The sequence below is a fragment of the Pogoniulus pusillus genome, chromosome 6 (genome assembly GCF_015220805.1).
Source record: "Pogoniulus pusillus isolate bPogPus1 chromosome 6, bPogPus1.pri, whole genome shotgun sequence".
NCBI classification, from domain to species: Eukaryota; Metazoa; Chordata; class Aves; order Piciformes; family Lybiidae; genus Pogoniulus; species Pogoniulus pusillus.
In genome coordinates this window covers 30,439,998-30,509,748 of record NC_087269.1, presented here as the reverse complement: position 1 = coordinate 30,509,748, position 69,751 = coordinate 30,439,998, and the positions used below count along the sequence as shown (strand labels likewise).

Here is a 69,751-nt window from a genome sequence, read left to right as displayed (position 1 = left end):
TCTCTGTTAAAATTTGACCCACTGAAAGAAATCACCTGCGAGGAGCTTTTTTGTTTCGGGATTTGTTTTGAGTTTCTTATTTTAATCCATACATTAGATCCATTTTTCTAAAATCGTTTGCAGCACAAAGAACTCTAAAAAGATATAATTCTTAGGTGGAAACTGGTCTAAAATCTATCCTATATCGAAATGTAGTTTAAATTATTTTAAAAATTAAATCCGGATAGGGTTTGTACAGTTTAGTGGGCTCCGGTAACTACTGCAAAAGCACGAATCGTCCCCGCGGACCTACCTTGACTTGGCTCTCGGTCATCCCTAACGAGTAGGCGAGACGGGCTCTTTCCGGTCCTGCCAAGTATTTCGTCTGTTCGAAGGTTTTCTCCAAAGCAAAAATCTGTTGCCCAGAGAAAGTCGGTCGCGAGTGTTTCTTCTTGCCGTCCTTGTCCAAAACCATCCCCGTCTGAGCTGAAAGCGGAGGAGAAACGGCTTCGTCAGTCACGGGGTCTGCACCCGAGGTCCGAGCCCGGAGCCGGGAGCGGGCCGCGGAGAGCTTGTCTCGGGTGCCCGCTGCCGCTGGCTCCCGAGCAGCGTTAGGATCGGGGACATCCCGGAGAGCGGCGGCAGGCCCAGGTGGCGGGGTAGAGGTGACTGGCATCAGGCCGCACTCGGGCTTGCTGTCGGACACCGCGGCCACGGCCTCTGCCGGGCCGTCCGACCCGTCTAGCATGTTCGCCCGGGGTTCTGGGCCTCTCTGGCTCCCGGTGGGCCGGAGGGGCTGTCCCGAACCTCCCGCCGGGCCCGACCCGGCGCTGCCCTCTGGGAAGGCCCCCGAGCGCTCTTCCCGCGCCCCACCGTAACTGGCCGCACTTACCGGGACAGGCGAGCCGGGGATCCCTCCAGGGAGAGCCTTGCACCACTCCTGGCCAGAAAATGGGCGGCCGGCCCGGCAGCTCCGCCAGCGGCTTCGGGTAGCGGGAGACGGCGGCGGGGTTGAAGTACATCCCGGCCGAGGCCGCCAGCCCGTTAATGCGGGGCAGCCCGCCTAGAAGGTTGCTGGCGGATCCCACGGGCCGCCCCAGGATGTCACTTATTCCATGCGGCGTCCCCAAGGGGAGCTGCGTGTTGAGTCCGCCTAGGGTCGGCGCCTTGAAGCCGGAGGGGTTCTGCAGGGCGTAGGGGAAGAGGGAGGTCTTCATCTCGGCCATGTTGTGCAGCGCGGCCAGCGGCGTACTGCTGAGGACGAACGCGCTTTGGCGATTAGCATCCATCTGCCCCACCGCTAACATTTGTGGTCATCAATGAGCGCGGGTCCTTCTCCAACCACACCGGCAGCTGCTCTGCGGTACCCCCGCGCCGAGAGCGCCGGCGGGACGCTGCCTCCTCCGCTCGCAGGTTCAAAGCGCCAGCAAGTACCAAAGTTTGCCAAGAGGAGGAAATCCCAGGCGCAACTCTGCCCGCCCCCTCAGCTCGGCGGCGCGCACCGCGCACTTCCAGACTGGGCAGTGGTGAAAGCCAAGTCGAGGCAGATCAGCAAACCGGCAGAGAGGGAGTCCCGGGAGAAGAGCCCCCGCCAGCGGGGGGGCTCTGGCAGGGTGCGGCTGCAGCTCCCGCTCTCCGCGCGGGATCGGGCGGGCAGGGCGGGAAAACGAGCCCGAGCCGGGTCCGCAGGGTGGGCACCACTGAGCTGCGTTCCGCGGACGCGCGTCCCGGCGGCAGCAGAGGGGAACCTCCGCGCCGCACCCCGGGGCGCAGATAACCGCGCGGGCACCTGCGAGCTCCGCGCCCATTGGGCAGCCGCCTCCCCGCGCCGTCGGCGCCGCCCAATCGGCGGACGGCGAGCGCCCCCACCCCGACACGTCACGGCCGGGCCCGGCGGCCCCCGGGCGCCGTGGGAGCGCGCGGGGCCGCACGTGGCCGCGCTACGGCCGAGGGGACCCGCGCGGGTCGCGCCCCGCCCGCTGAGGCCACTTCACCGCGCTGCGCGCCGTCCCCCCCCGCCGCCGGTCCCCTGCCTCGGCAGCTGGCGCTTCAGGAGCCTGCCGCACTGTCTCACCAACTGCGACGGGCCCTTCCCGATGGCGCTCGGCTGGGCGGTGAGACGCAACCCTGAGCCCGAAACGGCCCGGCCTGGAGGATCTGTCTTGCAGGCGGGCCGAGACGAGGTGCGGGAAGACAGCGGCTTCTTCGCCCCGGGGCTACCGGGCGGGAGGAGCCGAGCGTTCGCCCGACCCAGTTACCGTTCTGTCGGGTAATAACTTCTGTCTCCATCTGCGCGGCAGCCCTTCCCATCTCGTTAGAGCCGAACGTTTAAAGCACGGTTATCAAAGTAATCTCATGTCCTAAGAATAACGGTGCCGCGCGCCTTGCTGTGTTGCCGATTTTGGGATACACCGGCAGCTTTCGAGACCCGACGGGGAGACGTGACGTCGGCCTTATATGGGGCAAATAGGCGCATAGGCTCTTTTATCACCGTGAAGTTCGTTCGGGCAAACAAAACTACCACCGGTACTCTGCTCATCGAAAGTGCGCTTTCGCCTCAAGACAAGAAAGAATCCGGTTAGCAGGTTCTTACAGAAAACAGTTCTAGAAATGGGGTTTACCCTCCGTTCTTCGCCCTGCGACCGCTGTCTGCTGCGGCTTTGATGCGCTGCTAACCCGGGAAAATACTAAGCGAAACAAGCAAGGAACTAAAACTTCCCAGGGTGTTCCCCAATAAACACGAATGGACTTCACCGTCTCCGAATAAAGCTGGAATGTGTGGTGCTTATGGGTGTCGTGATATCCGCCGCTGGAACCGTTTGCAGGTGAGTGAAGGGCTTCGTTTTACCCGGAACAACGGCCCTGACGTCAATGTAAGTTTGGGAATTAATTACTGGGGCTCGATCAATGCTCTTTATTTTCAATCGCTGCGGCCTGACGTGAGATAACAGTTTGCGTGTCGTGTTGTGTGCATGCCGGTAAACTGCTTCCCGTATAACCATGAGCTCAGAGCTAATAACGACTCCTCGCCCTTTTACCTTCCTGTGACCAACGACAGCAGCACCGACAGCAGAACAGGTCGGTCCTGTTCCGCTTAGCCCAGGCTCAATTCTGCAATGCCTCCGTATAGCGGGCAGGAGCTGGAGACAGCCACGGGCTCTCCCCTCCTCCGGCACAGCTAAGGCTCACGGAACCACGGGAGTGGAAGGCGGCCAGGCAGGGGGGCGCGACTGGCCTCCGGCGAGCTGCAGCTGCCGGTTGCTGTGACGGCTCGGGCGGGCAGAGGGCCCGGCGCACCGCCCTGCCCAGGAGTTGTCTCGGTCTCTGCCTGTGCTGTCCCCGGTCGCACACCGCCACGATTCTGCTGGGGCGGTCTCTGGTCGTTCCCTTGCTGCCGCCTTCCCCACCCCCGATGGCGATGCTCGCGGCAGTGGAGCGCAAGCCAGGACAGACGCGCGTCCTCCTGAACGCCGCACACGCCGCACCGCCCGCCCGATTGGTGCTGTTTTGGTTGTAGGTGGTTTTTTTTTTGTGTATGTTTGTTTGTTTTTTCCCGTTGTTGTTTGGGGTTTTTTTGTTTGTTTGGGTTTTTCTCCGCCCTCGAATGCCAGCTCCGCAGCAGTGACCGTTTCGGCTCGGTAACGAGCGGGAAGCCTCTCCGCCTGCACGGGCACGGCACACCAGTGTTTCCCCGAAAAGGAGGACCCGTTGAGAATCCACTCTTGTCCGGGACCCATGGAACAAGGTAAGAGCCGCGACCTCCGCTATCCCTGTCTCGGCAGCGCACTACCGACCACCGCGGCGCGCCTCAGCCGTTCCGGCGGGCTTGTTCTCTGCCGCTACGCTGTGTCGACGGGGAGGGTGGTGTGGGAGCAGGGTGCTCAGCCCGACGGCCCGCTGAGGGGCAGCGAGGAGCGCCCTTTACTCCTGGAGACACTGGAATGTCCGTACCCGTGTCCCGTCTCTGTGAGGCTCCTACAAGGGCGCTTCGCGGCTCCGACCGCAGCCAAGATCGCGCAGACGCTGGGAGTTCGTTATTTCGGCTGCCGCTGGCGCCAGCCGTGGCTACGTGTTTCTCCGTCGTCCTTCTGTCCCGGAGCTCCGACCCGGCTGTGCCGGTCTCGAGGGACAGATCCGTGTCAGCCTGCCGCTCCCGTCCTCTGGGTTAAACAGTCATCTGGAAGTGTGATCTGAGACTGAGTGTTGTGTCTGTCACCTGCGACGCGCGTCGCACGCTAACGGTGTGTTTGTCTTGCTCGCTGACTTCCCTGCAATCTGATGCTGCTATTTTTCCAGGTGCAATGATGTGAGTTTATCGCTGTAGACACCCTCTCCCTCCGCGTGATTAAAGTGCTTTTGTGTCTTTTTTTTTTTTCCGGCCCTCTGATGAGAAGGTGGCACTGGAGGAGGCTTCTCGCCGTCTTCCGCGGGAACCATGAGCAGGCATCGCCTGGGCTCGTCTCTGCTCCGCTTCCCGGTGATGTTGGGTCCGCTCTCGAAGAGACACCCGCAGTGCAGCCTCAGGAGGCTGCCAGGATGCTCCAGACCCAAGCCCTCCCGAAGTCCCCGGCAAACCTCATTTCGGCTGCTCAGGCCGTACCGCTTGCGAACCGCGCAGCGGCAGGGCAGTCTCCGGGGCGGCGGAGGTGCGTATGCACCGTGGGCTCCACCGGTCCCGGACCAGCGTCCAGAGGCGCCTGCCAGCCGCTTCTTTCGCCCTGGGTGTCCTCAGTAAAGTAAATCCGGGCTTCGCCGCCTGCGAAACGGGCCGGCTTGGAGACCACTCTGCCCGGCAGGGTGCTGGAGCTGCCTGCTGCCGGTGATAGGGGGCATCATAGTACGCTGAGCTCGCTGCCTGCGGACAGAGGAATTTAGGGTGGCAGTAACCCCGTCTGAGACGTTGCTGACTATATGCGCGCTCCACTGCTGACAAATGCCTTTGGCCAGGCTAGCCTGGCCGAGTGGCCGCGCCCGGGCCCCTCCGTTGCACCACCACTTCAGTGACGGCCCGCTCCCGGGGCGCTCGAAGTGGCCGTGGCGCGGCGCGTTGCTGTCCCGCGAGCTCGGCTGCTCCTGCCCCGCTGTGCTCTCCCGCATCAGCCCCCCGCCTGCCGCTGCCGCCGCCCCGTGGCGGGCTGACGGCGACCCCTGGCGGTCGCGAGCGGCAGTCGACGGGGCCCGGTGTGCGGAGCTTCCCCGTCCCTTCCTCGCCCTCCCGGCGGTGCCCGTTCTTGTCGGGCCGCCGCCGCGCCTCTCTCGCACGGGGGACGGAAGCGCAGACGTCGCGCCCCTCCTCCCGTCCCGGTTGCCGCATTCCTGGGAGCGAGAGCGTTGCGGCGAGTGCCGGGCGGTGAGAAGCAGCACGTGGCCGTCGCGCTAAGTGATCCGGACGAAGACCGACAGCAGGGTTCAGGGCCATGCTGAAGGGTACGCCTGCGGCGGCGCGGCTTGTGAGGGTGTTTGGAGGTTGGGCTGAGGATGCATTTCCACCACTTAGAATCAGTGAGCATTTTGGTTTGCCCCGGACACGGGTAGACGTCCTTACAAAGGACGTGGGAGCAAATCCGAGACCAGCGACATCGGATTCTGCTGGGACTGGAACATTTTGCCACCCTCTAAATGAAATCTTAGGAGTACGTTGTCCAGTATTGAGTTCTACATAACGAAGGACTAAATACATGTGCTGTTTAACCTCACGGCCCCCCCTTTGGTCATGCATGCAGTCGAAGGACCTCCCGGAGCTTTTTGCAGCTGAAGGCGTCTTAAAGGCTCTGTGCCGAAAACAAAGCACGGAGGTAAAAGTGTTTCACACGTGCTAGGTGTAAATGCCTGTGCCTCTGAGCAGCTTCGCACTCTGCGGAGGAGCCAGGCATGCAGGACATGAAAGCGTCCCCACTGTGAAGCACATCATTCCACAGTGCAGCTGTATATAACCCTGTCAGAGCGACTGGGAGAGGGGAGCTTGGGGGGCTCTGCACACAGGCTGGCTGCCTGGATTGTTCTGAAGCTGAAGATGGGAGAGGAGCTGGGGAAGGAAAATGGTAGGTTAGTGACAAAAGAGGAGAGAAATGCATGTTGAGGCCCGGCAATCATGCTGTTGTTCTGATTATATGGATGCTGCTTCTTTACAGCACACCTAAAGGAGATCCTTGAGTTAAAAAACAAGGAACTTTTTGGGCTAATAATGCTCAAAGTAATTTTGGACTAGATAATCTCTGTTAAAGGATCTTCACAGGATGATGTATGTTTTAGGAAAGGCCATATTTAATATTTTTCATTATGATCCTTGGCACAAAAAGTAAGAATATGCTAATGGTGCAGAGCTGAGAGTCCTCATCAGTGTAGAGTGGCACACAAAGGAAACGATGACCTTGAGAACAGTGTAACAGAAATGAGAAGAAACAAGAAAATGCAGACATGAAGTTATTGCCTTAGAATGTGGTATTGCACATTGAGCAAAATACAAGGCATTTCGAAGTATTTCACACAGCTGTGGCAGAGTTTAGGCTTTTGCATTTAAGAGATTTGCAGAATATTTTTTTACCCATAGGCTTGAAATTGCAGATTTCTGTGATGGAGCATGGCCAGCCTTCTGGGCAGAGATGACCACTCTAGGTCTTCTGCAAACTAGGGTGGAGTTCATTTATATGTAGAATTCTAACGCTACCTTTATTTTTGTGAGGCTGGAAGGAATCTTGCCCTAAATCTTGTATCATTCTCCAGCTTAACAATAAATCGTTTGCGTCTCAGTGCCAAAAGGTAGTTATCTCCAGTGGTGTTCAAGGCCAGAATTCCTAGCTGTAAAATTTGTTGCCTTGCATCCTTTGCCAGTGATATTTGAGAACTGATTCTAGTAAAGAAACTCATTTGCTCTTACAGACGAGGGATGCAGTTCATCTTGCACAGAGTTTAGCCTCTGTCCTGTGCTGTAAACCTAAGAACACCGTAACAAAGGATTACTGTTTCATGACCCCCCCCTTCTGCACCGCCACAGGGTTAGGAAACACCTCTGCGTTCTGAGGGTGCCATCGCAAAGTGTTCAACACTTCTGTATGAATTCCTTGGTCTTCTTTGGATTTTAAGCAACAAGTTTTCAAAGCCCTGGAAAACATGAGTTATATTTAAGGAAAGTATTTGACACGAAGTCACCAAGCGTTACTGAAAATATGGCTATTCGTTGGTGGCAAACAGCATGGGCGTCATTATTTGTGTCTTTCTAGGAAAGAAAGTGAAACTGCTTTTGCAGGTGAAACTTCTAAGAGATTTATGATACGAAGTTACCAGCATTGGTGTTGCTTTCTCTTTTGTGTCTCACGAAAGGCACTTAATGATGACAGGATGGGCAGTGTTCTCTTGGCTTAGTGTCCTTTCCAAAACGAAGAGCGTTTGTCCCCCAGTGGACCTAGAGTCAGTTTGCAGTTGACTGGATTGCCAGTGTGGCTTCCAGCAGGTAACTGGTGTTGCTGATGTTCCAGGCCTCTCATTATACACTTTTTGTTCTTTTGTCCCTGTCTGTAAACTCCACTTTGCCTGGTTTCTTCTGCCAGTGGCTCAGATTATGGTTAGTATTAAGAGCATTGCCTTCTGAGATTAAGCCACACCTGAGTGTCCGTCAACTCTCTCCCCCTTCCACCAGCGTTGGATTTTTTTTTCCTACTTGTCTCCATTCAAATACTTTATCCTTTTAATGACAGAGGGCTACAAGTTATTCTTTCTAAGTGAGATAAGCCCTTGTGAACTCTATTTTATCTAACCAAGACTGGGAAATCGTTTGCCCTTATTTGTATTAAACAGATGTATATACTTTACCGCAAGTCATTAGTGCTATAAAGAGATTGCCTTCCTATTGATAGCCTAGATGGGGGAATTCAGGACTGAATTGCCAATAAATAAAGAATGTGTTTGTAAGCACTATTGATTCTCTCTGAGCCACAGAGAAGTGTTTTGTTAGTAAAGCTCTTCCTGAACGTGCAAATGAGGTTTGGAAAAGATGTAATTGGTGATTACCAAAAGTTAGGACTAGGGGAGTGGGGAATGACTTTGGGTGAGAAGCCTTACGTTGATTTTCTCGGCAGGGAAGTTTGTAAAGATAGCTGGTAAAAATATAACATCAGTTCTGGCCCACCTCAGAAATTCTGGAGCCATCAGTGCAAAAGCGAATGATCAGCACAGTGTTGCCGGTGACACAACTTCAGACTGGTAGGAGAGTTTCCCAGATCACCATGAAAAGAATGGAAAATATCATTTGCATGGGAAATGAAAGACTGGTGGGATTCAAATTCCTTCTGTCCTCTTCGGGTTTGAAACAGTCTGGATATTACCTTTCTGAGCTGTTTGGGGAACATTTTAAGAGTAGGTTTAGTTTGGAGGTTAGGAGGAAGTTCTTTACCATGAGGGTAGTGGAACACTGGAGCAGGATGCATAGTGAGGTACTTGAGACCCTATCCTGGGAGATATTCAGGGTCAGACTGGACATGGCTATGGGCAGCCTGATCTAATGGAGGATGTCACTGCTGACTGCAGGAGGGTTGGGCTAGATGACCTTTGGAGGTTCTTTCCAACTGAAAACATTCTAAGAGTATATGTTGGTGGTTGGGGATTGGATATTAACAGAATCAAAGAGTGGTTAGAGGCTGAATGACAGCAGAACCTCTCCAATGGGAGATGAAGGAACAGCAGGTTAGCCAGGTCTGTGCCTGCTGTAGCTACTGTGCTTGCTCCATCTTGTATGTTTCTTCCCTATTCATCCACCTTGCTGAAAACTGGTATTATTTACAGAGCTGTCATTTTAAGAAGAGACAACAGGACAAAACTGTATGGACAGCAGGGCAAAGCTGTGCTGCAGAGGTGCTCTCTGCTGAAACCATATTCAGTGATGTGTTTCCCATCAACTTCAGTGCACGTATTCCAGGGGGTAATTGATAATTGTAAGCTGACAGGCCATTCCTTTCAGAGTGTCTCCATAGAATAGCAGTGATTATAATCTTACAGAATCACTGACAAACCTTTTAATTGTGCTTGATTAGAGGATTCTCCTGGCACTATGCTTGCTCTTCCTCACATTTTATTTAAAGAAGACCTACAACAATGATAAATGCTGAGCAGGCAGCAACCCTTTAGTTAAGTGATACACAATACCGGAATTATCCTGAATGTGGAGAAGTAATGCAGCTAAATAAAATTAATTTTACACATCTGCTCTTAGTAACAGCAACAGCAAAAATTTGCTGGACTGATGCACATTAAAGATGTCCTGTGTCTTCAGGGAACTGATTTCTTCAGATTGGATTTCTTCTGTTAAGGGCAGAAATGTGATTCATCACCAAAGACTGAACGCTAGGAATATATTTTTGGCAGTGACAGCCTTTGGAAGGCTCATTAAAAAATGACAATATGAAATCAGAACTTTTCAGATTGTATGGCAAATTTATCACATGCTGGCTTATTTATGCATGCTTTCTACCATTAAGCCATATTACAGGTAAATGTATTTAAGAAATGCACTGTCTGGTGGGTTTTGTGGGTTGTTTTAAAAACAGCTCTCAGCTCCTGTTCTGGAAAGCTCCTCCAAAATCCATTTACCTCTTCTCCTTTCTGTTTTATCTGCTTTTCTAAATCTCTTTCTTTCTGTCCACCTTTGTTCCTCTAATCAATTATGCTCTTTTTTCTGCTTTGGGAGGTCTTCGAGAAAAGACTGGATGAGGCACTTGGTGCCATGGTCTAGTTGACTGGATAGGGCTGGGGGATAGGTTGGACTGGATGATCTTGGAGGTCTCTTCCAGCCTGGTTGATTCTATGATTCTATGTTAGACTTCCAAGTTTATTTTAAAATGAAGAAAGAATGATTAAAAATAGAACAACATGAGTTCACAGGATCACAGGATGTTTAGGGGTTGGAAGGCATCTCCAGATATCATTGAGTCTGATCTCCCTCTGCCAGAGCAGGAATCTAGCACAGGTCATGCAGGAACACATCCAGACAGAACTGGAAAGCCTCCAGAGAAGAGTGTTGAAGAGTGTTGTCAAAATACTCAAGCAAAGAGTCACTTTGCTTTGCCTTCCTGTATAACTTTATTGCATACTTCTCCAGCCTGCTGAAAAATTATTATTTATGGATCTGTTTTTCCAGAAAATAGGATAGAATTGAGTTTACACCACCTGAGGGCACTGTAATACTATTTCACTTTATTTTAAAGAAGAACACAAAATGGGAGTGTTTGAAATGGTGTCTCTTTTTCCTCCTCATATGATTACTGGCCTGCATCAGGAACAGTGTGGCCAGTAGGACAAGGGAGGTTATTCTGCCCCTGTGCTCAGCACTGTTCAGGCCACAGCTTGAGTGCTGTGTCCAGTTCTGGGCTCCTCAATTCAAGAGAGATGTTGAGATACTGGAATGTGTCCAGAAAAGAGCAATGAAGCTGGTGAAGGGGCCTGGAGCACAGCCCTGTGAGGAGAGGCTGAGGGAGCTGGGGGTGTGCAGCCTGGAGAAGAGGAGGCTTAGGGCTGACCTCATTGCTCTCTGCAACTACCTGAAGGGAGGCTGTAGCCAGGTGGCATTGGTCTCTTCTGCCAGGCAACTAGCAACAGAACAAGGAGACACAGTCTCAAGTTGTGCCAGGACAGGTCTAGGCTGAATGTTAGGAGGAAGTTCTTCATGGAGAGAGTGACTGGCATTGGAATGGGCTGCCCAGGGAGGTGATGGAGTCACCGTCCCAGGAGGTGTTGAAGCAAAGCCTGGCTGAGGCACTTAGTGCCATGGTCTAGTTGATTGGACAGGGCTGGGTGCTAGGTTGGACTGGATGATATTGGATGTTTCTTCCAACCTGGTTGATTCTGTGATTCCATGATTCTATGAAAAGGATCTCCTCAAAGGAAGAAAGAGTGGAAAGATTTTATGTTTTGTCTTGTTTTTTTTTTTCCCAAGCAGCTTCAACAGTAGCTGAAACAGCAAATCAGACATCTGTAAATGTGCAGAAAGCAAAAAACCTTCATGGGTTTTGAAGACAAAACCCCCCATCTATTTCCATAAAGACAATATTTCTCTTGAAACAATTAAGATAATACCTTAATTTATCCACAAAGTAGTGTGACAGTAGAAGGTGACAGTCAGCTCTTCTACTTAGTACACCCTGTCAGTGCAGTTAACGTGGAAAATCCAATGTTTTATGATGCATGAGCCTGCCCAGTATAACGTAGGAGACAAACTTAGCTGCCTACAAGCCTGCCAGTTTACCCAGACCAGTTCCAAGCTGGATATCACATCACTGTGTTAATGCTAAATCAGATTAGAGTCACTTGCCTACCACTCATATGTCAAACAGTGAGTTATTTCCATGAGTTAAAGAGCTGTGTGCTGGATCTCTTTGTGTGCTGACTGCTCTGAGTGGACTTCTAGCTGTGTTCATGGCAGCCTAAGCTCTGGGAAATGGGTCTATAAAACCCATTTTAGCCTCTGACTGCTTACTGGATGCAGCTTAATGTCTCATGGCATCCAGCGATGTGCCCTTGTGCCCAAAACTGCCAATGGCATCTCGGGGTGATTTATTAGAAGGGCAGTGGTTAGCAGGTCAAGAGAGGTTCTTCTTGCCCTCTTCTTTGCCCTGGTGAGGTCATATCTGGAATATTATGTCCAGTTCTGGGCCCCTCAGTTCAAGAAGGACCTCAAGGAACTGCTTGAAAGAGTCTAGTGCAGGACCACAAAAATGGTTAAGGGAATGGAAGATCTTCTTGTGAGAAGAGACTGAGGGAGCTGGGGATCTGTAGAGAGGATGTGCCTGAGGAGTAACCTCATTATAAAGATGTGAAGGGCAGTGTCAGGGAGACAGAGCCAGGCTCTGGAGAAGTGGCAGCAGGTGCAAGCTGGAGCATAGGAGGTTCCATGTGAACACAACAAAAATCGTTTTCACTGTGAGGGTGCCAGAGCCCTGAAGCAGGCTGCCCAGAGAGGATGTGGAGCCTCCTTCTCTGGAGACATTCCAAACCCACTTGGATGCATTTCTGTGGACCTACTCTAGGTGACTCGTCTCTAGCAGGGGAGTTGGACTGGATGAGCTTTCGAGGTCTCTTCCAACACCTAACATTCTGTGATGCTGTGAAATATTCTTGAAGGGGATAGCTAAAAGGAAAATTTACATTGTTATCACTTGGAGAAAAGTGGTCTCTCCTCTTTTATTAAAATCAAAAGCAAAGGCTAAAAGTAGCTTTTGCCTGTACTATTCCTTCTTAGCTGCAATGAGCTTTGTTTTCGCTCCCTTGCAACCTCAGACTATTTCCCTTTGTAAGGTCAGTGGTACAAGCAGTGGTGTTTTGGTGACTTTTGGAAATTCCTGGTGACTTTTGGAAACCATTACAGGAAGTGAGGTCTTGGCAAGCAGGTCACCTGGGCTTGGTGTTGTTCCCAAGTTTAGTCTGCTAGAATATTTTTGAAGATAACTGCGAGGAGGCAGTTTGTTAGAACTGTGAAACTGCCAGATTTGCCCAGTACCTTATTACTTAAAATGTAAATGTGCAGGGTTGTGTAGCGTTGTGTGGCTTGCAAGAGCTGTGGATTGTAACAGTATTCATAGAATCATAGAATCAAACAGGTTGGAAGAGACCTCTAAGCATATCCAGTCCAACCTAGCACCCAGCCCTGGCCAGTCAACTAGACCATGGCACTAAGTGCCTCAGCCAGGCTTTGCTTCAACACCTCCAAGGATGGCAACTCCACCACCTCCCTGGGCAGCCCATTCCAATGCCAATCACTCCCTCCGGGAAGAACTTCCTCCTAACATCCAGCCCAGACCTCCCCTGCCACAACTTGAGACTGTGTCTCCTTGTTCTGTTGCTGCTTGCCTGGAAGAAGAGACCAACCCCACCTGGCTACAGCCTCCCTTCAGGTAGTTGTAGACAGCAATGAGGCCAGCCCTGAGCCTCCTCTTCTGCAGGCTGCACACCCCCAGCTCCCTCAGCCTCTCCTCACAGGGCTGTGCTCCAGGCCCCTCACCAGCTTTGTCGCCCTTCTCTAGACACATTCCAGTATCTCAACATCTCTCTTGAATTGAGGAGCCCAGAACTGGACACAGCACTCAAGGTGTGGCCTGAGCAGTGCTGAGCACAGGGGCAGAATAACCTCCTTTGTTCTACTGGCCACACTCTTCCAAATATTCAAGAGCTGTTGGTTATAACTGTGTATAAGGTGTCATGATATCAAAATAATGGGATGAAATCAGGCAAGGAAAACACTTCATTTCACATGATCTTGCTCTCCCTTCCATAATCCCATTCTAAATTGTTTTAGAATTGCATAACTGTTTCATGTGATATGAAAATAGTATTTTCCTAACAATTTGGAGGTTGTACTGAAGGATGGGTATAGAACTTTGGCTTCCTGAGAGTCTGACTCCTGCTGAAGTTGCAAAAGATGGAAACTACAGCACTGGCAGCAAGACCCCCTGAGCACCCCATTACTGGCTCTGTTACTTGTGCAGCTGCTTATGGCATGACACATCCTTTTGCTTAGTGATGTCACTAAATACATTCACATTCACATGCATTGTATGGCCTAAATAATGATCTGTTACGAGTCATTTCATTGCATTTTCAACCAAATGTGGCAATCCTTTTCTGAAAGGACTGATAACTTTTCAGGCAACCATTATATTTCCCTTTTGAGTCTCTGGCTCTTTCTGCAGTGAGACCTGTGCTGATCCATTGCACACTGCAGATGTGTTTGCCTGTGGTTTTGAAGGAGACAGTCGCTGCTTTCATGGTAGGAATCACACAGTCACAGAATCAGTCAGGCTGGAAGAGACCTCCAAGATCATCCACTCCAACCTAGCACCGAGCCCTGTCCAATCAACCAGACCATGGCACTAAGTGCCTCAGCCAGGCTTTGCTTCAACACCTCCAGGGACGGTGACTCCACCACCTCCCTGGGCAGCCCATTCCAATGCCAATCACTCTCTCTGCCAATAACTTCCTCCTAACACCCAGCCTAGACCTCCCCTGGCACGACTTGAGACTGTGTCCCCTTCTTCTGTTGCTGGTTGTCTGGCAGAAGACATCAACCCCACCTGGCTACAGCCTCCCTTCAGACAGGAAGATGTGCTGGGCAAACTATGTCAAGGTGATTGACCTTGTAAGAGCACCAGTGTCACTGCAGTGTGAATTAGGAGTGCTTAGGAGACATTTCTTGATGAAATTTCTTACTGGAAGTCTTCAAAGTATGGAAAACTACTTAAGAAGAGGACACATTTGTAGCTTTACCCTACTCAGTGACAATTTTTTATGATCTTTTGATGGATCTGCCTGCCTCAATCCTTCATTTAGATGCTGTAGCACTTCATTTAGTATCTTGCCAGAAATAAACACAGTTTGTTTGCATTTATTGTTCCACTTTAAACCACTAAAAGAAATTTGTTGCAAGCCTAATGTAGAATGGTGTAATCCAATATAAAGATGCTGAATTAGGGAATGTTAGGGAGGTGTTACTGCTTCGTGTGAAGAATGTGTTAGTGTATGATGTACACTCTCTCTGCTCTCGTGAGACCTCACCTGGAGCACTGTGTACAGTTCTGGAGTCCCCAACACAAGAAGGACATGGAACTGTTGGGCTGAGTCCAGAGGAGGACACAAAGATGCTCAGAGGGCTGCAACAGCTCTGCTGTGAGGACAGGCTACAAGAATTGGGGCTCTTTAGCCTGGAGAAGAGAAGGCTTTGAGGAGACTTTGGAGTAGCCTTCTAGTATCTGAAGGGGGCCTACAAGAGGGCTGGGGGAGGACTATTTACAAGGTCTTGTGATGACAGGATGAGGAGTAATGGGTTTAAACTTGAAGAGAGGAGATTCAAATTTGGTGTTAGGAGGAAATTCCTTACAGTGAGGGTGGTGAGACACTGGCACAGTGTAAAGGGTTAACCCTTTCGGGGGGAGTGGTCTTGGCCCTGACCCCAGGTCCTCCTGATCCCTCCCTGGGGGTGGGTCAGAACAGTACCAGGTGTGGTGGTTAGCCCACTCCCACTTCCTGCCTGGACCCCTATAAAAACCAGAGTAACTACCTGTTTCTCTTTCTCTTGCCCTGCCTCCCTGCTTGCCAGCATCGTCATCCTGTTTCCTGCTACTCTTCGTTTTACCGCGTGGCCATAACCCGTGAGGAGGACAAAACCATTGCCATCAAATCTGGTTGTATTTACATATTCTGTATCTTGTTTTCCCTTCCCTATACCTTTGGTAACTCCTCTACCTCAAATACCTTTTATTTACTGTTAAGATTTTCTTCTTTTGACTTTCAAATCAAAGTGAGACTATTTATTTGGGTCTACTTTACCTTTTCCTCTCTACATCTAATTCCTTTTCTTTGGGAAAGAAGGGTGAAGAGGGAAAGGCATCCTATAAATTGTTATTGGTTCTATTAACTATATTTGAGTCTCTGGGAAATTTAAACTGGAACCGAGACACACAGGTTGCCCAGGGAGGCTGTGGATGCTCCCTCCCTGGAGATGTTCAAGGCCAGGCTGGATAAGACCTTGAGTGACCTGTTCTAGTGGGAAGTGCCCCTGCCTATAGCAGGGGATTGGAACTGGATGATCTTTGAGGTCACTTCCAACCTAAATAATTCTATGATTCTATAAACCACCGTGGTCCAGCTGTGGTTCAGAAGATCCTCTCTGGTTGTTGCATGTTTGTGGAATGTTTCTAGACTACCAGAAGTCTAGAAACTTTGTCCATGACTAAGCAGCTGAGTGCCTCCCATGCCTGCACACAGGGCAGTGCAGAAAAGGGAGGCAGTGTGGCTGCCAGGCCTAGGGAATAAAAAGGTGAAAGACCAGGGATCTATTTTTTTTTTGACAGCTCTTCTTTAGTAAGAACACAGCCTGGGGTTCTGCCAGGCTTTGGAACTCACTCTTTTCTTTTTGGTTGGAGCCTCTGCATCAGTGAACTGTGATAAGGAGCAGCTTTGACCACCTCTGGGTGTGCCATTATGATGGATAACTTCTCCTAGGGTTAGATCATGTCAGTGCAAAGAACAGGAACAGATGCAGAATCAGAAAGTCAAAGGAATGAGGAGATTTTGTCCTGAGTGCTCACTTTTTCCCAGTTCAAGTGTCCTTTTCACTCCTTGTCATTCTTTCAAAACCCAGCATTGTGGTTTTGTGATATCCTTTGTTTGGTGGTGTGGCATCCTTTTGCAAGGATGCTTGGAGATGTCACCTCAATATAGACAAGACACAGAAGAGCTGTTTGTTAGCAGTACTTGGAGAAGAAGTTTCCAAAGCACTCAGTTCCCCTCTGGGATACATAGAATTGCCATGTTGTTTATTGGGATGTTTCAGTAGCACCAAGCAGTGCCACTCGGTACTGCTGTACTGTGAGCAGTAGCCTGGGATATGGAGCTGCACCAGGTGTGGTGAGCCCACGGTGTCTCAGTGCAGATGTGGGTGCCTTTGGCAATGGTCTTAGAATCAATCAGGGTTGGAAGGGACCACAAGGATCAGAATCATTTAGTTCCAACCCCCCTGCTGTGGGCAGGGATACCCTAGATCAGCCTGGACACAGCCTCATCCAGCCTGGCCTTAAACACCTCCAGCCATGGGGCCTCAACCACCTCCCTGGGTAACTCATTCCAGGCTCTCAACACTCTCATGTTGATGCTGAACAACTTCCTCCTCACATCCAATCTCAATCTCCCACCTCCAGCTTTGCTTCATTCCCCCTAGTCCTGGCACTCCCTGACAGCCTAAAAAGTCCCTCCCCAGCTTTTTTGTAGGCTCCCTTCAGATACTGGAAGGCCACAAGAAGGTCACCTGGGAGTCTCCCCTTCTCCAGACTCAACAGCCCAAACTCTTTCAGTCTGCCCTTATAGAAGAGGTGCTCCAAACCTCTGATCATCCTTGTGGCCCTTCTCTGGACACACTCCAGCATGGCCACATCCCTCTTGTAATGGGGGCTCCAGAACTGGATGCAATACTTCAGATGGGGTCTCGGCAGAGCAGAGTAGAGGAGGGAAATCACCTCCCTCCACCTTCTGGCCACTGTTTCCTGAGTCCTGAGTAATACCAATGTGCTATAATCTGTGGAGAGAGAGGTCTGTGTCTCGCTATGCACCTCACAACTGGTTGCAGTCATAAGGAATACATGATTCACGGTCAGCCTGCATTTAATTCTTGGGCAAAGTGGGCTGGATTGTTCCTGTTTCCAGAAGTGCTAGACTGTTTCTACAACTGATAGCAGAGTGTTAGCTCTATGTGTCGAGTTAGATAAAGAAAAGTAATTGCAAATGGTAGAATAAAAGTGCTTTCCCTGACAGATAAATTCATAAATACAAATGACTGCTGAACCTAACACACCTGCAAAAGAGACATCAGGTTCCTCCTTAGCCTCTGAAGTGATGAATGCTTTCTGAGATAGAAACATTTCTGCTGAGTATTAATTAGAAGACAAATCACAGCCAAAAGGAAATTATCAAATTGGGATAAAGTGAACTTTTTGACACAGAACAGAGACAAAGCTGATAAACATTAATAACTTTAGTTTTCGTATATCTGATTGGAACCTTGCTAGGAGTAAGGGACAGGGCCCTTGAAAACTAAGAAATATTGATGGACAAGTTGCATCATATTCTGTGGAGTATCAACTCAGCATCCTGGGATCTTTAATGACTATCTGGAGAATGAAATTCAAAACAATGGATACAAGCTGATAAAAGGCTGGAACTGGCATGTATTAATTTGTGTATAGTTGTATATGGACACCAGAAGCTATCTACCTGGTATCAGAAACAGTGTGGCCAGCAGTACAAGGGAGGTTATTCTTCCCTTGTACTCAGCACTGGTCAGGCCACATTTTGAGTCCTTTGTCCAGTTCTGAGCTCCTTAATTCAAGAGAGATGTTGAGATACTGGAATGTGTCTAGAGGAGGATGACAAAGGTGGTGAGAGGCCTGGAGCACAGCCCTGTGAGGAGAGGCTGAGGGAGCTGGGCGTGTTTGGCATGGAGAAGAGGAGGCTCAGGGCTGACCTCATTGCTGCCTACAACTACCTGAAGGGGCATTGTAGCCAGGTGGGGGCTGGCCTCTTCTGCCAGGCAACCAGCAATAGAACAAGGGGTCACAGTCTCAAGTTGTGTCAGGGGAGGTCTAGGCTGGATGTTAGGAGGAAGTTCTTCACAGAGAGAGTGATTGGCATTGGAATGGGCTGCCCAGGGAGGTGGTGGAGGCACCGTCCCTGGAGGTGTTCAAGAAAAGCCTGGCTGAGGCACTTAGTGCCATGGTCTAGTTGACTGGATAGGGCTGGGTGCTAGGTTGGACTGGATGATCTTGGAGGTCTCTTCTAACCTGCTTGATTCTATGATTCTACTGAGGCACTTGCTAACTGCTTCATTCTTGCTTTCTATATTTGAAGATCCTTGTAGGCTGTGCGTCCTGTGTCCAATGAGGGTTCAGGGCTGTGACACCCAGGTTTGTTTCATTTGAATTTGAAAATCTGTGATGTGATGGTTGGTGACAGAACACAAAAACAGTGCACAAAACCAGCCTCTGTGTTCACTGCACAAAAGACAGGTTAGAGCTTCCCTTCTGTGTACCTTGCTCCACTGACAATATCCATGGACTACACCCCTCAGAATTATCCAAGGAAAACAGCAATTTCCAACAAGCTAAAGAAAAAAGGTGATTTTTAAGGTATTTATTCCAGCCTGAGTGATGATGTAGGTGTGGAATGCAGGAAGTGCTTTGGAACTGAGCTTTGGAAGCGCAGCGCAGGCGAAGGCTGCACCTGCCTGCATCAGCACCTTGCTTACCTCACCACTAGTGGATGAAATCAGTTTGACTGAGTCTCCTGACAGAAAATCAGCTCATCAATGATAGTCAGTGGAAGGCTTCTGTTGATCTTCTCAGGACTTGACTGAAGACTATTATAACATTATGCTCTGCAGGAGCTTCTCCAAGCTTTTCTTCAGTGCTCCTATTTCTTCCTCTGAGATTCCTTCCCAACAAGGGATTGCTTTTGTAAGACCTTTTATCTGCCCCTCTTAGACATTTTCTCAGCTTTTTGACCATGAAAATTCAATTTAAAAATAATTCTAGTGAGATAAACTTTAAAGTTGCATTTACATCAAAAAGGAAACCTACAGAAAGGTGAATAACATTTTGTTCCTGAGGATAAATTCTGTAAGAAACCCACAATCAAAGATTACTCCATGATAGATTAGATGTGATGTTTTGTCAAATGGCAGGTGGGGATTTAGTGTTTCTTCCCTTTTCCTCAGAAATCTCTGGGGTAGGTGCTAACACTTACAACACCATCCATCTTGTTTCATGAAATTTAGCCATGAGAGAATAACAGACTTGGCCCCAAACAAGTATGAATAAATCTGAGTAGAAGGCAAGGTCATGCTGTGTTTGATTTATACCACACTAATGAGATACTACTGGCTGGATAGTGGCTCTTACTGATTTTGTTCCATCGGAGAAGTGCTTTGGAAAGCTACCTTAGGAACTGGAGGTAGTTGTGAGGCTCAGACCTTGAATCCAGAGTCCACTGGTCTGCATGAAACCTGAATTTGAGCATTTAAGCAAAATTCAAGAGGAGGCTGCTGTTTCTCATGCATAGCTGGTTGTCAGCAGCCAGCTGGACAAAGGGATGTAACCACTGGATGTGACATACACTGGCTGCTTTTAGGAATTGCAAGTATCTGAACAAATAATGTTTCCCTTATTCCAGCACCATGCTTCCAGCCAAGGTTACAGCTACTACAAAATAACTGAGTTTGAAGTTTTGCCAGAGCATAGATCTTCACCAGGCTTCCCTGCACTGTGCACCCCGTTGCTGTTTGGGGCTGGTGTGCCCATGGTCACCTTCACGCCTCACTAGTGTGGGGTGTGCCTGATCCTGGCTGCCTTGACATGCATCTCTGGCATGTCTCTATCAGCGTGATCTAGAAAGCCATCCTAAACATCTGGTGCCTCCACTGCTCCTCAGTGGGCTACAGCAGCTGGCTTCTGCTGCATCACAGTCTCTTTTATGACTAGCAATACTCTTACAGAATCATAGAATCAACCAGGTTGGAAGAGACCTCCAAGCCCATCCAGTCCAACCTAGCACCCAGCCCTATCCAATCAACTAGACCATGCCATTAAGTGCCTTATCCAGTCTTCTCTTGAACGCTTTCAGGGAGGGCGACTCCGCCACCTCCCTGGGCAGCACATTCTGATGGCAAATCACTCTCTCTGTGAAGAATTTCCTCTTAACATCCAGCCTATATCTTCTCTGGCACATCTTGAGTCTTGTTAATCATTAAATGTCTGACAGGATGAGTAAGAGGAATAAAGCCCTAGAAACCCATTTAAGACAATGATTAGAGTAATTAAATGTTGCTTTTAGGGTCTGATGAAAATAATCATGGACAAGATGTCAATCTCTTTATTCATAGTAGATATAAATACAATGACAAATGCAAAGCTGCAAATTGTATTCTGACCTTAATGTCCTCAAAGATTTGGTCTCGGTCTAACATCATGTTTAGGGCAAATGCCATACACATTCTTCAGAGACTGCAAAATAGACAAAATGCATTTCATGTCTCTAATAATAAACTTCTAGTGATGGTTATTAAGGATAAAAATTCTCATGCCCATAATCTTCCTCCACATAGCAGGATTTCTTGCATGACTAAGTCTTCTTTTTCTCTGAACGAAGATTTCATAACAGAGAAATCTTCTTATATAAGAAAAATCATGTGAAGAGGTTGGGCTTTTTAATTCACTTTGAACTGCCAGGCAAATATACTCGATAAGAATTGGCACTGCTCTGTTGGGGACTATGGAGCTTCTGAGGAAAAGCAAACCATTAATCATAGAAGCAACCAGGTTGGAAGAGACCTCCAGGATCATCCACTCCAACCTAGCACCCAGCCCTGGCCAATTAACCAGACCATGGCACTAAGTGCCTCAGCCAGGCTTTGCTTCAACACCTCCAGGGACGGTGACTCCACCACCTCCCTGGGCAGCCCATTCCAATGCCAATCACTCTCTCTGGCATCAACTTCCTCCTAACATCCAGCCTAGACCTCCCCCAGCACAACTTGACACTGTGTCCCCTTGTTCTGTTGCTGCTTGCCTGGCAGAAGAGACCAATGCCACCTGGCTACAGCCTCCCTTCATGTAGTTGCAGGGAGCAATGAGGTCAGCCCTGAGCCTCCTCTTCTCCAGGCTAAACAATCCCTGCTCCCTCAACCTCTCCTCATAGGGTTTGTGTTCCAGGCTCTTCACCAGCTTTGTTGCCCTTCTCTGGACACATTGGAGTGGTGTCCTGCTCATAGTCAGCTCTTTCTGTGCCTATTGACTTTATTGCTTGCTGTGAAAAGGATTTCTTTTACTGGGATGTTAACAGATTAGTATCATGCAAAAACAAGTGGGTAAAAACCTCAGCAATCTGTGGAGAATTATTCACAGTGACAGCAAAATAATTTAAGTCAGAATCAGTAAAACTGTGAAATTGCTACCTTTATGCAGGTGGCCAAGGAGCTGGGGTTAACTGTGCTTGGCAAAGCACTGTGCTATCACAAGTTAAACAAAGTCTTTACCTGCTCAGATGAGGCCCCAAACTGCAAGATACTGCTAACATGTCTTAGGTAAACACAGCCTGCCAAGAAATTGTTTCCGTTTCTGGTGCTCAATATATGGTTGGGTTGTTGGGGTTTTTTTTTTCTTTAATATGAATTGAGTTCCTATTCATAGTTAACAGAAAATGTTTTGTTTGACTAACAGCTTCGTTATATATTGCTGGTTCCTGAAATTCCTGCAGCTGCGCTGGTACCTTTCCCGGTGTGAAACACCTCTTTTGTACACAGCTTTTCTCTTTTGACAAAAGGAAATCTCCACTCCCATTCTTTTCATGAGCAAGGGAGCAAAATTCCTCCAAGTCCACTCAAAAGGCCAAGGGGAAAAAAAAAATTCCATTGTGGTAGTTTGGTGTTTTCTGAGAACAGACTTGAAACGTGTAACTGCTGGGCTTGGGTAAGTGAGAGAAAACAAAACTGCAGATAAAAGGAAGAAGAGAAAGTGGACAGAGGAAATCAGTTTGTAAAACCAGGTGTGCTTCAACATCTGGAGTGCTCTCTGTATGAATGCTCTGGTGACACAGCCTGACCAAGTGGAAGAGTCCACTTTACTGATCATTTTTCGTGTTAGCTTTTGGGAATTCAGGCTGTTTGGTTGGTTTTTTTTTTTTTAGACAAAACATCCTCCCATAGAAGCTCCTGAATAGGTTATATGAAGGTGTTTTACAATATCTTTGTGATGTGGTGCTGCTGTACAGGGGTAATGGTGCAGTCCTCTGCTCCCACAGCTGAGTAATGCTCTGAACGCTTTTGGCTGGGTCACACAGCAAGGGGAGAACATTTGTGGAAATTTCCAGAAGTTTCAATGAATAGAAACCACATTTCTTACACTCAAGTTTCAGCAGGTTGTAGAAGAATTCATAGAATCACAGAATCAAGCAGGTTGGAAGATACTTCCAAGCTCATCTAGTCCAACCTAGCACCCAGCCCTGGCCAATCAACCAGACCATGGCACTAAGTGCCTCAGCCAGGCTTTGCTTCAACACCTCCAGGCACAGCAACTCCACCACCTCCCTGGGCAGTCCATTCCAATGCCAGTCACTCTCTCTGCCAACAGCTTCCTCCTAACATCCAGCCTAGACCTCCCCCAGCACAACTTGACACTGTGTCCCCTTGTTCTCTTGCTGCTTGCCTGGCAGAAGAGACCAATGCCACCTGGCTACAGCCTCCCTTCAGATAGTTGCAGAAAGCAATGAAGTCAGCCCTGAGCCTCCTCTTCTGCAGGCTGCACACCCCCAGCTCCCTCAGCCTCTCCTCACAGGGTTGTGCTCCAGGCCCCTCACCAGCTTTGTTGCCCTTCTCTGGACACCTTCCAGCACCTCAACATCTCTCTTGAATTGAGGGACTCAGCATTGGACACAGCACTCAAGGTACTTGAAGGTAATATTTAAACTTGATTTGAAAGTTGTGGTCCAGATCTTCTGCTGTAGTACACAGGCAGTGGGACTGTGCTGGATCATGCCATGCAAGCACTGACTGGAGGCATTGTAATGTTGCTGTGTTTTGGTCCTTTTGTTTATGATGCTTGGGATTGTTTTACATTCCTGTTGAGTAAGTATTCAGCCTTCTAGTATTTGAAGGGGGCTACAGGAGAGCTGGGGAGGGGCTTTTGATAAGGGCTTGTAGGAATAGGACAGGGGGGAATGGATTGAAGCTCAAAGGTTAAGTTTAGATTGGATGTTAGAAATAAATTCTTTACAGTGAGGGTGACAAGACAGTGGAAGAAGTTGCCAGGGAAGTTGCAGATGCCCCTTCTCTGGAGCTGTTCAGGGCCAGGTAGGATGAGGCCTTGAGCAGCCTGGGCTAGAGGGAGCTGTCCCTGCCCACAGCAGGTGGTTGGAACTAGGTGATTTTTAAGGGCTCTCCCAAACCAAACCATTCTGTGAATCTGTTTTGTGTTTTTGTTACTGGACTTGATCTGCTTAAGCACTGCATCTTTCCTTTTTTTGTTGAGTATATACTGCAGCATTAAAAAGTGTCTTTGTTATTTTGGTTATGGTAAGTAGAAGTTTGAGGCATTTTATGTTCAAAATATTTGGGGATTTTTCTGTTGCATAACCCTTTCTGCCAGTGTCCAGAAACTCTTTTGACCCATAGAATCATAGAATCAGTCAGGATTGGAAGGGACCACAAGGACCATCCACTTCCAACTCCACTGCCATGCCCAGGGACACCCTACCCTAGATCAGCCTGGCCACAGCCTCATCCAGCCTGGCCTGAAACACCTCCAGCCATGGGGCCTCAACCACCTCCCTGGGCAACCCATTCCAGCCTCTCACCACTCTCATGCTCAACAACTTCCTCCTCACATCCAGCCTCAATCTCCCCACCTCCAGCTTTGCTCCATTCCCCCTAGTCCTGGCACTCCCTGACAGCCTAAAAAGTCCCTCCCCAGATTTTTATGTAGGCCCCCTTCAGATCCTGGAAGGCCACAAGAAGGTCACCTGGGAGCCTCCTCTTCTCCAGGCTCAACAGCTCCAACTTTTTCAGTCTGTCCTCACAGCAGAGCTGCTCCAGCCCTCTCAGCATCCTCCTGGCCCTTCTCTGGACACACTCCAGCATCTCCACGTCCTTCTTGGAACAGGGGCTCCCGAACTGTATGCAGTACTCCAGGCAGACTCTCAGCAGAGCACAGTAGAGGGGGAGAATCACCTCTCTGGCCCTGCTGGCCACACTTCTGCTGCTGCAGCCCAGGCTCTGCTTGGCTCTCTGGGCTGCAAGTGCACACTGCTGGCTCCTGTTGAGCTTCTGGTCCAGCAGCACCCCCAAGTCCCTCTCCTCAGAGCTGCTTTCCAGCCACTCACTGCCCAGCCTGCATTTGTGCTTGGCATTGCCTCAACCCAGATGCAGGACCTTGCCCTTGGTCTTGTTGACCCCCAGGAGGTTGGCTTGTGCCCACCTCTCCATCCTGTGCAGGTCCCTCTGGATGGACCTCTGCTCTCCAGCCTGTCTGCTGCACCACACAGCTTGGTGTGGTCAGTAAACTTGCTGAGGCTGCACTCAGTGCCTCTGTACATGACACCCACAGAGATGTTGAACAAGACTGGTCCCAGGACTGATCCCTGAGGGACTCCACTTGTCACTGGCCTTCACTTGGACCTGGAGCCATTGGCAGCCACTCTTTGGCAGCGGCATCAAGCCAGTTCTTTATCCACCTAGTGGTCCAATTCCTCTATACCAAAAAATAGTGACCTGTCTTGAAGTATTTCATGTGTTGGCCGAAACAAATATAAACCCAAGAGAATGTGTGGACAGATGATGTCAGTCGTTTTCACACTTACATCAGCTCCTGTCTTGTTTATTTGTGGTTTTCTGCATGGTCTGTGTCCAGAGTGTGAACTCTCTAAGGCGGGAGCCGGATTGCTTTCATGATTTTGACTCTGGTCAGTACTCTGAGGCTCTGATTAAGAAGTGTGGTCCCCAAGAATTATCACGATTAGAGCTGAGTGATTTCCATATTCTTGGGGTATCCAGCTTCATTTGTGGAACCATTACTGGCAGCCCCTTCAAACAGGAGTGCTGGGCTAACTGTCACAGTATTGTGTCTTATTAGGACACAGATGAAGGACCTGTTCATTCTGGGGAAGCAAACACCAATAACCCTCAGTACTAATGATTACTGAAAAGTTCAGATGCATCTAGTAGTAAATTTTACCAGGAGTATATGGCTAGCTGTTAATTTTCCTTCTGTCTTTATGCTGCACTGATTCTATTTTTTGTCATCTATTTACAGTCTCTGTCTTTAAAATATGGTTGTGTATCTTTGAGCTTTTACTCATTATGCCTTCATTGGGGATAGCCTCTCTGATAGAAGTAGGAATTCCACTGAGTAACACAGAAGAGGCATTTAATTTGGAGCTGCAGAGTTCTCAGACTGTGAGTGGGAAGGAGTTTGTCCGTAGTACTGTCTCACTGCTGGCTTTGCAGCTGCTGTGGGCTCCAGCATAAATCATTCTAGGGCTGCCCTCAGTCGACAGCACAGGTCAGGCGGGAGCCCTGGCTTGCTGTGCTCCCAGCAGGGCAAGAGGAGGAGCATTACTCCAGCCTCACTGCCAGCAGAAGGAAAGCTTCATTTGGCCAGTGCAGAAGGTCAGGGAAAGTTACAAGGAAACAGAGCAGGGATAATCTGAAGGATATCCCAGTGCAGCTGTTGGCTGCTGCAGAAGGAGGAAGCCTGCAGCCTCTGTAGCTGGGATTTGATGCAGATAAAGACACATCTGCATCAGGAGACTACTGTCAGAGAGAGGCAGAAGTTGCTCTTCAGAGATTTTCTCACTCATTTCCACAACCACTGTGCAACATTAAAGTCTCCTCTGGCTGAAAATTGTTTCCTGGAGTCTTACTGGAAAGCAGAAGCACAGAGAGTTTGTTCATATTTCTGTTAGCAACAGGAAATTTGTCATTTTAATCCTGAGTATTATTTACAGATTAGTAATTCCAGTATTAGACAATATTATTCCTGCTAGTGAAAGAGAAAAACAATGGATGCATTCATAACACCTGAAAATGAGTCGCTGCTGTTCAATTCCTCTGGTCCTGCGGCGTGGGATCCCTTCCATCGTCCCTTGGACACCATCCAGCCCTGGCACTTCAGGCTTCTGGCAGCAGTAATGGTGGTGGTGACTTCCCTGTCACTTGCTGAGAACCTGGCTGTAATCCTGGTAACTTTCAAGTTCAAGCAGTTGCGACAGCCTGTCAATTACGTGATCGTCAACCTGTCTGTGGCTGATTTCCTGGTCTCGCTGACGGGTGGCACCGTCAGCTTTTTAACCAACCTGAAAGGTTATTTTTATATGGGACACTGGGCTTGTGTGCTGGAAGGATTTGCTGTCACATTTTTTGGTAAGCTGGATTTTGTTTATAGTTGTACTGTTGTTCCATTCAGCATCCTTCAGCGTGTTCTGCTAGCAGTCCAGCAGCTTGCTGGGTCACTGACTTTGTGTGCTTTTAACTCCCTGATCCTTCCCCCAGGTACGTACAGTGTGTTGTGGATCTTGTGTGAGTGAATAACACAATCTCTAGCATATACCAGTGGCTTCTTGTCTGTTAGTCATCACTGAGTGTGGTCAATGTGGCGAGAAAAATTTTGCTAATGGACTAACAGCATTGGGGAGGGTCTGGTAAGAGAATGTCAGGAAAAAAATCACTGTGTAACCATCTTCACAGTTGGTGTTAGGAGAGTGTATAAAGAGGAGAGAGAGAAAAGTGAATCATAGAGTCAACCAGGTTGGAAGAGACCTCCAAGATCATCCAGTCCAACCTAGCACCCAGCCCTAGCCAATCAACTAGACCATGGCACTAAGTGCCTCATCCAGGCTTTTACGTGAGTGGCTGCTTGCAGACTGTGGAAGATACCAGGGCAGGGAAGCATCTTTCCATCCTGTAGTGGTTCTAGGAGCCCTGGCACACTGTAACAGCCACTCTGCACACCAACATCTTACCGTGGTTCTTCTTCTTGGCCCTGTTTTACTAACCTCACAAAAAGTATGAAAAGTATTCTAACAGGTGAAATCCTCACTACATGGTTTAAATACACCTCTGCAGAAAAATGGGAACTTAGTTTAAAATGAGATTTTTCACTGAGACAACCATTCATTCCTGCCTCCCTGTTCACCTCTGAGGCTGCATAATAAAGGTAACTTCCTAACTCCTGTCAGGCACATGCTGGTCCTTGGCCTGAAAAGGGGGTCCTGTGGCTGCTCTCAGCCTGGTGAAGCTACACAGCAGCAATGCCAGTGACAGACAAGGCTACTAAATCAGTTTGTGGCCTGTAAGTCATGTCCCACAGAAAAAGATGAGGCTGTTTCAAGATTTTGGTAGCCAGCCAGGATATTTGCCCAACCAGGATGCAAACCAGGATGATATTTGCCTAAGAAATGGATAGCTTGGGGTTGTGGGCAGCTGTCTGTAGATTAGAATTCTATGACAGTCTGAACTATAATATTTCTTGCATAGGCAGTGTTTTGAAGATATATTTTTATTTGTTAATTGGAAAGCTAGTCCTACAGAGGGACCTTGCCAGGCTGGATGAGTGGGCAATGAGATGAGATTTAACAAGGCTAAGTGCAGGGTTCTACACTTTGGCCACAACAACCCCAAGCAGCACTACAGGCTTCGGACAGAGAGGCTGGAGAGCAGACAGGCAGAGAGGGACCTGGGAGTGCTGGTAGATAGTAGCTGAACATGAGCCAGCAGTGTGGCCAAGAGAGCCAATGGCATCCTGGCCTGTGGCCAGTAGGACAAAGTTCTATACCCATCCTTCAGTACAACCTCCAAATTGTTAGGAAAATACTATTTTCATATCACATGAAACAGTTATACAATTCTAAAACAATTTAGAATAGGATTATGGAAGGGAGAGCAAGATCATGTGAAATGAAGTGTTTTCCTTGCCTGATTTCATCCCATTATTTTGATATCATGACACCTTATACACAGTTATAACCAACAGCCAGTAGGACAAGGGAGGTTATTCTGCCCCTGTGCTCAGCACTGCTCAGGCCACACCTTGAGTGCTGTGTCCAGTTCTGGGCTCCTCAATTCAAGAGAGATGTTGAGATACTGGAATGTGTCCAGAGGAGGGTGACAAAGCTGGTGAGGGGCCTGGAACACAGCCCTGTGAGGAGAGGCTGAGGGAGCTGGGGGTGTGCAGCCTGGAGAAGAGGAGGCTCAGGGCTGACCTCATTGCTGCCTACAACTACCTGAAGGGAGGCTGCAGCCAGGTGGGGTTGGTCTCTTCTGCCAGGCAACCAGCAACAGAACAAGGAGACACAGTCTCAAGTTGTGGCAGGGGAGGTCTAGGCTGGATGTTAGGAGGAAGTTCTTCCCGGAGGGAGTGATTGGCATTGGAATGGGCTGCCCCGGGAAGGTGGTGGAGTCACCATCTCTGGGGCTGTTCAAGCAAAGCCTGGATGAGGCACTTAGTGCCATAGTCTAGTTGATTGGACAGGGTTGGGTGCTAGGTTGGACTGGATGATCTTGAATGTCTTTTTCAACCTGGTTGATTCTATGATTTGCAGCTTTCCAGAATAGAACCAAACTGGGAAATAAAAGAAGCCATTGTCACTTAAATGGTCCAATTAGCTGCTTGGGTTTGTAGTCATTACACTATAAACTGACAAATACAAAAATCTTGTGCTCTTAAAAAAATAATATCAGAGTAATACACACAGATTGCATATCCTTTCATACTTGGATTGATGGGGAAGGTGCCTGATGTGGTGGGTGATCACACTGGATTAGGTTGCCCAGAATGGTTATGGAGTCTCCATCTGTGCAGGTATTTAAAACCCAACTGAACTTGGTCCTGGACAGCCTGCTCTATTGGGTGCTGGCAGTGTCTTGTACTGTATGACCTCCAGAGATGCCTTTCAGCTAAACAGTTCTGGGTTATATCATTGCTTTCCCGTGTCTCTATACAATTTGTGATGCTGACTGTGCTTTCTTACTGCAGGCATCGTTGCTCTCTGGTCCCTCGCTCTGTTGGCCTTTGAGCGGTACATCGTGGTCTGCCGCCCGCTGAGAAAAACACGCTTGAAGGGGAAGCACTCAGCCCTAGGTATTGCCTTTGTGTGGGCCTTTTCCTTCCTTTGGACCATCCCACCAACAATGGGCTGGAGCAGTTACACCACCAGTAAGATTGGAACTACTTGTGAGCCGAACTGGTAAGGCCACTCTTGGATAGCATGATAATGTGCTTGTTTGAAGCAGGGTAGAATGTTTTGGTGAGAAGAACTAGATCATAGGCTGTGAAAGGAAAACAATGGTGATGTCTGTTTCCCTCAGAGTCTTGCTGAAGAAGAAAGGAAAACATTAAATAACACTCTCACCATTTTTGTCACTCTCTGCTTTGGGCTTCTGACTGAGCTGCATCTCCCTAACCTCACCTGCCACTCACCTTTGCTTCTTAACCTCTATTCTTCTTTAGGACTGGGGTAAGGTTGAGAGGGGCAGGGGGAAGGTGCAGGGGTGGTTGAGAGCCCCTCCTGGGGACTCAGGTTTCTGGGAGGGCTGTTGTGTTTCTGTATTACCTTTTACCTTGTATATTTCTGTCTATAACTGTATATACTGTAAATATCTGCTTGTATATTGTGCTAGCTGTAAATAAATAGCTTCATTTATATTCCCAGAGCTAACTGAGACTAGTCTGGGTGATTTCTAAAGTGTGGGGGGGCAGGGAATACCCAAACCATCACAGACAAAGAAGCAAAACTTGTAGCTCAGGGTATCTCTGGGGCAGGAAATTAAAAGAAGGGTTTAATGATTGTGTCTACCTCTGCAGAAATGGCTGTGAACAAAGTTGTAACAAAAACTAAGCAAAATTTGCCAAGAACAGATGAAAAAAATGCTATTTTAAAGGGAGGAGCTTCCATCTGTAATGGAAATAACCATCCTATACCTCATGCTCTTTGTCAGGATTCAGAGAGGACAGAGTCAGGGTTTTTTTTTCAGTAGATAGGACAAAGCCCTGAGCAACCTGTTCTGACCCCACAGCTGGCTCAGATTTCAGCAGGAGGTTGGTCTACATGTCCCTTCCCAGCTGAACTATGACACCGTGGTCATTGCACTCTGCCTGAGCCCACGGCCCCATGGGCTCAGAGCTCCATCTGCTGTTGTCACTAAGGCTTTAAAAGGGCACTTCGATTTAAGACAAGTGACAAAAATACTAGGGACAGCTCTGAAGAGTAAAATTAAATCTTCAGGCAAACAAAAAGAATGTGTTTCAGTAATACATAGACACTGTGTTTTGTGTTTTATACAGGTACTCAGGAGCTTACACTGACCAGACTTACATTGTCACCTTCTTCACCAGCTGTTTCGTAGTGCCTTTGCTGGTGATACTGGTGTCCTATGGGAAACTGACACAGAAGCTGAGACAGGTCAGAAGAATCACTTGAAATTAAACTTGTAACACCTGTATGTATGCAAATAGTGGGAACTGCTGTGTTTAACCTTATAGAAAGGTTGGATGTAAGCAGATCAGATTTCCAGGCAGCAATTATCACCCCTCGTTGTGCGATCATCCTTACACGCAGAAGTTCATGCTGTGGTTAGAAATAGCTTCTCTAATAGTGCCATTTCCATCACTTCTCCACATCTCTCTCTACTTAAATATCAAAGCACTGAAAGAACATCTGCCTCACTAACAGAACAACCCAGGTTTGGTTTATTTACAGATTCATAGAATGACTTGAGTTAGAATAGACTAGAATCGAATAGAATAGAACTGAATCAAATCAACCAGGTTGGAAGAGACCTCCAAGATTGTCCAGTCCAACCTAGCACCCAGCCCTGTTCAATCAACTAGACCATGGCACTAAGTGCCTCATCTAGGCTTTTCTTGAATGCCTCCAGGGACAGTGACTCCCCCTCCCTGGGCAGCCCATTCAAATGACAAATCACAGTTGGAAGGCACCTTTAAAGATCATCTAGTTCAAATCCCCCCTGCCATTGGCAAGGACACTTTCCACTAGACCAGATTGCCAAAGGCCTCATACAATCTGGCCCTGAATACCTCTAAGGAGGGAGCATCCATGATGTGTTCCAGTGCCTCACCATCCTCACTGTAAAGTATTTCTTCCTAATCTCCAGTCTGATTCTGCATCTCTGGCTTTGGAGGAAGCAAGTGTTTTTGAGAGGTTGTGTAAAAACACCTTTCCAGAGAAGGGCAACGAAGCTGGTGAGAGGCCTGGAGCACAGCCCTATGAGGAGAGGCTGAGGGAGCTGGGGGTGTGGAGCCTGGAGAAGAGGAGGCTCAGGGGTGGCCTCATTGCTGCCTACAACTACTTGAAGGGAGGCTGTAGCCAGGTGGGTTTGATCTCTTCTGCCAGGCAAGCAGCAACAGAACAAGGGGACAGAGTCTCAAATTGTGGTGGGGGAGGTCTAGGCTGGATGTTACGAGGAAGGTGTTGGCAGAGAGAGTGATTGGCATTGGAATGGGCTGCCCAGGGAGGTGGTGGAGTTGCTGTCCTTGGAGGTGTTCAAGCAAAGCCTGGATGAGGCACTTAGTGCCATGGTCTAGTTGATTGGACAGGGTTGGGTGCTAGGTTGGACTGGATGATCTTGGATGTCTTTTCCAACCTGGCTAATTCTATGATTCCATGATCTTGAATTTGTCCAGGATAAAAAGATCACTAATTTACTTCAATTCAATGCCATTTCTTAAGTCTTAAACCAGCTAAAGCAGAATTTAGCTCAAAATAGCTGCACTTGTATACATCCAGAGTGCTGAGTAATACTGTGTAACACTTACATGGAGAGTAAGATGCAGCATTTGTGATGCTTTAGTAAATAAATTATTAGGTTGCCCAGGAGAAAATTCAATTTCATGTAATGATTATGTTGACCTGAAAATCTGCAAAAAGTGAAAAAGGAGAGAACAGAATAGGAAAATTCCCATCTGGGGACAATATTTTGGGAGACTGATTGTGATTTCTCTTTCCTGTAAGGACACTTTGTGTTACTACTTCAGTAATAAATTCAGTGGATTTCTGGCAGACTGTTAGCCTGCTCACTGAATTCACTGCTTGGAGGTCTTGTTGTTTGCTTCCTAGAATCTTCTGTCTTTTCTTTAAAGGTGTCAGATACACAAGGCAGGCTGGGAAGTGGCAGGAAGCCTGAAAGACAAGTAACTGCAATGGTGGTGGTTATGATCATTGCCTTCCTAATCTGCTGGACGCCGTACGCTGCCTTTTCCATCCTAGTCACCGCACGCCCCTCCATTGAACTGGATCCTTGTCTGGCAGCAGTGCCAGCCTTCTTTTCCAAAACAGCTACTATTTATAATCCAATTATCTATGTCTTTATGAACAAACAGGTACTGCATGCTCTCATAGTATCTTTAACACTCTTATGTGGTTATTTTGTCTTGTTTTATAATGAATTTCTTCTCCCTATTTTTTCTAACCTGGTTAATCCTGTGATTCTGTAAACTAGCAGTGCAGTATCCAGCAGACAAGAGTAAGAACACCACAGTATAGCTGCCTGTTGGAAGGTAGGGTAAGGCTCTGTACAGTATTAAAATGCAAATGCTAATGGTTATTAGGTTTAGATAGCATAAAGGAAAAACAGCCCTTAGTGGATATCAGCTTGCTTTAGTCTCTATACAGTACTAGAATTCAAATGCTAATAGTTATTAGGTTTAGATAGCATAAAGGAAAGCCAGCCCTTAGTGGATATCAGCTTGCTTTAGTCTCTATACAGTACTAGAATTCAAATGCTAATAGTTATTAGGTTTAGACAGCATAAAGGAAAACTAGCCCTTAGTGGATATCAGCTTGTTTTCTGTAGGAAAAGTCTGCATTCAAGACTGCCCCACTACCTCTTCTGCAAGGACAGGCTGAGAGAACTGGGGTTGTTCAGCCTGGAGAAGACAAGACTCCAGGGAGACTTAATAGTGGCCTTCCAGTACCTGAAGGAGGCCTACAAGAAGGCTGTAGAGGGACTGTTTCCAGAGGGATAGGGAAAGGGCAAGGGGCAATTGTTTGAAATCAGAGAAGAGTAGAATAAAGTAGACTTTGAGAGTCTTTTCCAACCCAAAGTAATCTGTGACTATTGTGGGACTCACCTTTCAGCTCTTCTCTTGTTTGCCTGTGGGAGGGCAGAAGGTGCTGCCTAAAGCCTTGAGGAGTCCACTTCTAACAGCAAAATCTGCTGCGGTAGCACCGAGTGGCTCTTGGTGGCTGGGGAGAAATCACAGAATCACAGAATTAATCAGGTTGGAAAAGACCTCCAAGATCATTGAGTCCAACCTATCATCTAACCCTTCCAATTAACTAACCCATGGCATTAAGTGCCTCATCCAGTCTCCTCTTAAACACTTCCAGGGATGGGGACTCCACCATCTCCCTGGGCAGCCCATTCCAATGCCAATCACTCTTTAAGTGAAGAATTTTTTCCTAATGTCTTTGAAATTTGAGAAGAGTAGGTTTAGATTGGATGTTAGGAACAAATTGTGCACCATGATGGTGGTGGAACACTGCAACAGGTTGCCCATGGAAGTAGTTGAGGCCCCATTCAGGCTGTTGTTTGAGGTCAGGCAACCTGATCTAGTGCAGGATGTCTCTGCTCACTGCAGGGGTGTTGGACTAGATGACCTTTGGACGTCCCTTCCAACCCAAACCATTCTGTGATTTTGGAACTCTTTAAGAATGCAACACCAATGAACTGATTGGGAAGCAGGATGGAAGTCTGTTCATAGCTTGTGTTTGTGTTGGGGATATGCTGCCTTTTGTGGCTGTGTGTGCTGGGCAGGGAGCATCTTTGGAATGGGAGCGGAAGATGAGGTGCAGAGAAGAGGAACTGACAAGGGGATGAACCAGATTTACCTGTGTTGTCTATGGTAACAGGCAAGAAGATAAGCTTGAGTAGATTTGTGCGATCAGTGGAGGAGTTACTGAGAGTAATAGCATCAAGCAGAGCAAAAAAATAACCCATGTAAGTGAGAAGGAAGAATGGTCAGATGACTGTTGTAAGAAGAGATGAACAGATGTATTTATTCAGTCCTGCAGAGAGAAGTATGGTTTGTCTCACATCCTATGGAAAGTGTCCTGCTCTCTCAACGAATGGACATAGAAAATTGATGCTTTTTTGCCTTGCTCATGGTTATGAGCAGCATGATAAAAAAGTCATTGTTGTATAGCATAGGAAAGCAACTCATGAGCCTGGAGAAAAGACCAATTCTCACATCAGACATGACTAGTTACAAGCAGAAGACAGCAAATGTTGTTGTTTGATTGCTTTAATAAGATTTGTCAGTAGTGTGTTTTTTTTTTTTGGAACATTGTTATTTGTCAGTTTGAGAGTTCTTTGTGGTGGGACAAGTGGGGCTATTTCCTTACCTTCCCAACTGACACTGCCCAGGGAGGTGGTGGAGCTGCCATCCCTGGAGGTGTTGAAGAAAAGCCTGGTTGAGGCACTTAGTGCCATGGTCTAGTTGATTGGCTAGGGCTGGGTGCTAGGTTGGACTGAATGATCTTGGAGGTCTCTTCCAACCTGTTTGATTCTGTGATCTCCAAGAATTAGCTGAGACAGATGCTGTTTTTTATAGAGCTATTCTAAAATTTGTACATGTTTTAACTGATCTCCTTTTGTTTCTACTTTCTAGTTCAGGAAGTGTCTGATTCAGATGTTCACCTGCCGTGCCATGCAAAGTGCAGAGTCCAACAGGAACCCAACTTTACAGAGAGCAGTGCTCACCCAGGACAAAAAAGGCAGAGAGATGTCCACTATGGCAGTGCGTAGCACTGTTTCTAAGAGGAAAACCAGAGATGAACACAGAAATTGCAAATCTTCTCCTCAGTTGGCAGCTTCAGGAAACAAAACCTGTCCTGCACAGGATGGGAGATGCAATCATTAATACAGTGCTACAGCATCTTTCCCTACTGCCATCACTTAATACCAAAAAAATGTTGTTAGTGGGGACATTATGCTCCTGTGGGCACCAGCTTTGGAGATTGCAGGCTCCTGAGTGCATGTAAGAGTTTCTTGGCTCTGCAGTTGCAATCAAAACACCCAGCCATAAGGTGAGTCCCTTCCTCCACTGCGTTCCTCTTCCCAGCCCACAGCCTGCTTACTCCTGAAGATAACAACAGGGGAGCCCAGACTTGCTATGTAAGACACAGTAATGACAGGATGATTTTACATTGATGACAGCTCCATGGTCAGATAGACAAACCCACAAAGTGGCAAATGGCTTCAACGTGGTAATGGCATGGGCAGCATGACCTAGCAGCCACCTGGGCCTCAGCATGCTCACGTAGGCTGCTTGTGCACTCATCCCTGCTTGTGGCCCCTTGCAGCATTGACACCAAGGCAGCTCCTGTCCTGGCTTTCTGATGCATTTTCCTTGGCCTTTCTGAAGGCCACCTGATCACTGAAGCACTGCTGACTAACATTTGCTGTCTACAACTACCTGCAGGGAGGCTATAGCCAGGTGGAGTTGGTCCCAGGCTAGCAGCAAGAGAACATGGAGACACAGTATCGAGTTGTGGCAGGGGAGGTCTAGGCTGGGTGTTAGGAGGAAGTTGTTGCCAGAGGGAGTGATTGGCATTGGAATGGGCTGCCCAGGGAGGTGGTGGAGTCACTGTCCCCGGAGGTATTGAAGCAAAGCCTGGCTGAGGCACTTAGTACCATGGTCTAGTTGATTAGACAGGGCTGGGTGCTAGGTTGGACTGGATGATCTTGGAGGTCTCTTCCAACCTGCTTGATTCTACGATTCTGTGGGAGAAAGCATGAGCTCCTCTCTCCCTGTGCCTGTCACCAGCCTTCTTGTAGACAGAAATTCAACTGCAAGGGAATTTCTCTGTCCAATGTTACCATTTTAAACCCTGATTTTAATAAGAAACTTTTACACACTGATATCTTGCTCTTCATTCAGGACTCAAAATTATTCTAACTTTCATCCTTTTGATGTTTTTCTGAGTAGAAGGATTATCCTTTTTGGTATTTTTCTGTTTAGATTCAAATGCCCTGATTTCCCTTTTAGAGTATTAAGCCACAAAGATGGGAGTTACTCTGTAAATAACATCATGAGCTGCACATGTGAGATGTCACTGCATGACATCTACAGCCTTCCTATTATCTTTTATTGTCGTTTACAGCCTAATTGTGGTCTCAGTGGGCTTAAGCTCTGCACTGCTCAATTTTAAACCCAAGCTAGGACCCTCATTCTGACAGTCCAGATTCATTCATGATTCATGTTCTTTAACATTAATCCTGTGTGATTTAGAGCAGAAAAAAAAAGTGAATAAAGATGTATATCTCTCTTAAATGTTTTGGAAATACTGTGAGACCAGAAGGGTAAGGTGTTCAGTTATTATTTGTATGCATTTTTGTGCTCATTAGTCTGTTAAAACAGTGAGGATTGATTTGAAAGCATAAATTCTTGCATTTAAGACTCAGATTTTCTCTTTGCAAGGAAATGTTGACCCAGGTTAATTACATGTTAATGGTATTGGATGTATTAAATCGTGAAGAGGTGACAGAAGTGTTAGTATTTAATTAAAAGCAACAGAATTATTTTACCTGCTGAGAAGGTAAGGACATGTAGACTGTAGCTCTGTTGTACAAAAATGAAGCATCAAGCCTTAAGTAACACCAAACAAAACCAATGTAAAAATGCAGAGGAAATGAGGAGGAGAAAAGAGAAAGATAAAATGAGATTCACTATCTGGTAACTGACCACATCATCCTCAGAGCAAGGCATTCATGATGCAGTGGTGCTGGTGAGTCTTTCAGGCTGTTTCATCAAGGAGAATTTAGTTTGCATCTATACATGGACTGAGGACACCAGCTTGTGAAGATAATCAAAGTGCCTCCAGCTAAGAAAAATGGGACCACACCTCCTTAAAGACACTAATGGCCAGTGCCAGGTTAGCCATGGGTGACACTGCCATTGTGCTTGGCAAGGTGGACAGTCTGGCCCCATGCTTTGCATTACTGTGTTCAAAACCTTATAAGGAAGGGTATTTACAGGGGAGCTTTGAAAACAATTGTGAAACACTCAAAACTAGAGGGTGGTTAGAAATAAAATGCTGGATTGACATGCTGTTTATAAGGATAGTAGAGGATGTGCTGGAATGTGTTCAGAAAAGAGCCATAAGGATGATCAGAGGGCTGCAGCAACTCCTATGAAGACAGGCTGAGAGTGTTGGGGTTGTTCAGTTGGAGAAGAGAAGGCTCTGAGGAGGCTGCATTGTAGCCTTCCAGTATCTGAAGGAGACCTACAAGAAAGCTGGTGAGGGACTTTTGAGAGTGTCAGGTAGTGAGAGGACTAAGAGGAATGCATCAAGCTAGAGGAGGGATGCCAGTGGAGCACCTGGGTAAAATGGCTTTTTTCACCAATATGGTTGGGTGGTCATTCTCCTGCTTTATTTCTGTGTACAGTGAGTTCTATGCTTTCTTGCAAGAGGTGTGCACAGCTAACTTGGTTTAGGATTGGTTACATGTGGAGGGTACAGGGTCACAAGCATGGCATGGATAGGGTGATATACAATAACATTCTATGGGGTCAGCCCCTAGGCTGGCTAACCCAGCCCCCTTGGGCTGGCTAACTCTGCCCACATGCAGCTGGCACTCCACCCCCTGCAGCTGCATCTGGGGGCTGCTATCCAGAGCCTGGTATCTTAGGTCCCAAGATGGACTCAAGGACACTTCCCAGCACGCATTGCTCATGTTTATCATTTCATGTCCTGTTAGCAAAAATCTCTCCACAGAGGGGAGATTTAAATTAGATGTTAGGAAGAAATTCCTCACCATGAGAGTGGTGAGACACTGGAATGGGTTGGCCAAGGAGGTGGTTGAGGCCCCATCCCTGAGGATGTTTAAGGCCAGAATGGATGAGGCTGTGGCCAGCCTGATCTAGGGCAGGGTGTCCCTGCCCGTGGCAGAGGAGTTGGAACTGAATGCTCCTTGTGGTCCCTTCCAACCCTGACTGATTCTATGATTATCAACCCCATTCAGAGGAGACCTTTTCTCAGAACAAACACACTTAGAAGATTTGATGGGATCCTTCAGTGAGAGGTGGTGACTTGTATAAAGCCTAGGTAGGTCCAGAATTCAACTTTGCTTTGAGTCTCCATGATACTCCTCCACCACTCTTCCCACAGATCTACGCAGGCAGACATGTGTTTGCTCCCAGTCCAGCTAGAGGAATAAAATCCATATTCACCAGCTAAACCTTTTTCTGTTGAATTTCAGCCTCAATGAAAATGATGACCCAAGAAAACAGTGTCATGAATATTAACAATAATTCTCCTCTCAATTATTGAGAAATGTAATTTGTAAATGATCAGTGAGTACTCTTGGGAAATTTATGATAATGTTCTTTATTGTAATAGTTCATATTATAAATTGTACTATTCTTTCTCTTTATTACATTTATATTGAAGCCTCTTCCTTTCTCCCTTGTCAGAAAGAGTTAAAAATCTGTAAGAATTTAAGAGCCTTTCAGTAATTTGGCACATCAGGTTTTGCTCAGCTATTATCTAGCTTGCATCAAGATATTAATGTAGTCATCTCTCTTTAGTCTCAATGAATTGCTATAAAAATGTCAAACAATTAGATTATATTGGCCAACATAGCCCTGTTTGATTGAGTACAGACGTAGGCCACGTCTGTTGAATCATGCTGATGAAGAAGCAGGAGGGCTTGCGGAACTCCAGCACAAATTTATTTCAATATAGGTACCATTTAGGTTTCCAGTGTCAGTGCTTGGCAATACTAATAACCAAAAAATGCTAATTAGGGTTTTTTTTTCAGCTGGAATAAAAGTCAATGTCGTTCAGGACAAATACTAATGAACTCTGGAGGAGGAGGAAAAAAGCACATGTACAAAAATAGCTCTGAAGCCAGTATGGTGGTACAGAGAGTGAGATGCTGCTCCACTGCAGAGCTGTGACCATACCCAATGAGCAAAATGAATCACAGAATCACAGAACATAACCTGGTTGGAAGACACCTCCAAGATCATCAAATCCAACCCTCACGGAACATAACCTGGTTGGAAGACACCTCCAAGATCATCAAATTCAACCCTCATAGAATATACCTGGATGGAAAACACCTCCAAGATCATCCAATCTGACTTCTGACCCTCACAGAACATACCTGGTTGGAAGACACCTCCAAAGACATCCAATCAGATTTCTGACCCTCACAGAACATAACCTGGTTGGAGGACACCTCCAAGATCATCCAATCCAACCCTCACAGAACATACCTGGTTGGAAGACACCTCCAAGATCATCCAATCCAACTTCTGACCCTCACAGAACATACCTGGTTAGAAGACACCTCCAAAATCATCCACTCTGACATCTGACCCTCACAGAATATAACCTGTTCAGAAGACACTCCCAAGATCATCCAATCTGAGTTTTGACCTAGCACTGAAGGGGTAACACTAAACCGTGTCCCTAAGAGCCAGGTCCACATGCCACTTGATCATCTCCAGGGATCATCTGAAGGACTAGGGGTCAATGTGCTGGAAAGCAGCTCCATGGAGAAAGACCTTGGAGTTCTAGTGGGCAGCAAGTTCACCATGGAGCAGCAATGTGTCCTTGTGGCCAAGACAGCCAATGGCATCCTTGGGTGCACTAAGAAAAGTGTGTCCAGCAGGCCTAGGGAGGCTCACTTTCCCCTCTACTCTGCCCTGGTGAGACTACACCTGCAATACCGTGCCTAGTTTTGGGCTCCCCAATTCAAGAGAAACAGGATTCTGCTGGAAAGAGTCCATCAGAGACCTACAAGGATGACTGGGGGAGTTGGACTAGATGATCTTGGAGGTCTCTTCCAACCTGGTTGATTCTATGATTCTTATGAAGAAAGACAGAGAGCCCTGAGACTAGTCTTGAGAAGGCTGAGAGGGGATCAATGTCTATAAATATGTGAGGGTGGGTATCAAGATGAAGGTGGCAGGCTCTTTTCAGCAGTGTCTAGTGATAGGGCAAGTTAGAATCAGGTACAAGCTGGAACATAGGAGGTTCCACCTCAACATGAGGATGTCATAAATAACAGGCATAAACTGGCGTTCATGCAAGTTAAGGCTTTAATAGAGTTGCAGGAATAAAGCAGTGTACAGGCCTGGGTACAAGAGGAGACTCTGCTCTACCCTAACGCACACCCTTTGCCTTCAGTTTTCTCTCTTTATACCCTATTCTATTACATATTCATTACTAAGTTCTAAGAAAAGATTGGGTTTTCTTTATCAGTTTTTATGAATGTGAGATGTCTCTTCCACACAGGTCCCCTTTTATCCAGTGGTCCCTCTGGTAGTCTTTGATGAAGCAAGGGGTCTTGCTTAAGTGTCTTCCTCATGAACTTCCAAGTCCTTGTTCTTCTGTTTGCTCATACAGGAAAGGTGGCACCAGGAGGAATGCATTTCCATTCAAATATGCAAAAGACTATCTCTTCCACATGCCTCCCTCCTTCACCAATCTTATTACTCTTATCTTAAGCCTACTGCATACCTTTGCGATGGTGGTGCAAGCAGGAATGCAGTTTTGTTCAACCCCCCCCTTCCTCCTTGTCTGTGACCTCTTGCCACGAATTGATCGGATCAAACGTATGGTTCTATAGATTTCTCACAAGGAGACACTTCTTTATGGTGAGGGTGACAGAGTACTGGAGCAGGCTGCCCAGAGAGGTTGTGGAGCCAGTCTCCTTCTCTGGAGACTTTCAAAACCTGCCTGGATGCACTCCTGTGGGAGCTGTCCTAGATGATTCTGCTTCAGCAGGGAGGTTGGACTTGATCTTCAAAGGTCCCTTCCGACCCCTAGCATTCTGTGCTCTCTCTTACCTATGGGAATAGTGCTGCTTAAGTTCTGTCTCTGCCTGCACCATAAATATCACACACAGTTTCCTGTCGGGTAAAGAGTCAGTGTTTGTAGTTGAGCTCTAGCTACAACTCAGTGCTGGCTGCTATGCCATGTTGGAATCACTAAGACTGGATTCCTCTGTTCCTGCACAGACTGTCTGCAGCCCTGTGTCATGGAGGGCCCATAGGCCCAATTTAGGCTTGTACATGCTTTACCTTGCCTGGGCATGTTTTTCTGCCCACACCAGAGGTAAACACACTAAAGAGACACAAAGGAACACAAAAGGGGCACAGCAGAGCTGGCGCCATGAAGTCTGGCCTGCTCAGGGCCCGGGTTGTGTAACGCAGTTGTGTAAGCCCACGTGCCTAGCTTATGGCCCACCAGGTACAAGGCCCATGCTATTACCATATTTGGGAGGGCCAGGCCTGTGGCCCTTGCCTGTTATGGTGTGCTTTGGTTAACTGCCGAGCTGGTTGGTCATTCTGGTGGCCAAGGGGCCATTAATCTTGGGCCACATCTGATAAATAGGAGGTACACAGGTAAACAAAGTGCGTGCTTGCTTGCCTGCTTGCTTGCTTTTGCTTCACTGCTTGCTGCTATTCTCCACAGAGCTCAGTCTCCCGTGCAGCCATGTGTCCTGGAGTCCTGTACCCCTAAATTCCTCTCCTGCCTGGACTTCTGGGGGAAAGGGGAAAAGCCACCTGGTTTCCCCCCCCCCCACCTCGCCTGCCCTGCAGCCGTGAAGGGGGCGGGGACACTGCCCCGTGAGTTCCCACGCTGGAGCCAGGCTGGGATTGGCCGTGCGCTTTCGTGCCTAAGGTGTGGTAACTCTGCCCTTTGTCTAGCCAAGGTTATAAATATTTGGGGTCTTCCCGCCTTTGGGATTCCCGCTTTGGAGTTTGCCCGTGCCTGGACGTACGTGTCTGCCTGAGCTCACACACTCCCCTGTGCCTGGACTGCAGAGAGACCTTCAGGAATTTGCTTTCCTATTGACACCTTTGTGTGCCTAACGACCCTTAACGACCTTTAGCGATTCCCCTGCAGCCGCTGGAAAGAAGAGGAAGACAGACCGCAGGAGTCAGCCTGAGTGAGTTATTTGGCTTACCTTAATTTAGTAAGAAACCACTATTAATTAATAGCCAACGCCTTTTCCAACTTCTGACTTCCAATATAGTCAGATTATTGATGGTATCCGTGTAGATTAATTCTCATGCAACTGAATCTGCTTATCAAACTAAATTAATCTTTGTATATATAGTTGTGGGGTCGGGTTTTTGGGAAAATAAAAAATAACTGTTTTTGATAAATTCCCGACTCGGCCACGTATCAATTCCTGCCCTCCGCAACACCATGCACCCTATTGCATGCCTGCTCCCTTATCACTGCCTGGTAAACTCCACTGCTGTGAGTTGCCAGCAGTGTACCCTGGGTTGTCTGCACACGATCGGCCTGTGTGGTCAGCGCGACATCCTGCCTCTGCACCTGAAGGTCCTGCTTAGAATCCCTGCACAGAGAGCCCAGAAGAAGCCAGGAGAACAAGGTCAGAGATTGTCTGTATGTCTGCATCCTTTCCCCTGCAGCCAGGAGAATCCCAGCCTCGCCGTCCACGGGCAGAGTTCCCTGAAGATTGGACACTGGTATAGGCTGTGACTGATAATTAATAAGAATTTGTGAGTAAGTGCTTTAATGCCTCTGTTATTTCTATTGCCTCCTGCTATTGCAGAAAGAGCTTCAGCCCACCTAGTGGACAAGCAGCATATTGATCCGAAGCGGCATTTGGCCACGGGGAAATTCCTCTCTCTATAGTTTGAATGTTTGCTAGTTATTAACAAGTTACTGTTTGATGTTATTCCTAGAATGTCTTCCATAACTGTGTTAAAGAACAGCTATTAATATTAAAATTCAGTGGTTGGGGGTAGCAAGAGTTCAAAATATTGAAATTAATAAATCATATACTTTTGTAGAATATCCTCTTGCACCAATTAATTTCCCCCCTCTGCAACACCCTGTCATGGACCACACAGGAAGGAACGAGTCCTTCCAGGTGAAACAGCTCTCAAGCATCCGGTGTCCATTCAGACCCCATGTCTTTGATAGTTAAAGCTGTGCTGGTTTAACTTAAAAGCTGAAAACAGTTTCTTTTCCATGTATGGTGAAAATTCAGAACATAAGGTTAAGTTGTTGACGTGCTGCTAGAACAGATGCATCACAGGCAAAGCATAGTGGCGGTCCTCCTCTTCTGGGTGAGTTCCCACTCTGCCCCAGCACATCTGAGGCAGCATTTGATCTTAGGTGATGGTAGGTTGTAAGATGCTGATCACCATAAAGACAAAGGCCTGGTGAGGATCAGATGTGCAGTGACAAGGAAGGAGCTCCACTAACCTAAACAAGGTAAGGAGTCAAGCAAGTTGTTAGCCTTAGGGCTGTCAAGGGTAGATGATTAGCCTATTGCCCTGGGGTGAAACTCACTGAGATGGGTCTGGGAGAGAAGCTCTTTGACCACATTCTTAAAATCCATGCTAGTAGTTGTTGTCTGTTATTGTATCCACATAAAGACACTTCAACTACAGGCATGGATTAATACCTGAGAGGTACTCTAAAAATCTCTTCCTTGTGGCTTCACAGACATTAAGCTGCTCCATCACCCACAACACACAGAGGAAGAGATCTGCATTCACAGAAGATGGTTGGCTGCCTTCTGACATCCCACTCCTGGATAGCCTTCAGGTCAGACAAGGTGCCAGAGCAGGGGTCAGTCAGAAGTTGTGAAGGTTAGCAGGTTGTGAAGTCATGAATCAGTGTTCAGACTGAGACAAATGGGCTTAAATAGTCTTGGGATATATCTTTCCAGCAATCTCAAATATGCTGTAACTTCCCTGCCTACAAATACCCATAGACATAGAATCATAGAATGGTTTAGGTTGGAAGAGACCTCAAAGATCATCTAATTCCAACCCTACACCATAGTCAGGAACACCTCCCACTAGAACAGGTCACTCAAGGCCTCATCCAACCTAGCCTTGAACACCTCCTCAACCTCCTTGGGCAACCTGTTCCAGTGTTTCACCACACTCACTGTGAAGAACCCCTTCCTAATATCTAGTTTAAATCTCCCCTCTGCCAATTTAAGCCCATTACTCCTTGTCCTGTCATTACAAGACCTTGTAAATAGTCCCTCCCCAGCCCTCCTGTAGTCCTCCTTCATATATTGCAAGACCACTCCAAGGTCTCCTCGAAGCCTTCTCCTCTCCAGGCTGAAAAGCCCCAACTCTTGCAGCCTGTCCTCATAGCAGAGCTGCTGCAGTCCTTTGATCATCTTCATGGCCCTCCTTTGGACTCACTCCAACAGTTTGATGTCCATCAGCTGCTCAGTATTTTCATAGAATTTCATAGAATCAACTAGGTTGGAAGAGACCTCCAAGATCATCCAGTCCAACCTAGCACCCAGCCCTATCCAATCAATTAGACCATGGCCCTAAGTGCCTCATCCAGTCTTGTCTTGAAGACCTTAAGGGATGGTGCCTCCACCACCTCCCTGGGCAGCCCATTCCAATGCCAATCACTCTCTCTGTGAAGAACTTCTTCCTAATATCCAGCCTATACCTACCATGGCACAACTTGAGACTGTGTCCCCTTGTTCTATTGCTGGTTACCTGGGAGAAGAGGCCACCCCCCACCTGGCTACAATGCCCCTTCAGGTAGTTGTAGACAGTAATAAGATCACCCCTGAGCCTCCTCCATGTCCCTTTACTGAGAGGACCATCTCCCCCAGCTTTGGAGAGAGAAGCATAAGGAATGAGAGATCCCTGAATGATCACAGATAGCAGTTTAATTTTAGAGCCGTTGCACCAGAGACTTAGTGCCAGAGCTTCTCTTTTTGTTGTCTATTATTTTGTAGCAAACTTGCTGCACTTCTTCCCTGCAGACCATTTAAGACTGCACACCTCCCCTGAACAGCTATCTCCTACTCAAATTATGCTCTTATCCTAGAATATTATCAATAAATTCACCAGGAGAAAGTGTGGGGTGGGGTTTTTTTTTCCACCCCTTTCTCTCTCTTCACATTTTTTAGATTCCATAAATTTTAGCTGACCAATTCTTTTCACACTCAAATATATTAAGCAATGTCATTTCTGTTATAAAAGCTAATTGATAATGTGATTTGTTATGTTGCTGAGACATAATTCAGAAAGTTATTTTAAAGCCGTTGATCCATGGAACTGCACTAACTGTTTAATATTTCTTGTATGAATGGGGTACAGCACGAGGGAAGGACGTGGATGAAATATTTTCAGAAGCTTTTATTCTTGTTGTTTGGGCTTGTGCCAATGTCTTTCTAGTAGAGAGCTCATACGTCCTGAGCTGTACCTACAGCAATTTATTCTTTAGTCGTTAGTTAGCATGATTTTTTTCCCCCCCTTTCCTCCCAAGCTGCTGATTAATATATATAATATTTTAAAAATGAAGAGCTCAGAGTCTTAATAAATGGAAAGCATCCTCCAGAATACTCCTCCAAGAAAAAAAAAAAAAGGTAGAAAAGTGAATTTAATAAAAATAATTTCTCACTTAATATTATGAAAAGAATTTCTCCCTCTTGTGAGATCCCAGCCGGAGTACAGCATCCAGATCAAGGCACAAGAAATAGGGGAATGTGTTAGAGTGGGTCCACTGGAGAGTCAGAGCTGGAGCATCACTGCAGTGAGGATGGGATAAGTTGGGGTTTTCAGCCTGGAGAAGCCTCCAAGGAGACTTTTTTGTGACCTTTCCAAGGAGGAAGGTGTCTTACAGGAAAGACAGAGAGTGGATTTTACAAAGACCTGTAGTGACAGGAGAATCGTAGAGTCCATGAGGCTGGAAGATCATCCAGTCCAATGCTCAAGGAAATGGCTTTTCCTGCAATTATTGAAGTACTCTTGCTAATAAATGAGAGTACTTAGAATCATAGAATCACAGAATCAACCAGGTTGGAAGAGACCTCCAAGATCATCCAGTCCAACCTAGCACCCAGCCCTATTCAGTCAACTAGACCATGGCACTAAGTGCCTCAGCCAGGCTTTACTTGAACGCCCCAGGGATGGTGACTTCACCACCTCCCTGGGCAGCCCATTCCAATGCCAATCACTCTCTCCAGGAACTTCCTATTAACATGCAGCCTGGACCTCCCCTGGTACAGCTTCAGGCTGTGTCCCCTTGTTCTGTTGCTGTTTGCCTGGGAGAAGACATAAACCCCACATGATTACAGCCTCCTTTCTGGTTAGTTGCAGACAGCAACAGCTCAGGTGGGAACCTGATCCTCCTCTTCTCCAGGCTGCACACCCCCAGCTCCCTCAGCCTCTCCTCACAGGGCTGTGCTCCAGGCCCCTCACCAGCTTCATTGCCCTTCTCTGGACACCTTCCAGTATCTCAACATCTCTCTTGAATTGAGGAGCCCAGAACTGGACACAGCACTCAAGGTGTGGCCTGAGCAGTGGTGAGTACAGGGGCAGAATAACCTCCCTTGTCCTACTGGCCACACTGTTCCTGAAAGAACAGTGAGAGAAGGGTTGATGGTTTAAACTAAAAGGAGAAGATTTAGACTGGATATAAGGAACATGTATTTTTTTTTTTAATAACAAGGCTGGTGAGATCCTGTCCCAGGTTGCCCAGAGAGATGAGAGATGCCCCATCCTTGGAACCATCTCAAGTCAGGTTGTCTGAGGGTCCTAGTAACCTGCTCTAGTTGTAGGTGTCCCTGCTGGCTGCAGAGTTGTTGAACTAATGTGCTTTAAAGGTCACTTCCAACTCAAACCAGCCCATGATTCTGTGATTCTGTTTAGACAATACTAGGACTTGCCTTTTTTAATCTGCTGCTTGCATGTACTTAACAAAATGCTTAAAATAATTACATTATCATTTCATCTTGACTACCTTCACTGCAGTTATTAGAGAGTACTCCTTCTGTACAAGTCTTTACATGAAATCAAGTCTTAATTCCATTTTTGTATCTGTACAAATCCTTACATGAATGCAAGTCTTAACATTTTTCTCTCTGCAGCTGGAAACTTTGGTCCATATTCAGTGATAAAGAATGAAGACCTTCAGGCTGGCACCTTATATGACTATGCCACTATGTAGTTATCCAAATAATTTCAAACCAATGAATGCTCTTGAAGGTCTCATGTACTAGGCCACTACAAGATAAAGATATCCCTCCTTGCTTCTGTGCTGCACAGAAAACTCCTTTTGCAGTCCCTCTTGGCTTATTCTGTGGGGAGAAAGCTTCCTATCATTAGTCCAGATAACTTGCTCTAAAAGCACTTCACTCCTTTTGTTTCTGTGTCTTTAACAGACAGGCATTCTGAACGCTGGGATCTGTATCAGCTGAGCTACTGAATCCTTCCTCTGCCGTACCAGCAGCTGCTTCTTTGTGAAATCGCCCTTGTAAGTGTAAAGGAAATATAAAAGATCTTAATTTGTCTGTGCTCTTTTTCTTTTGAAACCATTCCAAATTCTACTACAGATCTTTAGCTGAAGTGCCTTGACTTTTGTACAGTCGTGTCACCGCACACCGCTACAAATGTACAGTGGAAAACACTATTTTCAGTATTAATTCCTGAAGCAATGAACTAGATGTCTTCTCCTGTCACTGTATGCGTACCCACCATCACCTGAAAGGTAGTTTATCATCTACTCCTCCAGTTCTACTGCTGTTAATGATTTTACTGACTAGTGTAGCACAGAAATACAGAGAATCCTCTCCCAGTACCCCAGGCAATCTGGCTAAGGTACAGCCTACACTCCACAGCCCCCAGTCAGTTTTTTAACGCCTCAGAAATGCCAGTCATGAATACCATCTATACTTGCCCAGCACTGCCCATTTGTAGCTATTCTGCCACAGCCTCCTCGATTAGTATTTCCAGTATTGTGATGTTTTGGGCTCTTACCCGCCCCCCCACACACTTTTGAATTTGCCCCAGCTAACTCAGAGAGACCCTGGGAATAGAGATGAAGCAATTTATTTACAGCTAGCAGAATTTACAAGCAGCTATTTACAATATATACAGTTATATACAATTATATACAGAAATATACAAAGGATAAACAATACAAAAGCACAACTCCCCTCCCAGAAACCTGAGTCCCCAGGAGGGGCTTTCAAACCACCCCAACACCTCCCCCGGCTCTCTCAACCTTACCCCAGTTCTCAGGAAGAAGAGAGGTGCAGCCAAGAGGTTAGGGAGCAAGGTTAGTAGGAGCAGGGTTAATGAGATGTGACCAGGTCTGAAGGCACAGGCAGAAGAAGAAACAAAATGGAGAAAAAGTCTTTCTTCTTCCCAGAGCTCTCAGCGAGACTGTGAGAGAAGTTGACATCAATTGTTTTCATTTCACTGCCCGTTATCTAGTTCTTATACCAAAACATTCTAGCTTGCTTCTAACTAGCACAAGTATCTTTCTCTCAACAAGTCAAGCTTACAGATCTGAAGTTTCCTGGATGAAGCCATTAGTCTTTATCAGTGCTTTCTGACAAAGTAGCGCTGTCAGACCGTAAAGAAATTTTTGGTCATGCTCGTTCATCTTCCTGACAGAGGTTGTTGCAATGTAGTTAGGGCTTAAAGTATCAAATACAAATGGGAATATTTTTGGAGACCTCTGGGTATATTAAGTTATTTCCATCAGTTTCATAAATAAAACCACAGCAGTAAACTATTGAATAAACCCCTTGTACCTGGCTACCCGTGGTGTTTCTAAGCTTTGCGGTCTTGGCAGGTTTTATCTTGGGTTATTCTCAAAGAACAGCATCAGAACTTTCATGGACTTTACTAGTTTTAGAAATTCTTATTTCAAAAAGGTGGAAGTGAATATAAATGCATAAGAACTTGTCATGTAGCAAGGCTCACAGAGCTTCACGCTTCCATCATGTAGACAGGCAGGTGGGGCGCAGGGTTTCATGATTCCCATTGGACATGCCTTTTCTCAATCATGTTACAGAGACAGCACTCAGAAGATGACATTTCAAGTAAAAAAAATCCATTAACAGCAAGTAAATAAAATTTCATAGCAAGGAGTGTGTTGGAGAATGATGTGTGAATGCATCTAGAAAATGATGATCAATTAATCAATCAGTTCTTCCCCATTATTCTGCTCTTGTGAGACCCCCACCTTGAATACTGTGTCCAGATCTGGTGTGCCCATGATAAAGAAGGACACAGAGTGGTTGGAGAGGGCCATAAAGATGATCCAAGGGTTGGAGTACCTCTGCTATGAGGATAGGCTGAGGGAGCTTGTTCAGCCTAGAGAAGGTAAGATTCCAGGGAGATCATATTGCTGCCTTCCAGTACCTGAAGAGATCCTACAGGAAGGTTGGAGAGGGACTTTTCATAAGAGTGTCTAGTGACAGGACAAGAGGGAATGGTTTGAAGCTGAGGGAGAGTAGGTTTAGACTGGATCTTAGGAAGTTCAGTATGAGGGTGGTGGGACTCTGGAACAGGTTTTCCAGTGAGATTGTGGATATCTGCTCCCTGGGGGTGTTTAAGGCCAGGTTAGAAGAGGCCTTGTGCAGCCAGATCTAGTTGAGAGGCAACTCTGCCCAGGGCAGGGAAGTTGGAGTGGATGGCCTCTAAGGTCCCTTCCAGAGAGGTTGTAGGCAGGTGGGGGTTGGTCTCTTCTCCCAGGCAACCAGCAATAGAACAAGGGGGGACAGTCTCAAGTTGTACCGGGGAAAGTCTAGGCTGGATGTTAGGAGGAAGTTCTTCACAGAGAGAGTGATTGGCATTGGAATGGGCTGCCCAGGGAGGTGGTGGAGTCACCATCCCTGGATGTGTTCAAGAAAAGCCTGGATGAGGCACTTGGTGCCATGGTCTAGTTGACTGGATAGGGTTGGGTGATAGGTTGGACTGGATGGTCTTGGAGGACTCTTCCAGCCTGGTTGATTCTATGATTCTATGATTAATGCAGTGGACATTTGCTATACTGAACAAGTGTGGATACTTGCTTCGCTCAAGAGAGGTTGCTTATTTACACTCAGAAATACTTGAGCTTCCCAAATGCCATGCAAGGGATTATAAAGAAGCAGTGCAATGAAAATGAATATTGGTGCAGTGAAAAGATACCTGGTAAGATCTAAAATTAAACCTGAGAACCTGGGGAAAGGACTCATGCCAGTATCTAGTGAAACATGGTCAGTCAGAGACTTGAAAACATCCTTTAGTTTCAGGATGGATAATGTAAGTATAGTCTTTGATGTCTTCTTTACCTCATTTGTATTGTTACTGAGTGCCCATGCCCTAAAAATGTATGTCCTGTGTCTAAATAAAGAAGACTATCTATAAATGGAGTAAAAATCATGCATGTTATGGAACACAATCTTGACAGAGCAGCTGCAGTTCATATAAGGTCACCTAATTGAATTGTGAGAGCAAAGGGGAAGAAAGCTCAAATTTATATTCTGTGGTGTACCTTAAAAAAACCCAACAAAAGTACTTTGCATGTCATGATGTTGTAATTATGGTCTATGTAGCCCTTACAACACTGTACCAGGTTGTGATGATAGCACTAGCAGGTAGCCAAGAATAATGTCTTTTCAGTGCCATTTTTATGCTTTATCAGGAACACCAAAAATGTTTCACAGGAAACAGACATCATTTACTGGAAAAAAAAATAAGAGACTTAAAGTGTCTCTTTGAAGCAGTAATGATCAAACCTTTGTGTCATCCCTAAGTGCTATGTTCTCACACATGTATTTCTACTGTTATCACCACAAATAAAGCTTCAAAGTGTGGATTTTAAAGTATGTATTGCACATTATTAGAGCATGGTGCAAAATCTGTATGTGTAATAATCTTATTTAGGCTTTTGGAATAATGTGATGCATCTTCAAATGTTCCTCAGGTAAGCCATGGGGAAATAAAGCAAAATTTACTGAACATTTTATTTAGTACATCTTTGCTACCTAGTTGAAGTTGCAGTAGTTAAAGCAGTATTTTGATTGCTTGTAAAATTATTGGTAAATACCCCTGTAATATTACTGGTAAGGTTTTCAGTGACATTAAAACCAGCATACCCAAGAATGAGATCGCCCCAGGACCAGAAAATGGTTGTGAGTTTAGCTTTAGCCTTCATATAAGCTACATTAAGAAAGTAATAAACAATTTGGGTTTTGATCCAATTGAATATTCCAACCCTGATGATACTGTGATACTGTGAATGCAAGAAAACAGAAAACAGGCCACACAATAGCCCCCACCAAGTAAACTAGCTGCTTCATTAGCTTCATTCTGATTCCCAGAATTAATTAACAGTCATTCAAATGAATTTGCCCCACATTGGGGAAAGCCAAATAAATGATATGTGATGGTTTAGGTGTACCCTGCCCCCCACAATTTTAGAAATACCCAACTAGACTCAGCTGGGTCTGAGAATATAAATGAAGCTTTTTATTTACAGCTAGCACAATATACAAGCAGATATTTACAGTATATACAGTTATATATACAAGGTAAAAGGTAATACAGAAGCACAACTCCCCTCCCAGAAACCTGAGTCCCCAGGAGGGGCTCTCAACCACCCCTGCACCTTTCCCCTGCCCTCTCAACCTTACCCCAGTCCTAAGGAAGAATGGAGGTTCAGCCAAAAGGTTAAGAAGCAAAGGTGAGTGGCAGGTGAGGTTAGGGAGATGCAGCTCAGCCAGAGCCCAGACAGAAAGTGCAGCAATAATGGCAAGAGTGTTATCTAATGTTTTCCCTTCTTGTTCCCATACATCTCAGCAAGACTGTGAGGGGAGAAGACATCACCATTGTTTTCCTTTCACAGCCTATGATCTACTTTTTCTCACCAAAACATTCTGCCCTGCTTCAAACTAGCACAGACTTACAACTATATAAGAAGTTAAAAATCAATTCACTTAGAGTAAGGTGACTTGGTAATTTTTTTTTTCCAGCCTCAGGCTGGTAGGAAGGGCAGAACTGGTCAGCAGAGGGGTGCTTTGACACTTGGGGAGGTGTTTGCATGTGGTGGAGGGGTGTGGAAGAGGTCAGCACGTACCCATGACCAGTAGAAAATCAGAGGTGTTACTGCAGGAAAGGCTTCTGCAGCCTTCAGTGGGTGGAAACTGCCTCCCCACACACATTCACCTATTGATGGTGAACACTGCTTTAAAAAAGAAACAGCAGAGCAGAGTTGATGCTAAAAATACAGAGTAGAAATGAGGCTGGCAGGAATAACCACTGCATGCGAGTCCTTCTGTGCCTGCTTGGTTTGAGTCTCTTTTCTTTCCTGTGCCAGAAAATCTCCATGTTCAGAATGGTGGGACTGAAAATGTGTCATTACGGATGAGGATGCTGCTAGACCAAACTTGAGATAATGACGAGAGGACCAAGCTAGCAATCTCAGCAGTTTGACCTTCTCTTTGTTACCTGTAAGATCACAAAATAGTCTGCATCCTCAGCACTGAGGCATCTCTAGGGGTCTTTCCCTAAATTAGCAAGCTGTCCACAGAAAGCAGAAGCCAGGAGTAGCTGGACACAACCTGAACTCGAACTTTTAGGCCACTGAATATTAACTTCTCTGCCCAGGGAGGTGTAAAACCTCAGGGTAATGAAAGTGGAATGTATGTTAAGGCAGTATTTAGGAAAAGAGAAGACTGCATCCTCCAGCAGTATGAGAGAGCCCAGAGCGCTCTGCTCTGTCTACTCCCCCTTGATTCAAGCGAAGTTTTACAGGACTCCTTGGTCATTGTGAATGCTGCCCTCTGGCGGCGGAACACTGCACTGCGAGAGAGCCCAGAGCGCTCTGCTCCGTGGACTCCCCCTTGATTCGAGCGAAGTTTTACAGGACTCCTTGGTCATTGTGAGTGCTGCCCTCTGGCGGCGTAACACTGCACTACGAGAGAGCCCAGAGCGCTCTGCTCCGTGGACTCCCCCTTGATTCAAGCGAAGTTTTACAGGACTCCTTGGTCTTTGTGAGTGCTGCCCTCTGGCGGCGGAACACTGCACTACGAGAGAGTCCAGAGCGATCTGCTCCGTGGACTCCCCCTTGATTCGAGTGAAGTTTTACAGGACTCCTTGGTCTTTGTGAGTGCTGCCCTCTGGCGGCGGAACACTGCACTACGAGAGAGCCCACAGCGATCTGCTCCGTGGACTCCCCCTTGATTCGAGGAGTTTTACAGGGCTTCCCCGTCTCCTTTTGAATGTCGCCCTCTAGCGGCAGATCATTGCCTTGCAAGAAGAAACCGCACCGATACCTCAGCCCAGCAGTAAACCCCAGCCCGGAGATGGGAGTGTCTGGAGGGGTTTTCTCCATCACACGCGGGGTTTGGGTGAAGCACCGCGCCATGAGGAAAGTCACCACTCAGCCCAGGTCCTTACTGTGGACTTTCCACCATGTAAAAATAGATGCGCCCCAGAAAACTTACACTATCAGCTGTAGCATTGTCAAAGGTGCTGGCAGCACATCAGGATCACAAATCAGTTAATCCAGCAGTTAATGTGTGACTAAGAAAGCCCCAGCACTTAGAAAACCTCGTTGTTTGTAACTTTGCCTCTACTGATTACCGCGGCTCGGTCACGGCGGCTCTGCGAAAAGGAGCCCAGCAGCGCAGCGGTGCGGGAACCGGACGGCACTGCCCTCCCCGTGCCAGCGGCGCAGCGGGAACCGGACGGCACTGCCCTCCCCGTGCCAGCGGCGCAGCGGGAACCGGACGGCGCTGCGCTCCCCGCGCCAGCGGCACGGCTCAGCGGGAACCGGACGGCGCTGCGCTCCCCGCGCCAGCGGCGCAGAGCAGCGGGAACCGGACGGCGCTGCGCTCCCCGTGCCAGCGGCGCAGCGCAGCGGGAACCGGACGGCGCTGCGTTCCCCCTGCCAGCGGCGCAGAGCAGCGGGAACCGGACGGCGCTGCGCTCCCCGTGCCAGCGGCGCGGCGCAGCGGGAACCGGACGGCGCTGCGCTCCCCGTGCCAGCGGCGCAGCGCAGCGGGAACCGGACGGCGCTGCGTTCCCCCTGCCAGCGGCGCAGAGCAGCGGGAACCGGACGGCGCTGCGCTCCCCGTGCCAGCGGCGCGGCGCAGCGGGAACCGGACGGCGCTGCGTTCCCCCTGCCAGCGGCGCAGAGCAGCGGGAACCGGACGGCGCTGCGCTCCCCGTGCCAGCGGCGCGGCGCAGCGGGAACCGGACGGCGCTGCGCTCCCCGTGCCAGCGGCGCGGCGCTCCCCCTGCCAGCGGCGCGGCGCAGCGCAGCGGGAACCGGACGGCGCTGCGCTCCCCGTGCCAGCGGCGCGGAGGGAGGGGGCGGGGCCACCCTCACGGCTCGGCCTCTATTGGCCGGCGGGGGGCGTCGCTCTGTGCCGCCAGCGGAGGGAAGATGGCGGCGGCGGCGGGCGGCGGCTGGGCCGCGGTGTGCGAGAAGTTCCGCACCGCACGGACGCTCTCGGCCGTGGAGTCGCGTAAGGACCCGGAGACCGAGCCCTACCGTTCCAAGTACAGCGCCCGGGCGCTGCTGCAGGAGGTGAAGCAGCAGCTGAGCGCCGCCGAGGAGGGCGGCGAGGCGCGGCTGCTGGCCGTGCGGCGGGCCGTGCTGGAGTACGAGCTGGGCGTCAACCACACCGACACCGAGGAGCTGTCGGCCGGCGAGGAGCATCTGCAGCGCTGCACACAGCTCCTCGAGCCACACCGCCTCTCCCCCGACTGCGTCTCCCTCTACATACAGGCCCAGGTGGGCTGGGGCTGCGAAGGCCGGAGAAGGGAGCCGTGGTGCGGCCGGAGGGCCTGAGGGGTCCCGGGGGGCGCGGTGTGCTTTCGCTCTGTAGGCCGTGCTGTACGGTGTGCTTTCGCTCTGTAGGCCGTGCTGTACGGTCTCTGCGAGTGGCTGCACAGATTCGTGCCACTTCAGTCTCCTGAGGGCTCTGCCTTGTTTATTAGCAATGATAAACAGCTGCCCTGGCCTTTGGTTCTTGTTGGAAGAGATCATTCACAGGTGGTGGATGTGGAGGGATGCTAGTTTGAAGCTTACTGCTGATGCTTCTAGGCATGAAGAGCATCTGACGGTGTGTTCTCTTACAGAAACTGGGTCTCGACTAAGCAGTGTATTCCTTAGGATAGACTGAGGCAGAACTGACCAAAAATAAGTCAGTAGAAGACCTCAGTATGTCCAGAACTGATTTGTAATTCCTTTACTGTTCTTTGTTATTAAAGTCCGGAGATGCATCTATAAAATCAGTATCGTGAATATTGTTCTCCAGAGGTGTTGCTTATTTACTCCTCAGGCTTGCCTGTTGTCTCTTGATCTGTTTTATTCCAGATGAGTAAATACAGTTTTGTTTTGAAGGACTAGAAATCATAACACTCACTCCTTCATTCTAAAGAATGGAATACTGTTAACAAAATTAGTTCTTAACCATATGAGGGGTTGCAGAAGTTGGCCTTCACTCAACTGCTCCATCACAGCAGCTGGTGTATGGTTAGATACCTGTCTTTAGACATAAAACAAGAGCAGCTATTTAGTTGTCTCTGCTAAAAACCGGCTACTCTGGTTAAAAAAGGTTTGGTAGTACTGTATCAGAGGTTGCAAAACTGTCAAGGAGCTGCGTGTTTGTTTGGAAGGGTGCTGGTTATAAATTAACGGAGTTGTCTGGAGTCCTGCTCATTCACTGTGAAGGTTTGGGTTCACCGCTACAAATCTGTTACTCATTATAAGATTGGAGATTGCTCAAGTGGACAGTCAAAATAAGAAGATAACATCTTCCTAGTGTATGTTCCTGGTGAGGAGCTGGTTTTGTTGCTGAGGGCCAGAGATTCCACTGCTTTTGATTCAGTGTATTGGAAAGCAGTACTCCTCTGTCTTTAAAATAGAAAATGAACTCTATCCCAACTAAAACCAGCACAGTTGGAGATGTTTGCATGGATTTCCCTGTTTGGGGGCCTTTAAGAAACAGCAGGAGAAAATTATGCTTATGAAGTACTGTGATCCACCAGTAAAGAGGTCTGCTGCTGTCTGGCACATCATGAGATGTGCGACTGCAAGCAGCAGTGGTGAATGAACATTCCCTCAGCTTTCATCCCAGGGGCTGTGAGTGGACTTGACTAATTAAATGCAATTATAGAAGATTCATAGAATGGTTTAGGTTGGATGAGACCTTCAAGATCGTCTACTTCCAACCCCCATGTCATGGGCAGGGACACCTTCCACTAGAAGAGGTTGCTCAAGGCGCAGTCCAAACTGGCCTTGAACACTTCCAGGGAGGGGGGATCCACAACCTGCTTGGGCAACCTATTCCAGTGTCTTGCTACCTTCACTCTAAAGAATTTCTTCTTAATATCTAGTCTAAGTCTACCCTCTTCCAGCTCAAAGCCATTGTCCCTCATCCTATCACTACAAGCCCTTGTAAAAGTTGCTCCCCATCTTTCTTGTAGCCCCCCTCAGGCTGCTATAGTATCTCCCCAGAGTCTTCTCTCTTCCAGACTGAGCAGCCCCAACCTTCTCAGCCTGTACCCATAATGAAATTGCTCCAGCCCTTCTCTGGACCCACTCCAGCAGTTCCATATCCCCGTTATGCAGAGGACGCTAGAACTCAATGCTGCACTCCAGGTGGGCTCTCACCAGAAGAGTAGAGGAGCAGAATTGCCTCCTCCATCCTGCTGGTCACACTTCTTTTGATGAGGACTTAATTTTCAGTGCAAAAACAGTTGCTGTCTGCAGTGCCCATGTTCCTAGGACCTGTAGAGTGTGATGTCAGGGCACTGACTTATGTCTTGAAAGGAGAAATCCTTTTTCCTGCTGAGCCCATTTTTGTAACCCTAATTTCTGAGCTTCTGCATGAGGGTATTGTGTCACAGTTTCTACCTAATTAAATTTAGTTAGTTCCAGTGTCCAACCTAGCACCCAGCCCTATCCAGTCAACTAGACCATGGCACCAAGTGCCTCATCCAGTCTTTTCTTGAAGACCTTAAGGGACGGTGCCTCTACCACTTCCCTGGGCAGCCCATTCCAATGAATAAATAGAATAAAAGGAAATGAAAGGCACATTAAATTATCATGTCAGACATAAATTGTTATCAATATCTTACTAATAAAATTAGAGGTAGTTTTTGTAGAAGATGGGCTCACAAATGCAGTACTGTGACCATAATTTAAATTTGAAGGTTGTAATATGTAGCTTTTGCATCCTGGTGGTTGTTCTAAGTATATGGTTTGTGAGGTGGCTTTTGTACACACTTGCCACTGAGTGAAAAACCTCCTTTCTAAGCATCTTGGGATAAAATGAGAGGGCATTTTTTTTACCTTTTGAAATCCATTGTATTAGAACATACCTACACATATGTGTGTATAAGGATGAAGGTCAGTAAGTGGTTTGGAGAAGATGTATAATGGAACAGAAAGGGAAAATAACTGAATTGTATTTCCTTTTCCTTTCAGAACAATCTAGGCATCCTGTGGTCTGAAAGGGATGAAATTAAAACTGCACAGACATACCTGGAATCTGCAGAAGCCTTGTATAACCAGTACATGAAAGAGGTACTGTTTACTAATGTTATGTCAGGTCTTAGTTTCGTGTGCTACTTTTTAAAGTAATATTCAAGAAACATGGTTTTGTGCTTGTCAGTGCCTGCTGTGATACCTTTGAAGTCGTGTGATTTGTACTGCTAAGCACAGGAAGAGGCAAACCAGAGGCACTCTTGCAAATTTCAGAATGGACTTAGGAAATTAATTTTGTTCAAAAATAACGGTCCTTTTTGAAAGCTCTCTGAGTGGATAATCCAGAGTTGAAGCCAGGTATGATTTGACTTTTGATTAAGACTATTCATAATCTTGGCAACACTGTAAAATGTCAATCCATTGCTTTCAGTGGGAGAAGAAAACAGAGCCTTAATGTTTTCATGGTTTGCTCTGACCGTGAAGAGCATAGCTTAGGGGCAGGTAGTTTAGCTCTATATCCAAGAGAACAGTCTTGTAAACAGCTAAACCTCTCATGCATACTAAACAACCTCTTGAGCTGTGGATTCTGCTGTGGATCCACAAAGACTCCCTTGTGCTATTTTTAAGCTCTTTGCAAAGCTGTTCCTATACTGACTTGCCTCAGGGACAGTTTATCAGTGAACTAACAACATTTGTAGCCTTAAAGGAACAATATCTGTGTCTAAGGACAGCTATCAAGGTTGGACAGAACTTAACAAATAGCAGCTCAAGTTTCTAACGATCTTGGTTTATAGGACAGATTATGCATAAAGATTTCTTATTTTTTAAAAGGAACCACACCAAAAGGCTGTTGTTTTGGTAAGTTCATTGACTGTGCCACATTTCTCTGAAAATACTGAACTGTAGCTGACATAATCTGCAAAGAATTAACAGGAAAAAAACAAACTCCAAAACCATACAACCATAAGGCATGGGGGTTTGTCTAACAGGAAAGCTGTTTGCTTTTTTTAATGCACTACAGTGAAAATCTGAGTGTGCTAAACTTAATAGGCAGGAGCTTTGGCTAGTAAAGTCAGCTTGGAGAGTTGCAGAGCTCTTCCCAGTGGTAAAGGCATGAGGCTTAGCATTTGAGGGTAAATCTGTAGATCGAGGAATGAGGCAAGAGTCTTGCTTACTGTGTCATCTCAATTCCTTTCTTTGCAGGAATAGCTCTAATATGGTCAGAATATACTGCAAAGAATATTAGAATTTTGGGAGTGCAAAAAAGCCACAATAAGAGACACCTTTATTGGAAGTGTTTTAGAATTGGCATCTGAATTCATTGGCACTTACAAATGAAATTAGAGAAGTGCAGGCTGACAAAACTTTGCCATAAGCAATGTCAGTCTGTTGGGCTTGCCAGTTACTCTGACTCTATTGACAGTTACTCATAAGCACAAAATCTCAGCATGATGGGGGTTGGAAGTGACCTCTGGGGATCTAGTCCATCCCCCCTGCTCAAACAAGCACATGCAGTAGGTTGCCCAGGATCACAATGTCCAGGTGCATTTGCGATCTCTGCAGAGGAGACTCCAGAACCTCTCTGGGCAGCCTGCTCCAAGGCTCCAGCACCCTCACAGCAAAGCTTTTCCTCATGTTCAAATAGAACCTCCTGGGTTCTGCTTTGTGTCTGTTACACCTTATCTCATTCACTGGGCATGACCACAAAAGTCTGGCCACGTCCTCTTGACCCTTACCTTTTAGTTATCAATACGCTTTGATCAGATCCTCTCTGTCTGCTCTTCTGCAGGCTAAAGAGCCCCAGGTCCTAGCCTCTCCTCATCAGAGAGATAGCTCCAGTGCCCTCATTTTTTGTAGCCTCTGCTAGACTTTGTGCAGTCATTCCCCATCTCTCTTGAAGTGGGCCCAATACTGCAGGCATGGTCTCACTGGGGCAGAGAAAACAGTCCTTTTAAGGCAAGGTAGGACAGAGCAATGCTGAAAGATGCATAGTTGTCTGCATAAGGAATCTGACAGAGCTCATGGTTGAAAACCCAAAGAACTGCTTCTAAATGAAGTAGTTCACATGATTAACAGCTTGCACATAGGTCATGCCCTGTATTAGGGTATAGCAGTTTCATCCTCCAGTGGCATTGCCTGTTGTCCCATTGATACAGTTGAGTAAAGAGGCTTTCCAGGTTATGACTAAAAGGAGTAATTTCACAGTGGATAAGACTTTACAGCAGGTCTGCTGAGCACTCTCTGCACATAATGTTCTTTGCAGTACTTCCTGCAGGATATTTTCTTGTTAGTGATTACTGCAACCAGGTAAAGGAATATTTCAAACCTGAAAGCACACTAAATGGATTAGGTTATTGTACAAACTAAATACATCCAATTGTAGTCCTGTAGAATTCAGTTTGATTATTTCTGGTGCAGACAGCATGCCTGACTTTGAGCAGAAGACTTCTACAAGCTGAAAACCTTGTAATTTTGTGGAATTGTGGCTTTATCCTCTGAATCTCCTGAGTTGTTTGTGCGTGACGTTGAAATAGGTGCAGATGTGTTAAGTGAAGTTCTGTTGAAATCGGGATTGAAAAACGGTAACTCATCTGTAGCCAGAAGAGGGAGCACCGTGCTGCAGAGTAAGAGAAATGTAGTTACTGAGGGTGCCCTGTACTCTTGCAGGATGGAAATCCTCCTCTGGATCCCAGTGAACACTTCATGGCAGAAGAAGAAAAACTCACAGACCAGGAAAGATCTAAAAGGTGGGTATGCAGCAGCATAGCTAGATTATTACTACTTATTTATTAAATACACCCAGAGGGTGTATTTAAGGAGGGAAAAAAAAATCTAAAGACTTGATTTTTTTTCCAGATTTGAGAAAGCCTACACACATACTCTGTATTATCTGGCACAAGTCTACCAGCACCTAGAGATGATTGAAAAGGCTGCTCAATATTGCCATACTACTCTTAAACGACAGCTTGAGTATTGTGGCTACTACCCAGTGGAATGGGCTTTGAATGCTGCCACTTTGTCACAGTATTATCTCTCTAAGGTAACAGACCTAATGTTTACCTGCTGTAATTATATCATGAATGTTACAGTGAAGCAAGGCAATTGTTTAAAGTGGTTTTTGAGACAGGGCTCCATGTTGAATTAAAAATGTGCTCCTATAAACCCACAAATTTTGTTTTGACATAGAACATCTTTTAGTTTTTCCTGAAGAGGACATAGTGGCTTTCCTGTGGTGATAGCACAGCATTAAAAAAATCAGGGGCATAGATCTAAGAGAAGCTCTGTAGTTAATGAGGTTTCAGCCATGATGTGATCTGATGTTCACAAGCAACAGTTTAAGGTTAAGGTCACTTAATAGAAAATGTTATTGCTGTGTTACAATAGAGGTCAAAAACATCTGAAGGCCGAAGGCCAATGTATTGCCCATTAGGTTTCCTGTAAGTTATTGTGCCCTGTACCTTAGTGTGCGTTTAGCAATGTTTGAGCTTATGTGAATGTTGAAGTGAATATGTAAGATGGTAGCTGTTTGCTTCCCTACCTTTGTGTTGACTCTAAATTCACTCTTAGGAAATGCTTCAGCTTCATCTAGGATTGTCTAAATTCCCAACTATTTAGATGCTCTTTTCTGTTGCCTAAAAGACTTCTGCCATACCTAAACCAGTTAATGCTAATTTTGATAGTAACTTGTAATATCCATGTATCTGATGCATTGATAGCACCAGTCATTAAACAATGTACTGTCAAATATAAGTAAAGGAATCTAAATCTGACTCAAAATGTTGACTTGTATGTCCAGCTCCTTCTGACACCCTGTGATACAATCTTTACCACAAGACATCACTTCCTTTGCCACAAGGAAATGATAGATCAGAACAGTGAAAATGTTCACGGTTTATCTGATATGAAAAGTGAAGCTTCTTTAGTGTGGCTGTGGTAGAAAGAAAATGGTTGGTTAGAAAAGAAGCATTCAGTTGTAGATGTGTGCAAAAATCATGTCTTGTCTTCTGGTGTCCAGGGCACTATGCTCCAGAGCCTTGAGGTTCCATCATTTCCTATGTCTCTCTGCTAACCGAGACAAGTTGTTTAGTCAGGCTGAAAGCAGTGCTTGTGCTGCTTACAGCAGCGATCAATGTTGCTATTTCTGTCTCTTCCAGCAATGCTTTATGGAGGCCCGACACTGTTTAGCAGCAGCAAGTGTCATCTTTAGCCAAGCTGGACAGGTGCCATCTGCTGAAGACAGTAAGTTCTTGTGAAGGCTTTCAGTATAATCATGTGAATTAAGTGTCATTGATACATGAAGTTAAAAGTGAAGCCTAATAACATCCACAAAATTTACTTCAGTGTTAATTTACTAATATCTTTTTTAATAATCAGTAAGATGAAATGTTATTGAAGAGCTGCTGCCACTACAGCATAAGATTGACTGTGAGTAAACCCTGTGAGAAAAGCTTAAGTGCTTGTTGCTGGTGTTTTGGAAAGTGTACCAGAATAAAAGTGACTTTTAAAACAACATCTCTTTCCATATGACACCGTTTGTTTGTTCCTTTGTCGTTGTATGTGTGCTTGACATGCAGCTTAACTTTTTCTCAATGATTAGAGGGTAGTGGTTCAATGAACCAAACCAGATGCTTCCTAGGAGTAGTTTTAAAAGAAGATGGGGAAACTTCTTAAAACCCCCAAATTCAGAAGGTTCTTGTGTTATCTTTTGTTGCTGGATGCTGCAGCTTCATTATTGGCTGGTTCTGATATTGTAACTCCACTTACTGTTTTGGGCATTGATGCCATGGAACAACTTTACACTTCAGCATAAAGATCAATAGGAGAAACTTTTGGAGAACTGGTATTAGTTTTATGGACCTGTGGTACAGTGTCAATATGCAACGGAAGTCCTCTTTTAGGCTGAGTCTTTGCTTATCTACAGCACAGCCTGTGTTTTGGGTAACTGAAGGTTTCAAGAGCTTTAACCTGTGGAGAGTGAGCATGTGCTCAGGGTAGCTCCTGTGTGAGTCTCTTAACTCTCACTGTGAACAATGAATATATTGGCTAACTACTAATGGTTTGGACTGTTGGAATGTGAACTCTTTAATCCACCAATATTCTTATTTTGGGTTCATATATGACCTGGGTAGATACAGTTGAGTGGTGTTTAATTGCAGTTCAATGACTGGACATTTATTTAATTGCTTTTACTATTAGCTCAAAAATACAGAATTTCATGCAGTTGCCTTTCCTACTGTATAAATACTGGATGATGTCCAAAACTTTTTTAGTTTCAGGAAAACAGGATTCTTGAGAGTGAAGTTAAGTCAATCTGGTTTGAAACCAGTATAGCATGAAGAGTCTGAAGCAGTGTGTATGTGCTTCCACAGCTGTCTCACTGCACAGTTGTCAGAGTTCATTCATGCCATACTTAAGCCAAAGAATGAGGTGGTGTGTTTGATAGGTAAAAATGTACAGTCAGCTATGGCCTCAAAACTCAGATGCAAGACAGGAAGTGGTAGAGAGGAGTCCTATTTTTAATTGTACTTCATAGGTTTTTCTTGTGATCTTTTTGTTAGCTTTCTCTGTCTTGACTTCAACCTACAGTAAGTAGTGATATTTGTTTTAGTCCAGTAAACATCCTGTTTTCCTTTTCATGGTACAGAGAGCTGGATTGTGGATCTGAGGATCATTATGCAGAAAGATTAATACACATTCAGCTTTGGCCACTCTTAGACATTCATTTTATTGTGTTAAACACTGAGGTATTTACTAAGGGTGCCATTACTTAGGTTAGCAGCTTCTTATTTCCTTAATAACAACTTGTTTGGCTCTAATGAAAGATAATGAACATGATGGATCTGAGTCTGAAGTTGGCTTTTATTTGGTGAAGAGGAATGCTGGTGTCCTTGTTGTTCAGCTACCCTACAGCCTAGAGATTGGGCAATGAGTTTTTTGACATCGCTTAAGTTTCTGAGAACATTATCTTGAGACGGTAGAAGTGCTGCCATTTAGGGTTTTAGGGAAGGAAGTAGAGAAGTGTAGGGCTAATAATCCTGTGTTTGTACCAGGTAGATTCATCAAAGGCAGTCTTCCCTACTTTTATTCTTTTTTTTGGTAGCAAGTCTTGGGGACCATTTGCAATCTAAAGGCCCTAATCGCCCTCAGAAACAATTACTGGACAGGCAGTTGGATCCCAGAAAAATGAATTATTCCAATTTCTTTCTCTTGTTACCAAAAGACATAAAGATCTTTTTCAGGAAGAGTTTCAAATCAAAGATCATTTTAAGCATACAGTATAATCTGTTTCTGGTAAGAACTCATGCATGAGAGACCCTTGTTAGTTCCTATGGGTTTCTACCAGAATGACAATTTAGTCAAAGAACATATTTCTGTCTTAACCATGAGGAAAAGTTAAATAGAAGCAACATGTTCTTTGCATGTAACATTTGAGGGTCTTGCTGAAGTGCTAGAGTTCTCATAAAGTTTTTGTGTTTATGTCCATTCAATAGATGAAGCAGAGCAAGACCAACAGTACCTTTGTCAGAGAAAAGCTGAAATTGCAAGGTTCTGGATTAAGTATTGCCTGAACCTCCTGCAGAGCGCTCGGAAATTACTCGAGGTAACAAAAAAATCTGTTCTGTGGCTGTTGATTTAAAACAAAGGCTGTTTTGATGTTTGTAACAGGAATCAATTCATAGCTGGTATCAAGTGATAAACAGCTGCCCAACGAATAGTACAATACATGCTTGCAGTGTACCAAATGTGTTAGTATGCTTTGATTTCAGTGCAGCACTGAAAATAAGCACGAATAGGAGATCAGCTCTGTAGTGTAATTGGTGCACTGCTGGTACAGCAACTTCACAAATTTCCCTCCTCTGCTGCATTTCCTTGCAGCTCCTTTTGTAGATGGCTTCTTACCTAACTGCTAGGAAGAACATTTTCTTAATATGCCACAGTTTTGTGCTAGTGTTCTTTCATTCAGCCATTTGATTTGTTCATGTGTTTGTTTCATTGAAGCATTCATTTGAATGTTTAAACTCCAGCATTTGTTGAAGCAGGCCTGTGGGCCTGACTGTTTTGCCTGTATCTTAAACAGGGTAGAGAGACTAAACTATCTTAGGCTTATGTTTTTACAGAATTGAGTGTCATTCACATGAATTTTGTGAATATGAGGTATAATACATCAGTGTGTCTTCTCTTCTGCCTTCTTGATAACTAGTTTGCAGTTAAAAGGTAACTCATGAATAACATGATGCCATGTAAGCCTCTCTTCCTAAACCACATGCATTTTTAATTGGTATCCTTTGCCATTTCAGGATAACATAGGAGAGTTGGATCCAGACAGGCAACTGGAACTTAAAGCCCAAAGGAAAAAAGAAGAGGATGAAAAAGAGAAGGGCAGGAAAAAAGCTGTCCTTTTCGGGACAAGTGATATATGTGACTCTGTCTTAGCCATGGAAGAGAAAGTCAGCAGTGTATATCCTTTAGATTTCCAAGAAGCCAGAGAAATCTTCCTAGTCGGTCAGAACTATGTTCAGGAAGCAAAAGAGTTCTTTCAGGTTGATGGGTATGTTAGTGACCACATAGAAATTGTTCAGGATCACAGTGCTCTGTTTAAGGTACTTGCTTTCTTTGAGGAAGACTATGAGAGGCGCTGCAAAATGCACAAGCGTAGAATAGACATGCTGGAGCCTATCTACGCAGACTTGAATCCACAGTACTATCTGCTGATCAGTAGGCAGCTCCAGTTTGAACTAGCTAACACCTTTTATGAGATGATGGATCTGAAGGTAGCTATAGGTAACAGATTAGAGGAGCTAGACTCCCACACAATTAAAAAAATCAATTCCCTGGCTCAGTTAGCAATCAAATATTACGAACTCTTCTTGGATTCCTTGAGGAACCCAGATAAGGTGTTTCCTGAAGAGCTTGGGGAAGATGTTCTTCGCCCTGCAATGGTGGCTAAGTTCCATATTGCACGACTTTATGGTAAGCTTATTACCTCAGACCGCAAAAAGCAGCTGGAAAATATGCAGACATCGTTGGAATATTACATGTTTCTGGTAGATTATTGTGAGAAGTACCCGTATGCTGTCCGTGCCATTGAAACTGAACTAGAACTCAGTAAGGAGATGGTGGGTCTTCTTCCAGCAAGGATGGAGAGGCTAAGAGCAAAACTCTATCCATTTATATAAATACTTGCCCTGAAGGAAATGTTCACTATTAAAATGATATCTGTCAAAAGCAGTGCAGTGAGACAGCTTTTGTACTGCCTGTCAGGACTAATGTGTCTGCAGTTTGTCAATCCACTTAGAGCCTGCAGTAGTGTAACGCTGTGAGAAACTCAGAGCTCTCCCATTCAGTAGCTCACTCACACTAATGGTATAAACTTTAAGGTGAATGTCCAGCTAATGCTTTTATTGTTTGTCCTGTATGAAAATCCTAACTTTCCTTACAGTTTTTTCCTTCAGTATATGATTCAGTTCCTGAATGTAGTGCTATGTGAAAATTGTTTCATCTAAGAAAATCTGTTTCTCTAGGAAAACTTTTCTAAAACCTGAAGCATGTTCTTCCAACTGAAGTACTTTTTAATCTCTCTCTTCCATCCTGGTTGATTCTATGATTCTAACCTTTGTCCCCAGAAAATTTTATCCATATCAAGGGAACTTTGTTGTTTTCACTATTTATTTTGTATATTGCTCAATGTGTTCTATCTTTTTTTTTTCCCCTTGTTAATCAGAACCTAGTTAATAGAGGCTCAATAAATGGACTAGCTTGGCTAAATGTTTGTTTTTATTTTTTTCCAGAGTCCTTAGAATTGTGTTTCCTCATCACAGTATCACAGTATCACCAAGGTTGGAAGAGACCTCACAGATCATCAAGTCCAACCCTTTACCACAGTGCCCAAGGCTAGACCATGGCACCAAGTGCCACATCCAACCTTGCCTTGAACTGCCCCAGGGACGACGACTCCACCACCTCCCCAGGCAGCCCATTCCAGTGCCTAATGACTCTCTCAGTGAAGAACTTTCTCCTCACCTCGAGCCGAAATTTCCCCTGGCGCAGCCTGAGGCTGTGTCCTCTTGTTCTGGAGCTGGCCACCTGAGAGAAGAGAGCAACCTCCTCCTGGCCACAACCGCCCCTCAGGTAGTTGTAGACAGCAATAAGGTCACCCCTGAGCCTCCTCTTCTCCAGGCTAAACAACCCCAGCTCCCTAAGCCTCTCCTCGTAGGGCTTGTGCTCAAGGCCTCTCACCAGCCTCGTCGCCCTTCTCTGGACACGCTCAAGCATCTCAGTGTCCTTCCTAAACTGGGGGGCCCAGAACTGAACGCAGTACTCGAGGTGTGGTCTGACCAGTGCAGAGTACAGGGGCAGAATGACCTCCCTGCTCCTGCTGACCACACCACTCCTGATACAAGCCAGGATGCCACTGGCTCTCTTGGCCACCTGGGCACACTGCTGGCTCATGTTCAGGCGGGTATCAATCAGTACCCCCAGATCCCTCTCTGTCTGGCTGCTCTCCAGCCACTCCGACCCCAGCCTGTATCTCTGCATGGGGTTGTTGTGGCCAAAGTGCAGCACCCTGCACTTTGAGCTATTGAACCCCATCCCATTGGCCTCTGCCCATCTGTGCAGGCGGTCAAGGTCCCGCTGCAGAGCCCTTCTGCCCTCCAGCTCAGTCACATCTGCCCCCAGCTTAGTGTCATCTGCAAACTTGCTGATGACTGACTCGATGCCCTCATCCAGATCATCTATGAAGATGTTAAAGAGGATGGGGCCCAGCACTGATCCCTGAGGGACACCACTAGTGACTGGCCGCCAGCTGGATGTGGCACCATTCACCACCACTCTCTGGGTCCGGCCCTCCAGCCAGTTCCTAACCCAGCACAGAGTGTTACCATCCAAGCCGCGGGTTGACAGCTTAGCCAGCAGTTTGCTGTGGGGGACAGTGTCAAAGGCCTTGCTGAAGTCCAGATAGACCACATCCACAGGCCTCCCCACATCCACCAAGCGGGTCACCTGATCATAGAAGGAGATCAGGTTAGAAAGGCAGGATCTGCCCTTCCTAAACCCATGCTGGCTGGACCTGAGATCTTTGCCATCCCTCAGGTGCGCAGTTATTGGCCCCAAGAGAACCTGCTCCATCAGTTTCCCTGGCACTGAGGTCAGGCTGACGGGTCTGTAGTTCCCAGGTTCCTCCATCCGACCCTTTTTGTGGATGGGGACCACGTTGGCCATTTTCCAGTCTCCTGGAACCTCTCCGGTGAGCCAGGACTGCTGGAAAATGATGGAGAGTGGCTTGGCCAGCTCAGCTGCCAGCTCTCTCAGCACCCTGGGATGGATCCCATCTGGTCCCATGGACTTGTGGGTGTCCAGATGGCTCAGCAGGTCCTGAATTAATTCCTCATGAATTTCCAGGGGAACACACTGCTCCCCGACCCCATCCCCCAGTTTAAGAGGCCATTTGCATCCTCCTCCTCTCTCCTTACTGTTGAAAACTGAGGCAAAGAAGGCATTCAGGACCTCTGCCTTTGCTTCATCATCAGTTATAGTGTTCCCCTCCTGGTCCAGTAAGGAGTGGAGGGTCTTCTTGCCTTCCTCATGTTTTACTAAGATACAATTTTGGCCAAAATAAATAGTTCTGAAAGTATTTCCACGTGAGTATCCCACAGACATCAGTAAAAATACACAAGCAACTGAAGTGCCAGAACCAAGAGCAATAAAGTAGTTTGTGGTGGGAGGAGATACCCTGCTGTCAATAATCAGTAGAGAATTACCAGGTTAGAGGTGTTGTGCTCTAGTGCTCCTAACAGCTGCCAAATACAGCTTAAAGACCTTGGATGTTATGGGTGGCTTCTTACCTTGTGTTGGTCAGGCAGCCTGGGAGCTGCAAGTAGGGACTTCAGTGAAGTTGCTCCAGATCCCAGTGCTACCGAGATGCTACTCAAAATCTACTTGTGTGCCCTTGATCACTGGCTTCTCTTAAACTTGTCCTGATTAGTTCTTCACTGAGAGAGTCATTGGACACTGGAATGGGCTGCCCCGGGAGGTGGTGGAGTCGCCGTCCCTGGAGCTGTTCAAGACAGGATTGGACATGGCACTTGGTGCCATGGTCTAGCCTTGAGCTCTGTGGTAAAGGGTTGGGCTTGATGATCTGTGAGGTCTCTTCCAACCCTGATGATACTGTGATACTGTGATTAAGGACCTGCTGACCTGGCAGTGTTTCTGACCTTGCACAACCTGCTTCCTTTGCCTTATTCTCTATTAGCCTCCTATTTACTTCTTGATAGAAGACCAGGCTGAATTTCTCATCCAAAATGTACACAGATTGTCTCTGTATTTCTGGTATCCATAGAAGGTATTGCAGACCATGGTGTGTTCTAGGTAGATCTTGGGCTGAGTACATTGTTCAATTAGATTACGGTCAGAGATGCCAGGGGCACGAGGAAAGTGAAGTGACAAGGTGTATAAGACTAAGAAAAACTTCTGAGCTGTAACTACTCTGCTTTGCTGGAAAAGGGTCCTGTAAGGAAAGAAACTGAAAAGTAACTGTTGGAGGTTTGACTTGGATTTTACAGGGGTTTGGGCCTCATGTGGCTCGTTGGTCTAGGGGTATGATTCTCGCTTAGGGTGCGAGAGGTCCCGGGTTCAAATCCCGGACGAGCCCAAGTGTTTTTTTAAGCCAAGAAGGCTGATGGGATCCTGGGGTGCATTAAGAAGAGTTGTGACCACCAGATCTAGCGGTGCCCCCCTCTGCTTTGCCCTAGGGAGGCTTCATAGGGAGTATTGTGTCTGGTTCTGAGCTCCCCAGTTCAAGAGACACAGGGAACTAAGTACTGGAGAGTGTCCAGCAGAGGGCAACAAAGATGACTAAGGGAATAGAACATCTCTATTATAAGGAAAAGATGAGGCTGTTCAGATGGGAGAAGAGCAAACAGAGGGAAGCTAACGAATGTTTACAAATACCTTAGAGGTGAGCGTCAAGAAGAGGCCTGTCTCTTCGCTCATCCTATTACTGCAGGATGAGGGACAACAGAGATGAACTGGAACACAGGAAGTTCCACTTCAACATGAAAAAACGATCATCTTTGCTGTGAGGGTGCTGAGAGAAGTTGTGCAGTGTTCTCTAGAGACTTTCAAAACCCATCTAGATGCATTCCTGTGCAGCCTAGATGATTCTGCTTTGGTCAGGAGTATTGGACTCTATCTTCAGAGGTCACTTTCAACCCCAAACATTCTGTTACTCTGTGATGGGGCCTGTGCTGTATGCACCAACAATCTTAATGGCTGTCAGGTTCACGGGAATATGTTTACAACAGTAGAGGTTATTGAAGGAGAGAACAGTCAAAACACTTGGATTTTTCCAGAAAATAGGGGGGGAGGAAGTGGTGTTAGCTTGGAGAGTATGAGGGGGAAGCACATGCAAGCAAGAAAGTGTGTGCATCTTAAACATGTGGAACTCTTTGCTAACCATAAAGAAAGAGGCCAACGAATG

General features: G+C 46.6%; 3 protein-coding genes and 1 non-coding gene across 4 annotated transcripts in view; 3 read left to right on the top strand and 1 right to left on the bottom strand.

Annotated features, from left to right (window-relative positions):
- Window positions 1–1,735, bottom strand: part of NKX6-2 (NK6 homeobox 2) — a 2,931-nt gene extending 1,196 nt beyond the window's left edge. Inside the window, exons 1-2 of the mRNA XM_064145100.1 lie at window positions 872–1,735; window positions 293–465 (exon numbers count right to left, since the gene is read on the bottom strand). Of these exons, the coding sequence (XP_064001170.1) occupies window positions 293–465; window positions 872–1,286 (588 nt within the window). The 5' untranslated portion in view covers window positions 1,287–1,735. The remainder of the gene's footprint in view (window positions 1–292; window positions 466–871) is intronic.
- Window positions 1,736–25,353: 23,618 nt separating this feature from the next.
- LOC135176232 (vertebrate ancient opsin-like) lies at window positions 25,354–42,810 on the top strand. The gene is made up of 6 exons (XM_064145098.1): window positions 25,354–26,416; window positions 29,028–29,238; window positions 30,336–30,453; window positions 32,151–32,390; window positions 34,680–35,097; window positions 38,834–42,810. Exons 1-5 carry the CDS (start codon window positions 26,056–26,058, stop codon window positions 34,929–34,931), a joined length of 1,182 nt encoding a protein of 393 aa, XP_064001168.1. The 5' UTR covers window positions 25,354–26,055; the 3' UTR covers window positions 34,932–35,097; window positions 38,834–42,810.
- Window positions 42,811–54,180: 11,370 nt separating this feature from the next.
- KIFBP (kinesin family binding protein) lies at window positions 54,181–66,039 on the top strand. The gene is made up of 7 exons (XM_064145097.1): window positions 54,181–54,573; window positions 57,274–57,372; window positions 59,941–60,020; window positions 60,130–60,313; window positions 61,428–61,512; window positions 63,765–63,874; window positions 64,572–66,039. Exons 1-7 carry the CDS (start codon window positions 54,223–54,225, stop codon window positions 65,448–65,450), a joined length of 1,788 nt encoding a protein of 595 aa, XP_064001167.1. The 5' UTR covers window positions 54,181–54,222; the 3' UTR covers window positions 65,451–66,039.
- A 2,812-nt stretch (window positions 66,040–68,851) lies between these two features.
- Window positions 68,852–68,923, top strand: TRNAP-AGG (transfer RNA proline (anticodon AGG)). The gene has a single exon. It is a non-coding gene; the product is annotated as a tRNA-Pro (tRNA).
- Window positions 68,924–69,751: the final 828 nt, after the last annotated feature.

What these genes read in the sequence shown, in the direction of transcription:
- LOC135176232 (XM_064145098.1), top strand. Translation starts at nt 26,056, where the DNA reads ATGGATGCATTCATAACACCTGAAAATGAGTCGCTGCTGTTCAATTCC. An exon ending in ACTACTTGTGAGCCGAACTG is followed by an intron (nt 29,239 to 30,335) that starts GTAAGGCCACTC and finishes TGTTTTATACAG; the next exon opens with GTACTCAGGAGCTTACACTG. An exon ending in ATGTCTTTATGAACAAACAG is followed by an intron (nt 32,391 to 34,679) that starts GTACTGCATGCT and finishes TCTACTTTCTAG; the next exon opens with TTCAGGAAGTGTCTGATTCA.
- KIFBP (XM_064145097.1), top strand. Translation starts at nt 54,223, where the DNA reads ATGGCGGCGGCGGCGGGCGGCGGCTGGGCCGCGGTGTGCGAGAAGTTC. An exon ending in CCCTCTACATACAGGCCCAG is followed by an intron (nt 54,574 to 57,273) that starts GTGGGCTGGGGC and finishes TTTTCCTTTCAG; the next exon opens with AACAATCTAGGCATCCTGTG. An exon ending in GGTGCCATCTGCTGAAGACA is followed by an intron (nt 61,513 to 63,764) that starts GTAAGTTCTTGT and finishes TCCATTCAATAG; the next exon opens with ATGAAGCAGAGCAAGACCAA.